Source organism: Beta vulgaris, chromosome 9 (genome assembly GCF_026745355.1).
Source record: "Beta vulgaris subsp. vulgaris cultivar EL10 chromosome 9, EL10.2, whole genome shotgun sequence".
NCBI classification, from domain to species: Eukaryota; Viridiplantae; Streptophyta; class Magnoliopsida; order Caryophyllales; family Amaranthaceae; genus Beta; species Beta vulgaris.
In genome coordinates this window covers 44,554,071-44,612,642 of record NC_079210.1, presented here as the reverse complement: position 1 = coordinate 44,612,642, position 58,572 = coordinate 44,554,071, and the positions used below count along the sequence as shown (strand labels likewise).

The window sequence follows — 58,572 nt, the reverse complement described above, 5'->3', positions numbered from 1 at the left end:
GTGTCGCATTTCCATATGCTATGATTTACAATATAAACATGATAGTGTACCCCATTGATAAAATAGAAGTATATCACAATAACTAGTGATATGATACATGGACTAGCCACAAAATCACTTCACATATCAAATGAATATCACTCCATCTATTTAATTTACATAACAATCTATTAGTTTAAATTTCTTTTGGATATGTTTTCACCTCTCAAGGATATGGGTCTTGAATTTCCAAGAGTTGGATATGGTTTCTTCTACGAACTATGGTTAGTATTTGTTAAAGGTAAAATGCATGTCTATTTATAATTTGGAGTGATATATCCGGTTTTCTCATTGATCACACCTAACAATCTATTAATCAAAGTGAATTCTAAAGGACTTTGTATTTTGGATTGTGATTTACACTCTATGAAAATTAGCTAGAAATTCAAAGAGCAAGGAAGTGTTTAGAGGAGAGAACACTTAACACTTTTTTTCTATCTCTTTCACAATAAGTGAACTACAATGGCCTATTTATAGCCATCAACCTAGGATGCCATTAGTTGTAAAGGAGTGATGAAACACCATTGAAGAACTCATTAAAATCTTAATTCATTAGCATGTTAATGAGTATTAAACCTCATGTAACATACTACACTTAACCATCAAGATTAATGCTAAATCAATGACTAGTAACATCCCTCATAATCAACTAAGAGCATCCAAGAACACAAGGTATCCAATGTTGTTTCATTGCCTTGTACACTTAAGTCCATTTATGTATAAATGTTCCAACAGGAATTACTCCCGGGCGTATATTAATTTATCCGTTTCTTTTACACAGAGTTTTAGGAAAAATGATGTTGTGGGGGCATAGAAAGAAAGATAAAAGAATAATTTATATTAAAGTTGAATGTGTGTGTAATGGGAAGTTAGTGGTCCCATTTCAAAAATAGAAACAATAGAAATGGGTAAACTAATAAGGGACATCCCAAAAAGAAATAGGGGTAAACTAATAAAAATCTGAGATAGTATTTCACAAAAAAGAACTAAGAAATAAACCGAAAAACAGCTCATAAGCCTCCCGTGGGCCGTAGCTTATTTGCGATTCAGCCACACAAAAATCGTCTCAGGGACCTAGACCACTCACCACCCCATGGACCAAGTAATGAAGCATATAGACTAGCTAATAGACCAGCTTCTTTTTTTTTTTTTGATAATTTGCTAATAGACCAGCTTCTAGACTTGATACATCTACTTGGAATATGCTATAGGCCATGATAAGGAACTACTTCATTCGTTCTGTTTTAAATGAAATATTTGTTTTTTCATGCAACCCAACACGCTTTTTTAATCATTAATATCTTTAGTTGTGCATACGTAAAAAATATAAAAAGTTATAATTTGATAGTTATGCATCGAGACAAATCTAACAAGATCCCACCTGATTATGTTATTCTTTATATAATAACAATAAAATTGATCAATGAATAATGTCATTTCACTCAATATTTCATTTAAAACATAACGGAGGGAATATTATGTTGGGCTTATAATCTTAATAGTGTTTTTTTTTTAAAAAAAAAAAATGGATTCATAGCTGTTTTTTTTTCAAGTTCTAATAACAATACCATGTGTAACATTTGGTGGGTGCCAAAGTTGACTTAGATTTGATGCCCCTTTCATTTGTTTTCCAGTACTTATATTTAAGCGCAGCCACGCTAAATCATAAACTTTGTTTAAGAAATCTCACATGTTTGTGGAAGTAAATCTTCCTTCACTGAATTACTGTTGCTCTCTATCTTGTCGATTTATTGTACAGTTTCTTTGTGTGATAAGGTTATTCAGTATTAACATGTATTATACACATGTTAAAATGGTATATCTTGTTGCTACCTGATCCTAATCGTTATAATTACTTTACCAAACTATGTTTAATATTTGAAGTACTTATGTAAATATATAATCATACAATTCTAACATATAATAATTAATACAAGTTGTTTGATGATAGTTGAAATCTGAAAATAGGGATAAAGAGTAATTTGATTTATAATATGAAAGTTTTTTTTAATCCGGCCATATGAGCTACGGAATCAGTGTAAAGTACAAAGAAAAGGAAAGGAAACTCGAACTTGTAAGTCTGTAACCTATCGTTCATAATATCTCAGTGTTAATCACTATTTTATCTATGAAAATGCGAAGCTAAGTAGTAACTAATAAGCTAGCTTAATAATTGTTAGGTATCTATGAAAATGCGAAGCTAAGTAGCTAATATAACGGTGAATTAAGCAAGAATTCAAGAAACAAGGCTACATCATCCTGCTAAATCTGTGTTTAGATCATCTAGAGTTGTAAAATAACTCTACAACGTAGAGTTTGAGCAATATCAATCATTGAATAAAAAATCAATGACTCATATATTCTCTATTCAAAATTCCCCCTATTTTATCTCATCAAAATCCAATCCTAAATTTTTCCCTTCCACCAATACGAGTCTTTAGTTTTAAAATATGTGACTCAGATACAACTTTTATTTTTTTTGACGGAGACTTATATACAACTTTACCTTATAGAGTTTCACTAAAACTCTAGAAGATTCGGACTTCCTAAATCCTAATTGTAGGAGTTAAGGCTTGGAAAAGCCTTGGCTCATTTTCTTGTTTGTCCCACATTGCTTGTGGGAGGGAGTTTTCTCATGTTTATATACTTCCTCCCTCCTTCCATCTATTGAGTTGTGACTAGAGATGCTTTTGTGGTTGGATGATATGTTGGTTTGGGCTTGCTATCACACACGCGCGCGCGCCCGCCCGGCCGGGCCAGGGCCATGGGCCATGGGCCTTGGGCTTTGGGCTTTGGGGAATAAACTTAACTTAACTAAAGTTTTGGACCCGGGAGCTACGCGTTGTGGCGTTGGAATTCTGTAACGTTTTACCGTTACAGTATTCATGGCAATCCCTAATTATCCGCCCATTGATTTCTGTCTTGATTCTATCCGTTTTTGGCTTGATTCTTCCCTATAAAATCAGGCCATTCTGTTCAGTCAGAAACACAAAACAACAAACACTCTTCTCTCTTCTTCTCTTCTCTTCTCTCTTCCTGGGTTTTCGTGCTATTCTCTAAAGCTAGTTTGCTAGTGGTGGCATTCTTAGCTACTGTGTTAACCTTGGGGACATTCCGGCCAAGATCGATAACCACCAGTGTCGGGCCGTAATTGCTTTCAAGTCAGTGATCTCCTATCACGGCACAGTTTTGAAAGCTTATTTTCTGCCTTTGCGAACCTTATTCCAACAATTTGAAAGCAATTATAATATTTGCAATGGCAGAAAGTTCAACCAAATCAATGGCTCACTGTCCAAACTTGAGTCCCTTGATGGAAATAACTACAAACGCTGGGCTCAAAACTTCTTATGTTTTTCGAGCAACTGGATATTGACTATGTCTTGTTCATGACTGTCCCACTGCCATTACGGCTTCTGCTGATTCATTCTCCTTCTGCTGCTGTCATTAACAGAATGAGGATAAAATTCTGAAATATGAAAAAGATAATAAAACAGTTCGTTTCCATCTCCTTAATCTGATGACTAATAATTTGTTTGATTTGTTTGGTTCATAAGTCATCAAACTGATTTGGGAGGCCCTTGAGAAAAAATATGGGGCTGATGATGCTGGGAAACAGAAATACGTTGTAGGAAAGTGGCTGCTTTCCAAATGGTTGATGACAAACCTGTCATGGACCAAGTTCATGTCTATGAGAATCTTGTGTGCTGATGTTTTAAATGAGGACATGAAAATTTGTGAGGTTTTCCAGGCCAATGTTCTGCTGGAAAAGTTTCCTCCTTCCTGGAGGGAGTTCCGTAACAATCTGAAACATAGGAAAGAGTTCCTGTCTCTTCAGGATCTAATCAGTCACATGAGGATCGAAGAGGCCAACCGAATCAAGGATAATCAGGACTCGGTTCTTGTCAATGTTACCAAAGCCAATCTGGTGGAATCTGCTGCTGCGCCAGGTTCTGACAAGTTCAAGGGTAAGGGTAAGAAGGGTTCAACAAGGGTAAGAAGCAAGGAAAAGTGAACAAACCAAGTGGTAAGATTCAAAAGAAGACTTTTGTATGCTATGTGTGTGGAAAGCCTGATCATAAGGCTTACCAATTCCTCAACGCCAAGGTTCTGTCCAAAAAGAAACTCCTCAAGCTAACCTTGCTGTTTCGGATGAAGTTATTGCTGCTGTGGTTGTTGAAGCAAATCTGGTCGAAAATCGTTCTGACTGGATTCTGGACACCGGGGCTTCAAGGCATTTCTGTTCGAACAAGGAGCTGCTCCATGACTTCCAGGATGCAACAGAAGGTGAGTGCGTCTACATGGGGAACGCAGCAACTGCTGGAGTGCTTGGACATGGAAAGGTCACTCTAAAACTTACCTCTGGAAAAACCCTCTCCCTTTCAAATGTCTTGTATGTTCCTACTATGCGTCGTAACCTAGTGTCTGGTGCCTTGTTAAACAAAGCTGGTTTGAAAATTGTTTTTGAGGCTGACAAGGTTGTAATGACTCGTGGTGGGGAATTTGTGGGGAAAGGGTATCTGAGTGGGGGTTTGTTTATTTTAAATGTTGCTTCTTCTGTATCTGCTATTAATAAAACTGTTTGTGGTTCTGCTTATATTGCTGAGTCTTTAAATTTATGGCACGGTAGATTAGGACATGTGAATGTTGCTTCTATTAAGAGACTAAGGACCTTAGAATTGATTCCTAATCTGTCCTCAACCGAGTTCTCTAAGTGTCCTATTTGTGTTGAAGCAAAATTTACCAAGAAACCTTGCAAAACTGTGACTCAAAGGACCACCCAACTTCTAGAATTGGTTCATACAGACTTAGCTGACTTTCAGAACACTAGAAGTAGAGGAGGAAAATTCTGGTATATTTCCTTTGTTGATGATTACTCGAGGTTCACTAAGTTATACCTTCTTAAGACCAAAAGTGAGGCAGGGGAAGCTTTTTTGAAGTATAAGGCCGAGGTAGAAAACCAACTTGATAGGAAAATCAAGAGGGTTAGGTCTGATAGGGGTAGAGAATATGAGAACTTCTCTTGGAATGACCATTGTGAGAAATTGGGAATCATTCATGAACTTAGTGCTCCTTATGTACCCCAACAAAATGGTATAGCTGAAAGGAAAAATAGGTCCTTGAAAAATATGATGAATGCTATGCTTGTAAGTTCTGGGTTGCCTGATGAAATGTGGGGGGAAGCTGTTCTTTCAGCTTGTCATGTTCTTAACCGAGTTCCTCACAAAAGATTAGATAAGACCCCTTATGAGCTATGGAAGGGTTATCCTCCAAACTTGAGTTTTCTAGAGTGTGGGGGTGTCTAGCCAAAGTTGGGCTTCCTGACTATAAAAAGTCAAACATAGGACCTAAGACTTTTGATGCTGTATTCATTGGTTATGCTCATGCTGCATATAGATTCATGTCTTTGAGTGATAGGTCTATCTGTGAGTACAGAGATGCTGAGTTTTTTGAACATGTTTTTCCTTTGAAAAAAGGTGATGTTGCATCTGTGCCTTCTTGTTCTTCTCCTGCTGTTGATTTATCTACTTGTTCTACGCATGATGTTCTACCTACTTGTGATACTCGCTGATTTGACTTTGAGTAGTAGTTCAGTTGACATGCATGCTAGTAGTTCTCTGTCGTAGATGAGCCTAGGAGAAGTAAGAGACCTAGAGTAGCAAAAGACTTTGGTTCTGATTTTGTTACTGCTTTTCTATCTGAAAGTTCTTGTGTTGACTTGTTGAGTGATGAACTAGTTTATGCTTTCATGATAGAAGAGGACCCAAAGACCTTTGATGAGGCAATGAGATCTGTGGATGCCAGTTTTTGGAAAGAGGCCATTAAGAGCGAGTTAGATTCCATAGTGTCTAACTCTACTTGGGAGTTGACTGACTTACCTAAGGGATCAAAGACCATAGATAGTAAATGGATCTTTAAAAAGATTGAGACCTGATGGAACTATCGAGAGGTTTAAAGCTAGGCTTGTCATCAGGGGCTTCACTCAGAGGAAAGGACTAGATTACTTTGACACTTATTCTCCTGTGACTAAGATAGCCACTATTAGGACCCTGCTTGCTCTTGCTGCTATTCATGACTTAGTTATACATCAGATGGATGTTAAGACTGCTTTCCTGAATGGTGACTTAGAGGAGGAGATTTACATGTCTCAACCTGAGGGTTTCGTGGTGTTAGGTCAAGAAGATAAAGTGTGCAAATTGAGGAAGTCCTTATATGGTCTCAAACAAGCACCAAAACAATGGTATGAAAAATTTGATAGTACTGTGGTGTCAAATGGTTTCATTGTAAACAATTCTGATTCTTGTGTTTATTCAAAATTGATAGGATCAGATTGTGTGATTATATGTCTTTATGTGGATGACATGCTGATTTTTGGTAACAACTTAAAGGTGGTTAATGATACTAAACTTTTCTTGTCTTCAAAATTTGAGATGAAAGATTTGGGGGAAGCTGATGTGATTTTAGGAGTCAGACTTAAGAGAGTCTCCGGTCGCATTTCCCTTAGCCAGTCTCATTATGTGGAAAAGGTGCTTAAAAAGTTTAATTCCTTTGATGTTGTTCCAGTGAGTTCTCCCTATGATTCTAGTATTCATTTGACCAAGAACTTAGGTGAAAGTGTCTCTCAAAGTGAATATGCGAAAATCATAGGTAGTTTGATGTACCTCATGAACTGTACTCGACCTGACATAGCTTATGCAGTGAGTAGACTTAGTAGATATACACATAACCCTAGTAATGAACACTGGAGTGCTCTTCATCGTCTTCTCAGATACCTAAAAGGAACTGTTGATTTTTGTTTGCACTATTCTAAATTTCCTGCTGTTCTTGAAGGATTTTGTGATGCAAACTGGGTATCTGGTAATGATGAGATTAGTTCAACTAGTGGCTATGTGTTTACCCTTGGTGGTGGTGCTATATCGTGGAAGTCTTCGAAACAGACTTGTATAGCACGTTCCACCATGGAGTCTGAGTTCATTGCCCTCGAGTTGGCAGGGCAAGAAGCTGAATGGTTGAGAAACTTGTTGTCTGATGTTCCTTTATGGGGTGGACAGGTTCACCTGTCTCTCTTCATTGATTCTCAAGCAGCCATTGGTGTTGCTAAGAACAGTGTCTACAATGGTAAGAAGAGACACATACGGATCAGACATGGAGTCGTCAAACAACTCCTGAAAAATGGGGTGATTTCTTTGGACTATGTGAGGTCCGAAAGAAATCTTGCAGACCCCTTTACTAAGGGGTTATCTAGGAGAGTTGTCCTAGAGTCGTCGAGGGGGATGGGGCTAAAGCCCATTAGTTGAGATCTTATGGTGGATACCCGTTTGTGGTCAAACGAAGCCATGAAATCTTAACTTGCACTACATTTCCCATCCCTATGACACATGGTAGTGCTTTTATCCATAGCCTATTGGTGGTGCTTCTGAGACGCACTTGATGGATATACATTGAGAGGTTGAGCATTTTGCTCTTAATAGTTCCATATCCCTCGGGGTGGTGTTATTGAGAAACACTTGATGGACTACCTACGTAAGTGTGGAGGTTAAGCCGCCTTCTATGAAAGACTGGGCTGTCTTTCTAGAGCACTTATTAGACCCAAGGAATGCGCATGGCTATAAAGCGCTTGTGATGTATCGCGGAGATTGCACGATCTTAAGGTAGGTATGTGTTGTGGGGGTCTCAACGGAACTCTGGTGAGTTCAAGAGTAATTCACTCACTAGATAGTAAGTTGTTGCCTCATTTCACTATGCATCAATTCAAATCGAAAGATATTGGTGCTTAAGTACTTTCCTTTCCTTACCCAGGAATTTCTTTTGCTTTTCTGAGCCTTTGTGGGGGATTGTTGGAGTTAAGGCTTGGAAAAGCCTTGGCTCATTTTCTTGTTTGTCCCACATTGCTTGTGGGAGGGAATTTCTCATGTTTATATACTTCCTCCCTCCTTCCATCTATTGAGTTGTGACTAGAGATGCTTTTGTGGTTGGATGATATGTTTGGTTTGGGCTTGCTATCACACACGCGCGCGCCGCCCGCCCGGACCGGGCCAGGGCCATGGGCCATGGGCCTTGGGCTTTGGGCTTTGGGCTTTGGGGAATAAACTTAACTTAACTAAAGTTTTGGACCCGGGAGCTATGCGTGTGTGGCGTTGGAATTCTGTAACGTTTTACCGTTACAGTATTCATGGCAATCCCTAATTATCCGCCCATTGATTTCTGTCTTGATTGCTATCCGTTTTTGGCTTGATTCTTCCCTATAAAATCAGGCCATTCTGTTCAGTCAGAAACACAAAAACAAACACTCTTTCTCTTCTCTTCTCTTCTCTCTTCCTGGGTTTTCGTGCTATTCTCTAAAGCTAGTTTGCTAGTGGTGGCATTCTAGCTACTGTGTTAACCTTGGGGAGCATTCCGGCCAAGATCGATAACCACCAGTGTCGGGCCGTAATCGCTTTCAAGTCAGTGATCTCCTATCACGGCACAGTATTTGAAAGCTTATTTTCTGCCTTTGCGAACCGATTATTCCATCACTAATGGTTACGGACTTTATGGTAGTTCCATACTCAAGCTTTTTTTTTTTTTTTTTTTTTGATGTGGAAAGAGGACAAACGACATCCAAGCACACATACTCAAGCTCTAATATATAAGACCCAAGTTTCCCACGGTTGTTAATTGAAGTTGACTGAACGTTAGGCAAAACCTGCTGACTAGGTCTACCCAATCTGATGTTTGTTCACACATCTGAGCTGGATATCATTATTATGACAAACTGTCTCATGTCTCAACCATACGAATCTCTAATTCTGTTTCTTTTTTATTTATGTACGTTGGTGATAATACTATGTATGTTTTTTTTTGGTAACAAATACTATGTACTCCCTCCGTTTTTTAGAGATCTTCCCACTTACTGTTCCTACAGATACCAAGAAAAATCAAGTTGTGTGGGGCATGGTGTGAGTAAAGTAGGAGAGAGAAAGGGGGTAATAAATAAACAAATATAAAGGGGTTAAAGTAGGAGAGAGAAAGGGAGTAAAATTGAATTAATAATGTAATGGTGGACTCACTGATCCTCGATGTTTGAAAATTGTGAAAACTGTGTGGCAAGAATCAGCAGCACTGCACACTACAGAGAAGTTAAAAGAGGTTAGGAAACACCTCAAGAAGTGGAATCATGATGAATTCGGGAATATTGACACGAACATCAAAATGATAGAAGAAGAAATTCAGAGGTTGGATGAAACCAACAATCACAGAGATCTCGACGATCAAGAATTGGAGAGAAGGAAAAAGGCACAAGCTGAATTGTGGATGTAGATCAAAAGGAAAGAGGTGTATTGGGCTCAGAATTCGAGGGTATCATGGCTCAAAGAAGGTGACCGAAACACTAAGTTCTTTCATGCTATCGCCTCTAACAAAAGGCGAAAAAATTCCATAGCCAGCATCCAAGTAGATGGCCAGATTGTTGATGAACCATCTCGAATAAAATTTGAAGCTACTGCCTTCTTCAAGAGCATCTTCAAGGAAGAGCATCAGATAAGGCCAGTATTCGAAAACTTGAACTTCTCACATGTGTCGCATGAACAAGCTGCACAACTCACTCTTCCCTTCTCATGTGAGGAAATTGATAATGCTGTGGCGTCATGTAGTGCCGACAAGGCCCCGGGGCCGGATGGTTTTAACTTTAAATTCATCAAGAGTGCTTGGGACATAGTTAAACAAGACATGTACGAGATAGTCCACAACTTCTGGGATTCATCTCATCTTCCTAAGGGATGTAACACCGCTTACATAGCTCTCATCCCGAAAAGTGTGAACCCTATGAGCCTCAAGGATTACAGACCGATAAGCATGGTAGGGAGTATATACAAAATAATTGCAAAGTTGTTGGCAAGAAGGCTCCAAAAGGTGGTAAGCTCGCTTATTGGACCACTTCAATCCTCATACATTGAAGGGCGGCAAATTCTTGATGGTGCGCTAGTGGCGGGAGAGGTTATAGATTCATGTAAGAAAAGTGGAAATGAGGCTATTCTCTTCAAGCTCGATTTCCACAAAGCATATGATAGTGTATCTTGGGGATTCCTCAAGTGGACTTTGGAACAAATGAAATTTCCACCTAAATGGTGCGAATGGATAATGACATGTGTAACATCGGCATCGGCTTCCATATTAATCAATGGTTCACCTTGCGCTCCATTCAAGCTCAAAAGAGGCTTGAGACAAGGAGATCCACTATCTCCCTTCCTATTTGTGCTCATTGGAGAAGTCTTGAATCAAGTGATAGCAAAAGCAATTCGCATGGGGTTATGGCGTGGTGTAGAAGTTTGCAAAAATGGGCTCAAAGTGACTCATCTACAATATGCCGATGACACTCTCATATTTAGTGAAGCAAAAATAGAATCTCTGAAGAACATCAAGAAGGCTCTTATTCTTTTCCACCTAGCCTCGGGGCTCCAAGTAAACTTTCATAAAAGCTCAATCATAGGGATGAACACATCTAAGGAGTGGCTTCAAGAAGTTGCGGATTCCTTACTTTGCAAAATAGGCAACATTCCTTTCACTTATTTGGGATAGCCTATTGGCGGAAATCTCTCTAGACTTCAAACATGGGATCCCATTATTGATAAAATCACAAGAAACTTGCAACGTGGAAAGGCAAAATGCTCTCGATTGGCGGTAGACTAACTTTGATCAAATCGTCTTTGGCCAATCTACCATTATATTACATGTCGCTCTTTCAAATTCCTAAAGGAGTGGTTGGGCAGATAAACAAAATAACAAGGCAATTCCTGTGGTTGGGCAACATGGAAAAAAGATCACTTCCCCTTGTATCATGGAGCATAGTTCAATTGCCGAAATCGTTGGGTGGACTAAGCATTGGTAATGTAATACACAGAAACATTGCCATGCTATCCAAATGGCTTTGGAGGTACCTTCAAGACCCATCTCCTTTTTGGTGCAAAGTGATTAGCGAAAAATACAAGTATCCACCTAGCTTGTCGATATTGGACCTTGATGTGCCAAAAACTGGCGGCCCATGGAGACATATATGTGCAGCTATCTTTCACAACTCAAATGCTAAGTCAATATTGTGCAATGGCATACGCAAGAATATCGGAAATGGATCCCAAACCCGGTTTTGGCACGACCCTTGGATATCATCATCTCCTTTAAAAAGTGTTTTCCCGAGATTATTCGCACTATCAATTGAGCCCAACGCTGCAGTGGCCTCTTTCGGGTTTTGGGAAGGTCTCAATTGGGTCTGGAGTTTCACATGGAGACGTGCATTTAGGCCACAGGACCGAACAGAAAAAGCGAGGCTAGATCAAATGTTGCAACAAGCCCATCCATCACAAGAAGCCAAAGATCATTTAATATGGGCCCATACCAAGTCCGGTACATTTTCCACCAAATCCCTTTCACTTGAACTGGACAAGCTTCGCCCCCCAGTGCATCATGATGCAGTTAAAGGAGTCTGGAAGGGGCTCGTACCACATAGAGTAGAAGTATTTGTATGGCTTGCATTAATGGGGAGAATAAATACACGCAGTAAACTAGCAGCCCATGGAATCATTCCAATGGATCAGATTGTATGCCCACTTTGCTCGCTTGAACCGGAATCGAATGAGCACCTTCTCCTCCATTGCTCTTTCTCATCTCAGTTATGGTCATGGTGGTTGGAATTATGGCACATGTGTTGGGTACTTCCGCTAAATCTGCGAGACGCTTTTATTCAATGGCAATGGCCAAAAAAATCTCCATTCTTCAAGAAGGTATGGGTAGCCGTCTTCTTCATCATGTTGTGGTCCATTTGGAAAGAACGGAATAAGCGTATTTTCAGCAACACCTCCTCATCCATCAAAGATATAAAAGAGATGGTGTTACTCAGATTGGGTTGGTGGATATCGGGGTGGAAAGACGAATTCCCATACTCTCCGAATGACATAGTGCGTAATCCATTGAGCCTTCAATGGCGAGGAAACCAGATTCAAGAAGCGAGAAATCTCATCTCAAAGAGTGCAGTAATATGGCCCCCCCAGCAAATCATATCATCAAGTGGAATGTGGACGCCTCCGTCCAACCTTTTCACTCGCGTTCTGCAATTGGAGGAGTTCTAAGGGATCACAATGGAAAATTTATATGTTTGTTTTCTTCTCCCATCCCGTTCATGGAAATAAACAGTGCGGAGATTATCGCAATTCACAGGGCTATCAAGATCTCTCTAACAAGGGATATATTTAAAGGAGCAAAAATAATTCTTGAATCCGATTCCGCTAATGCAGTTCGATGGAGCAATGGCGAAGAGGGAGGGCCATGGAACCTAAACTTTCAATTAAACTTCATTAGAAATGCCAAGAGAAATGGTCTTGATATTTCAATTGTGCACATGGGACGTAGCGCAAATTTTGTTGCAGACTCCTTGGCGAAGCAAGGAATTCATCGCCAATCTGATTTTATTGCGTGGCTGTAGGCTCCTAAGATGCTGGGTGATTATTTGGGCTTGGTGTGAATCCACAAGGTGGTTCATCAGTTCTCACGGGCAATCCACTTGCAAGATGTAACTCAATTATTTCCTTTTTTTCTTCTTTTTTCTTTTTTCATTGTTCAATTAGTAGTGTTTACTTCATTGCAGATGATATTACTCTCATGTATGTGATAAGGATGTAAGTTTATATGGAAAAGGACTCCTCTCTTTAGGGTGTGCTAATGCACTATTAAAAAGTCGCCCACCTAGTGGGGGAATGCCCTACTTTGAGTTAGAGGCCTTCTCCATTTTTTGCCTGATTAAGATGAATAAAATAAAGAAGAGTAATTATCGAAAAAAAAATAATGTAATGGTGGACCATATGATAGTGACATGAGAGGGTAAATAGGGAAATTTGTTTTGCCAAATAAGGAATAAAACAAAAGAGGGAAGATCTTTTGGAAACACCCTTAAACGGAAAGAGGGAAGATCTTTAGGAAACGGAGGGAGTATGTTACTAGCCAATGATTCTAATTAGCAACTTGAAATGGATACTAAAATTATTCACTTCAGTACATCCTCAATTTTCATTAGTTGAATTATTCATTTTCTAGAGGTTAAATATATACATATATGTCTTTATCTATATCTTTAGAAATATCAACTTTTATAATTTTATCATACGTATATAAATTTAAAGGCATTGAAAGTCAAAGTGATGGATTATAGAACGTAAAAATATAAACATTAAAACTACCAAAAAAAGAAAGTATATTGTAATAATTCTTCTCCATTTCTTTTATTGGTCAGGTTCAAATTATGTACTTAAGTTTAGTTGACGTCTTGATGATTTGTTAGACAATTATTTTCAACTTTAATAGTAATAGTACACTAATGTTTTTTTTATAGCAACTTGTACTATAATTGAAAAATAAATTGATAAATTTGATATAACTGAAAATGGGCTGGGCAACCCAATACGGAGGAGGAGAGTTCGGTCCACATACAAGCCCAAAGGAGGTTCCATACTAAAACTAATTGGCAATACGAAGGAGGAGAGTTCGATCCACATACAAGCCCAAAAGAGGTTCCATACTAAAACCAATTGGCAATAGTAGGAGTAGCTCCTCTAGCTTATATTGTGGTACTTTCTCTCCTCTTTCTCCAATGTGGGACAACTCACATGTACACAACGTACATGAGGTTCAACATAAATTATTTTGATAAGTTAAGCTGATGCTTTTATGACTGGTTGGATTTTTTTCAACTTCAATAATTATTAGTAAGTCTTGTGTAAGTCAGTCTTATAATAATATTAGTGTAAAACTATGTCACTTTTTGCTTAAGGTAATAGTGTTGTTACGAATACAATGGAGCAACAAAGAATTTCATGGAGCGCGGTTCAAGAAATATATATAATTTCATGGGCGCTGAATGGTGTTTGATAGAAAATAATTCATCTCTTACTTATGGTGTGCCCAATGTGATTTCAAGGAAAGGTGGTACTTATGTCAATACTTGCTCGGCGTTACAAGCAGAATTCATTGCTTGTCTCAACGCGCTGGAATGGGCTCAAGCCAACCAGTTCCAAGACGTTTTGATGCTAACAGATTCCGCTAACCTTGTTTCTATTTTTGCAGGGTACTCTTCTCCCTCCTATCTATCTTGCTTGGACAACAAACAAGATTTTGAACCATGCCAAACGTTTAAATTGGTGCATGGTGCGTAAAGTTCCAAGAGCACATGTCGTAGAAGCAGATAACATCGCTAAACTTTGCATGAAGTCAATGACAAGCTTCGCGAGTTGATTTGTTTTTGACGCAGTCGGAAACTATGGAGATTAGCAAGCACTAATCTCGAATTAAGAACAAGCAGATTCACAAGCGATGAATCTGTAAAAACTCCGGAATCCACCAGAAAGAGTATAAACTCTGTGATATTATTAAAAGTCAAAAACTGCCTCCAAACATTGACCTAATAATGTTTAAATACATTAAACAAAACCCTAAAACGAAATTAAGGAAATAATTAAAAAGCTAATTTCGGGCCTTAAACGGACCCGGATGGCCTAAAACGCCTATAATGTTGGGCCGTTCCGCTTCCGAAAAGGTATCACAATAGTCAATCGGACTCCGTCGGCCCATTTTCCGCAAAACAGTTCAGACCTTTTCCGCAAATCCTTTTCGAACTTTTCTGCTAGTATGCCTACGTCAGTTTTAAGTTCTGTATTATTTTCTATGTTCTTTTTTTCATCCAGCGTTAAAAAAAAAGCAATAAAAAATTAAAGAATAATGGATACAAGAATTTAACGTGGTTTGCTAATAATGTGTTAGCTATGTCCACACAACATAAAGAATATATTTTATTAGGTTTAGAAGAGAGATTACAACTTACATAATATGAAGACAGAAGTTAATTATAAGGTTTATATACTACTCTACTAATTAACTTAAACATGTAGATTTATATAACGAAATCTTCATGTTTGGTTAATTCTAATGCCAAATAAATAACTAAAGGAATAGTTTAACAAATAGGTTACTCTCCGTCTTATGAGAATTATTGTAGTAGTGAACCAAAATAAGTAGTGATCCAAATTAAATTTTGGAATAGATAATTTGGTCCCAAGATAAAATGCCTGAGTAGTTTGACTACATAGCAATGTTGCAGTGGTTGGCGGGCTAACGAGTCGACAATGTGCGCCAACCTACTCGGCAATTTAATCAGAGTATATTAAGTGTTCATTTTGGTATTACTATGAGATTTTTTATTTCTTTATTGGCGTCGAATAAAAAAAGGGAAGAAGTAAGTTTAATTATTTAACAATTAGCAATTTAGAATAGTCAAAAGGTTGCGAAAGGACAAAACTAAGCCGTTAAAGGCGTTAATACTTATTGTGACCTTCTGGACCAAATTAGATGTCGGCAAAAATGTACTAAAACTCCAAAGAAATTAGTCATGATTCATGAGACTCACAAGTACACTATTTAATTTCAATTATTAAAAAAACTCACAAGCACCTTATTTTACTCTTAATCTTTTAAGTGAAAGTATTGGGTCAGACCGTCTGACCCAATACTTTCCGTCGGACGGCAAGTTCTGATTGTCCTTCTTACTTCGCCGACATCAACAACGTCGACTATGGCGAGGTTGAAGACCAAGCTCAGCAGAAGATGACGATTTCTCAGTGTTTGTTTTAGCAGAAGATGATGATTGTCCTTCTTACTTCGCCGACGAAGACTATTATATGTTTTGAGAAAAAATAATACACAAACACCACCATGGTCTTCTCCAACCCCAACTAGATATTTGTGGTGATTTCATATTAGTTCTGCTTAGATGATTTCTCATATGAAGTGAGGAAAAAATCAGCTATAAGAGGAATGAAGAAGAAGGAGAAAGTGAGAGGAAGAGGTTAGTGTTTTTTTTTTTTAATATTAGTTAGTTGTTAAATGAAAGAATAATAAAACTAAGAATCCAAGTTACTTTCATTTGGACCTAACTTACTTTCCTTTAGACCTAAGTTATTTTCATTTAGACCTAAGGTACTTTCATTTAGACCTAACTTACTTTCATTTAAACCTAAGTTACTGTCAGTTAGACCTAAATTACTTTCATTTAGACCTAAGTTACTTTCATTTAGAGGTAACTTACTTTCATTTAGACCTAAGTTACTTCAGTTAGACCTAAGTTACTTTCAGTTAGACCTAAGTTACTTTCAGTTAGACCTAAGTTACTTTCATTTAGACCTAAGTTACTTTCATTTAGACTAACTAAAAAAAAATGAAGACTAACTGGAAAAAAAATGAAGACTAACTGAAAAAAATTAAGACTAACTGAAAAAAATTGAAACCAACTGAAAAAAAAAAGACTAACTGAAAAAAATGAAGACTACATAAAGTCGTCCGACGAGAATATTGTGTCAGACGAGTCCGACACAATACGAACTCATCTTTTAATTAGTTGGAAAAAGTTAGAAGGGAGAACTAGAGAGCATACAACTAATACACTATCAAGAGTCCGTAGCTTTGATTTCCTAGATGAAATCTGTCCGCGATTTTTACAACTGGCAATATCTCTATTATATAAGTCAAGGGAGGAGGTGTGGTGTCCCCATTTGAAATGACTAGAATACCCTCTAATAACTTAAAACATTTCTTCATAATAAATTTAAAAATGAGAATCAATGCAACTTGCCATATGGAATAACTCAAAAATGGAATATGCAATCACCATTAATAACTTGACTAGATTGACACAATCATCAATCACTAGTAGAATAAATGCTATTTGCTGCGCTGATATTGCTGCGGTTTTACCCATACGCAACAATATATAATGTAAAAAGAAAAGAAAAAATATAAAATAACCATATTGCTGCGGTTTTGACCCAAAACCGCAGCAATATGGTTTGGACGATTTTTTTTTGAAAATTGTTGACTATTTGACCAAATATATTGTTGCGGTTTCTGACAAGAAACCGCAGCAATATATTAAAATAATATAAAAATTAATTTTTGTATGTATTGCTGCGGTTGCTAGAAAAAAACCGCAGCAATACTTTTTAAAAATAATAAAAAAATAATTTAACTAGGGTTTTTAAGCGCTCCTCTCACTCACGCCTCTATTTCCCTCTCACGCACCTCTCTTCCCCTCTCTCTCTCTCCTCCTCTCTTACCCCTCTCTCTCCTCCTCGAACCCTCTCGCGTTCGTCCCTCTCTCATCCTCTCGAGTTCGTCTCTCTCTCATCCTCTCGAGTTCGTCGGTCTTCAACCATGGTCGTCGACCGGCCGTCGACTGTTCGACTTCACGCACGACTATCCGTCTTCAACCACGCACAACCGTCGACCATTCGTCTTCAACCACACACTACCGTCGATCGTTCGTCTTCAACCACCACATTACCGTCGACCGTTCGTCTTCAACCATACACTACCGTCGACGTCCGCCAGGTTCGTTCGTGGGTTTATTCATCCGCCAGATTCGTTCGTTCGGGTTTATTCATCCGCCAGATTCGTTCGTTCGTGGGTTTACTCATCCAGATTCATTCGTTTGTTGTAGGTTCATTCGTTTGTTGTAGATTCATTCGTTTGTAAATTTTCGTTTTTTTTATGTAATTTCAGCAGTTTTTTATATTTTCTATTTTTTTATCCTTTTTTTTTCGTTTGTTGTAGATCGGTTTGTAATGTTCATTGTTTTAGTTTAGCAAAAAAAAAAAATTCTGCTTTTTTCATTTCAGCATATCAAATTTACTTTTTATTTCTTTTTTGGTGAATGAATTTTTTTTCCTGTTTTTTTCATTTCAGCATATCAAAGTTCATTGTTGTAGGTTTGTATTATAGATACAGATCTGTTAATCTAACTTTTTAAAGTTAGTGTTTCATATTTTTGGGAAAGTTAGTGTATTGATGCAGCAGATCTCGTTTGTATGTTTAGGTAAGTTTTTTTTTTTTAACTTTAATTTCGTATATAAATATCAAAAAAAAAAAAAAAAAAAATTTTTTGAACTGTGATACATATTGCTGCGTTTTTAACCGCAGCAAGTAGGCTTTTTTCTACTAGTGAATTGACGAAATTAATTAGAATCTTCAATTTAAAAAAAGTTAGTGATACATCCTGACAACATAATACTTCGTATTTACAAAGTTCAAACAATATGGTTTATTAACATTTACAATCGTTAAAGAACTATACTAAAGCTGCTGACAAATAATTATTAAATCTCGATCAAAATTTTCTAACAGTTAAAAATCGGTCACCTTTAGTTCAAAAATATAATAACATCATCTACAAAAAAACCTCAACAATTTAAATTACTATCAAAATAATTTTAGATTAAAAAAAATATGCCTATTCCTACATAATATTGTCGACGCACACATCGCGTGCATATACGACTAGTTATGATAGAAGGAGCCAACGAGGATATACTACTTAATTCAAACTCCAAAGCTATTAGTGTTTCCCATTGGGTGAGACTTGATTAGTTAAATCTAAGAATTAGTAAAGAATCAAGGTTTTTTTAGAGAAGTGAATTATTCTAAATTGTCAACTGATTTTATTATAAATTTTTAGGGAGCTTGTAATGTTTCAACTTTGAAGTGATTTCGCTTAATTTTTTAGTTTGAGACTAAGTTATAAACTTATACATATAAATCAAGTGGTGTATAAGACCCAAAAGTTAATACACTCGGCCACTCGGGTATATCATGAGCTTGGTACACCCAAGGTTATTTTTTGCTCATTATTCAAATGAGCAAAATGTACTAAAAAAGAAGAGTTTGAAATGAACAAATAAGCAAAAAATACTTTTAGGTATCCACACGGTACACTCGAGTATATGATGAATGAACTCATATAAGACCTATTTTGATAAAGTGTAGCAAAAATATGGCATAATTGGAATTTCTCTCATCCCGCATTAGACTCCATTTGATGTTGTACCATGGTACGAGGTTGCTTAATTCAACTTAAGATTTTAGTTCGAGATTACATTTGAACTAGGATAGTAGGATGTGCATAAGATCTTTTGCAAAATCTTGTCACAAACTTGGCATAATTACACTTTTCATTAACATATGTTAAGACGGCCCAACTTGATGCAACAAGCCAACAATATCAGGGTCGCTTGTCTAACTTGGCACAATATGACTTTTATCTAACCCCGATTTAAAAAAAAGTACAATTTTTTTTTGACAATTCAAAGTTATTATTGATAACAAAAAAACAAAACGGATACAACCTAAGCAATCAACAAAGGTCTAAACTTAGTAAGCTAAACTCCCCCACCTTCTAGGAAGGGTTTGGAGCTACCTCACACCCATTTAGACCAACTACTAGCAACAAGGAGCTAAGAAACAACAGTATCAAAGTATAAGGAGTTGTCTTAGCTCCGATCCTCAATACATCTACAGGCCAATTTAAACATAATTTGCTTACAACTTACAGAATCTAAGTGAAGCCCTCCAAATACGACTTGATTTCGCTGGTGCCATATATGGTAGACTGTTTCAGCAAAGAACATTAATAACAACCTGTTTTGAGGCGTTTTACTGTGGCTTTAAGCATCAATTACTTTGATTTCATCCTCCAATCTTCTGCGTTGATTAATAATCCCAATTTGTTGGAGACACAGAGTCCAAATTCTCTGAGACTCAGGACATTCAAAGAATAAGTGTGGGGTGATTTCACTAGCTCCAAAACACACCACATAGGTGATGTCATCAAGGTTTCCCTAATCACATAAACTGCTTTTTGTAGCTAATCTGTTGTGCAACATTAACTAGGTAATAAAAAGAGTCTTAGGACTGGCTCTATTATTACAGATGATTCTCCTCCAAGGCACTGTAGTCTGAGCTCCTGTCATGGTCATATAGAGCTTCTTAATGGAGAAGTGCAGCAAGAAGGTTATGAGCATTTAGTTCTATAAACACTTCTCTGCTAGCCATAATCTTCCTAAGAGCCCAAGAGAGTCTGGTGGGAATAGCCATAACATGACAAGAAGATTGTTATGCTTGATATAATAGGCATGGATCCATTTGGTCCAAAGCGTATCTTGCTTCTGAGTGATAGTTCTGAAATGCTTGGCCACAATTGCTTTAATATTGTTCAACATCAAATTTTATACAATCCGTCTTGTGTAGACCCTGAAATGCTTGGCCACATGTGCTCGCTCTAAAATATTAACAAAAACAGTTGTTCATAACAAACATACACTATATCAGGAAAAAACATAATATATCATGTCAAAATACACTATCATGTCAACACTATAACGATCGATTATGATTATTTTGTATAATATACAAATAAACTACACTATATCATTTCAAAATACACTATATCATGTCAAAACACACTATATCATGCTAAAAAACACAACAAAACACTATCATGTCAAAATACACTATATATATAATTTCAAAATACACTATATCATGTCAATATACACTATTTCATATAAATACTCGTGCCAAAAAACTCAGCAAAACACTATCATGTCAAAATACACTATATCATTTAAAAATATACTACATTATTTCAAAATACACTATATCATTTCAAAATACACTACCAGGAGATAAAAGTTTTCAGAGGAGATAAGTTATCCGGAGAGAGAAAGAGTGGAAAACTGAACGCAGCAAAAACTGAAAGTTATGATCATTATAACTCACGTGAGATGGATCGGGTACACACTAAGGGTGCATTCTCTTCAACTTAAAAAATTAAGTTTCAGGTCCAATCAGGGCAATAAGTTCCAATTAGGTGCAATAAGTTCCAATCAGTTATAATAAGGTCCAATAAGTTCTAATCAGGTGCAATAAGTTTCAATCAGATCTAATCAGGTCCAATAAGGTCCAAATAGTCAATGTTCAATAAACATTTGTATTATTGTCCATTATTTTATTATTCATATCACTATTAGCTGATTATGTTATTATTAGAATTTTAATTAAAGTAACACAATGATTATATAGTATTATACTTGTATTATTGTCTATTATTTTATTAAATATTTGTATTATTGTCTATTATTTTATTATTCATATTACTATTAGCTGATTATGTTATTATTAGAATTTTTTTTATTAAAGTACCACAATGTATAGTATTATACTTCTATTATTGTCTATTATTTTATTATTCATATTACTATTAGCTGATTATATTATCATTAAAAAAATATGATAATCATGGTCAAATAAGGTTAACAATAATAATCATTATAATTACAATATTTTGCAACTCGTTTTTAAATAACTAGAGATAACATGTTTTCGTTACTAATAACAATGAAAGATATAAATGTTATCAATTGATTGCTTCATTATCATCACCGGAATATCTTTCTTCATCGGAGTAAGATTTTTTTGTTAAATTATTTATCATAAGAGATAATTAATACTCCCTCCGTTTCATATTAATCTACACACTTTGACATTTTACACTATTCACAAATTGCACTTTGACTCTCGTTTGTGATTTATACGTGAATAAAAACATAGTCATGTGGGATCTTGTTAGATTCGTAATAGTATGTATTTTATTAATATGTACTTTTTATAATTTTTACAAATACAAAACTAAAGATATATGTCCTCAAAGTTTTACATTGGCATGCGTAAAAAGTGTAAGTGTGTAGATTAAAATGAAACGGAGGGAGTAATAATTTTTTTTAAGGACGGATTTTAATAATTATTACTTCATAATAAATTTTGGGGGTAGTATTTACATTAGGGGGTAATATTTATGTTATTACTCGTCAATTTTTTTGTCTAATAAGGTCAAATAAGTTTCAATCAGGTCCAATAAGGTCTAATAAGTTTCAATCAGGGCTATAAGGTCTAATAAATTTCAATCAGGTCAATAAGTTTCAATCACTTCCAATAAGTTCTAATTAGGTTCAATCAGGTCCAATAAGTTGAATCAGGTCCAATCAGGTTTAATAAGTTCTAGTTAAGTTCAGGTTCAATAAATTCAGTGCAGATAAGTTCAGGGCCAATAAGTTGAAAAGAACGTACCCTAAGTTCGTGTGTACTGGGTTCATATTAGTTTTTCAAAATGTTATAAGTTGCATAAAAGTGGACAAATTAGGTACTAAATCTTTAGGTGGAATTGTTTCCTAATTTATGTCTCTACATTACCTCAAAATTTTTATAAAATTCTATTTTTTTAATGTGCTACAATTAAACCAATAAAAAATTCCCTAATTGACAAAACTCCACTTCTTCTAGGGATTTTTAGTGTGGTGCACCAATGACATAATACCCACTTGTAATCAAAGAGACCCACTACCTACAGCTACACTCTTCCACAAATTGGGTTCCCTAATAAAATTAGGTGATCCCCTTCAATCATATTCATATCCTACTTTATTATACATTTTTTTTATTTATTTATTTATTTATTTATTTATTTTCTCACCTTCTTTTACAGAATTCTTATACAAAAAAAAAACAGAGAGGCTTTACCAAAAACCAGAAGCATAACATAAAAAGAAGACAAGAAAGAAAGGATTCCCAAACATCTTCTTCTGGGATTTTGTTGCCTGCAAATTAAAGCAAGAAGCTTTCTTTCTCTCTTTTCTTTGTTGCTTCTCAATTTCCTCTTCTTCTTCTCTTCAACAAAAAGAGAAGAAAGAAGGGAACATAAATTGCTAAACCTTATATATTCGTCCGAGCCAAATAAAATCACCAATTTTAACTAATTTTTTCCCCCAAATTCCTAGCTTCGGGAGGATTAAAGGTTTTGAATTTAATATTTTTTTCATTAATTTCAAGAATTTAATTGAAGAATGTTGGTCTCAAATTCTTTTGATTTATGGCAAACGGATTCTTTTTTCTCTGCTGCTGAGGAGGTCCAAGAATCTGCAGACATGTATGTCTACTTCATCTTCATCTGTTTTTTTGTTATATTAAAATTATTTAATTTTTAAGGGTTTTCAAGCTTTTCTGGGTTTTTATGATTTGGGTATATATTATTTTCACATGGGTATTTTTATATTATTATTTTGGTTATTGGGTGGGTGGGAAGGGAGTTACTGTTTCCAGTTTTTCTGGGTTGTTGTAGTAGTTCAGTCAAATTATGTTGATAAAGATTCTTTATATTTTTTGAATGTTAATTTATCTTGAGCTTAGAAGCTTTTTGAATTAAGTATGTTTTATGCTATTTGATTATGTGGGTGGTAGTTTTCTCTTATTTATTGCTGTTCATATGATCATTTTTGGTATGAATTTGATGATTCTATTATATCATAGCTAGTGAATAGATATGTTCTTTGATTGTTGTGTTACTTCTTCAATTTCTGAATTGTTCTATTGCTGCTTTGTTTGAATTTTGTGAATCCTAATATCTTAGCCAGTCCTGTTACTAAAGAAAGAGGTGAAAGTGAAATGGAAATTTTGTTTATGATTGATTCTTGAGTTCAGAATCTTAGGCTACATCTATTTTGTAACTAAGCTAATGTTGTTCTCTTCAGTTTGGAGTCAGCTTATCGTACATGGATTAAACAGAAGAGAGAAGGGTTAGCTTCGAATGATTTAGATGAACTTCGTCGAGAGGTTCAAACTGCTCTAGGCACTGCGAAATGGCAGGTACTTGCCAATTTTATTGTCTCTTTACTTTGTTTTGATCAATTATTTGTAGTTGTTCTAAAGCAATAGGCAGAAAATCTAGTGTTTTGTAGGTTTTTGGTGTCCTGTTAATGCAGTTAGTAACCTTTACTTTGTGTTATGTTGTTATTAGCTTGAAGAGTTTGAGAGAGCTGTCAGCTTAAGTTATGGAAATTGCCGTGATCAGAACAAAATGGCTCGGCACCAACAATTTGTTGTTGCCATTGAAAGCCAGATTTCGCGGGTCGAAGATACATTGAGAGAGACATTAAATGAAGAAGGAAAGCAACCATTTCGATGGGTGAATTTGAATGAAGATGAACGAGATGATCTAGCTATGTTCCTCTCGGGTTCTTCTGGAACATTTACAAAGAACGCAAGTGATAAAATTGTGAAACCTTCCACTGGTTTGGTGGAGAAGAACCTATATAAGAAAAAAGATTTGGACTATGCTGCTTGTAGCAGTAGTTCAACTACCTTGAGAGATGATGTTGTCATCAACATAGGGCAACCTAATTCTCTCTTAGAACTTAGTGCAAGGGAAGTACTAGGGACAAAAGGGGATATGAACTGTGAAGCGGAGAGAACGCGCAGTGCAAAGAGGACTCGTGTTTCACCAAACTCAGGTGCATTGAAGATTGTGATTCCTAATGCAGAAAATGAAATGAGGGCTCTTGGGTCAACCATTGAGGCGACACCAAAGGAAAAAGGCTCCAAAACTTCAAGTTTACTTCAATTTAGAGGAATTAATTGCATCAATAAGGTTAGTTGAGCTAATTTTCAAATGTTAGCTCCTCCGTAAGAATGATCTGAACAGTACAGTAATTATAAAGTACCTCCTTTTCTGCCTAAGTTTTGCATTTTGAAGAGGAAGGAGAATTCCACAAAATGTTAGTTCCGACTTGATAGCTTTTCCCACTCCTATCTTTATCCATCCTCATGTTTATAATCTGTTTGATCCCACAAATTGCATTTGCAACCTTAAAGCAATGTAATGTGCTTGTGTCTTGTAATGGATTCCCACACAAGGTTGTGAAAGAAACTAATTACAAAATAGTGCATCACTTCTACCCATGATGCTTGTTAGTTTTTTGGAACAAGTAATGCACTATGTTTGAATCCAAGTCCCTTTCATCTAAGGCTGAGGGATCATTCTTCCTTGTGATGTTATTAATTTTATCATTAAACAAGATGGAGTACTTACTGAGTACTAATGATGATTACTTCTTGCAGCTTTTTAAGTGCTCCAATGGTTTGAATAGTGGGATGCAAAGCTCAAAACGATTACAGTTCAAATCTTCCATGCGACTCATAATCATATTGATGGTATCATTTTTCCTGCTTGGTAAGTACATTCCTTAAATATTCGGAACTTTCTTTCTTTCTCTATACTTCTGATATGCATTTGTTTCAACCAAGAACTTTGGGGGGGGGGGGTTGTTTGATATAGTAGGTTTATACTCATAAACATCATCGGTGTTACCCAAATGGCTCTGAACAAGCTCCAGCCTTCTGCAGCATTAAGGGGGCCAGAATTTGGATATACAGAAAAATTTATTCGTAATATCAATTGACGTTTGGTCGGATAAGTAATTATTGTTTGCTATTCTACAACAAATAATTACATAAATTCCTATTAGTGCAGTTTATCGCAAACCAAAAGCCAAAAAATAGTTACCTTTCATCTTAGACTGTCAAGAAATTTTTTGTCACAATACCTTGGATAGATATTACATATACTAGAGCTCCGTCTTTAGCAATTTACCTTTTAAATTAGTAAAAACATAACCAACCTCCTTAAAGTCAATCTGCAGAATGCGAGGGTGCTGTTCTTCGTGACATAGAAATGAAGAAAATAATTGTAAGGTTCCAAATTTTGAAATTCTGACAGTAGTACTTCGAATTTTGGAGCTTGGAGGTTTAGTACCTACGTTACACGTACTCATGTGTGTGGAACTCATTTCTTTATGAAATTTTGGCCCAAATGAAAGTCGAAGTATTCATACCCATGTGGAGTGTTGACTGTTGAGGATCCTACACTGGTCCTTAAATAATATAAGTCGTAGTAATATATCTCTTAGTATGCTTTCTTAAACACCCATGCTTTCAATTGGATATGGATATTGGCTAAAGGGCAATTTTTATGCTTTATAACTTGCAATATGCTGTTGCTTCAGTTTCTCTATCTAATCTTCTGTCTTTGTTTTAGTCGAAAATCTAATTGTTTTGGTGGTCTTTTATCTGCAGTGCCCTATTTTCTTCAATCAAGCTAAAAGAAATGTTACCATTGCCTAGAAGAACAAACAATAGGTATCTCCACTTCCTTACTATCTTCATTCTTGAAGTATGTTTATAAAATGTTTGCTGTGTCATTCGCGTTATGCTATTATGCATGCTGACCTGAGTAAGGCTTCTCCTTCTGCTTCCCGTTCCTGCAATATAATCTCTGTCCATAATATAATTATATAAGTCATGCAACACCAATGCAGAATTTAAACGCACGACGACCTTGTCTGATACGTCCTTTGATAATCTTCTGTTGTCTACAATTTTTCTTCTTGGTCACATTGACATTCTTGGAGATTTGAGTATGACATGATCCATTTGAACCCATGATATCTTAGTATGATATTCTTAGTTTCTTACTCCTACATTATTTTCTTAAACAACCTAGTTGTTGGTGTGTCACGAAATCAACTATTCCAGCTTATTTTTGCTTCTTTATGGAAAAGTAGGAGGCACCATTGATGACTGTTCGTCGACTAATCATTTTGTGTGGTTGTACCTTATTGACAGAGGGATATGGTGACTCAGATCAATCAATATGTCACTAAATTTGTGTATGATTCTGAAATGTTTTGTTTTTGTGCAGGTGTGTGTAGATTCTTCCACATGGAAGAGAGGATTTATAAGTATCCTATGTGTAAGGCCAAGCTGTCTGATTTGGTTCACATATCCTGTCATAATCAAAGGGCCTTCACCTTTTTCTTATTATTTGATGGTGGTTAAAGAATACCACTTAGTTTAGGTCACAAAATTGACTTGTTATGTTACTTATTTTTATCTTTTGCCAGTTAGTTTTGTAAATAAACTAGTTCTTGTTCCGGACAATACGCCTCGGATTATTTACCAACGTGCATTTGAAGTCTTCAAATTAAATGATATTTCCCTCACAAAGACCAACATGAGTATGAGTATTGTAGTGTAGTTGTTTAGTGCATTAGCTTATCAAATGAGAGGTTATGGGTTCGAGTTTTGAAACACACATTTTTATTACTTAATGTCTCATTTGATTGTGTGGGGGTAGGGAGAGTACATGTGACAGTATGACATTTATTTGTCTTGGATTTTAGATATACATATATATATATAGATTTGGGCTCATGTGAGAATAACATGTATATATGAGAATACCTGGTTATATGAGAATAAACCTCTGCCCTTGGATCATTCTAATCAAATGGCTCACAATTACGTTTTAGTAAACGCAAAAAAAAAAAAATCACTTCCTCAACATTCAATAGCTTCACCTACTGTAGCAAAAACCCACAATTCCGTCCTCCATTGAAGCTCAAACAAATTCAAGTAGCTCGACTTACTGTAGCAATTTAGCGATTTCGTCCTCAATTGAAGCTCGGACAAGATCCAAAGTTCTCCATTGAAGGTCGAACAAGATTCAAACTGGTATTTTTTCGTATTTTTTTGGCTCGATTTTTCAGTTATATCTCGAAATTTAGGGTTTCAATTTCATAATTTGAGGTTGTGATTCTCATTTTGCCTATTTGCTTTTGTTGTTTCTTTTTATTTCATTTTGGATTTAGAACTTTGTAAGGTAAGACTTGAAGTGCTCTAAACTTCCGTACCTGTTGCGTATATGTGGTTTTATGTGCTTTGGCTTGACTCACATGTTTAAGCTAGTGGTGACGGGTGATGTACTTCTAAGCTAGTGTGATGTACATTTAAGCCATTGGTGATGTATTATTAAGCCACCATTAGTTATATCATTTGATAACGAGTTATGGAAACTAATGAGTATCTTGAGATTATTGATAATGTAAATATAGATCATTGATAATATTATGATAAGTAGCTTGAGATTGTTGATAAGGTAAAAAGGGTTGTCTAAGTTGGAATTTTCGACAGTCATCTTGAGATAAAAATAAATAAATTCGACAAAAACTAGTTTGATGCTGCATTCTTTTTGCTGATTCTGAGACTCCAGATGGCTTAACCAGGAGCAAAAAAAATGGGCATACTGTTCTAGGCTTCTAGATGTTGTGTCTCTTGTAATAGTGGGAAAGGGCTAAACCTTGAATTTAGAGTGCTCTTTTTTTTGAATAAGCAGTCCAATATTGTGCCTATGAGAAAACTTTGTGAGCATATATATGTTTATTTGCATCAACTTGATAGAGAGCATTGGAAGAGTTTTTGAAGTAAAAGCACAAATATTGATGCCACTGCACATGAGATAAGATCCAGATATGATGAATTATTTCACAGAAGTTGAGTTAAGTTGCTTAATCGAATATTTGAAATATCTCACAAGGATGATGTATATATATAAGATTTAATGTACATGTAGTATACCAATGATGTATATGTAGTCTATATCTGATGTACATTACACGAAGTAGACATCAATTTAATAACAACACACTATCAGATTAATCATATAAGTATATATGAGATTTAATATACTACCTCCGTTTTTTATTATGTGCAAAGATTTGACATAAAGTAGAGAGGGAAAATGTCTAATCGTTGCAAATAATAGAAAACGGAGGTAGTACTTATAGTTTACATGTAATGTATATGTACTAAATATCAATGATGTATGTGTAGTAAGGATCTGATGTACTTATAGTGTACCAGTGATGTATATGTACTAAACATCTGGTGTACTTTCAACCATCGGCGATGTACTTTAAGATGCTCATTTGATGCTTTTTTCTGTGTTATCTTCAATGTTTTTGTATCTTACACTATTGCTTAGAATTCTGGTGATTATTATTGTTTTCTCTATGTTATCTTCAATGTTTTTCTTTCTTACACTACTGCTTAGAATTCTGGTGATTCTTATTGGTTCTTACGGATCAAATTCAGTTTCATTGATCCTGATATAAGTCTTAGTAACTTGTCTTCATCAAAGTGTCTGCTTTGGAGTGGGTTACATGTTCAGATGATCAAAGTCATGTAATAAGCATAATTTTCGAGTTCAGGACTTTCGGGTGTTATATTAATATCACCTGATTTTTTACACCTCACTGGCTCACTTCTCTTCAGAGTCTTGATTTATTTGATTGAAAAAAATCACAAATGTCTACAATTTGCATCTTTTAGTAGTTTTGTCCACAGGTGCACCGAAGTTGAGAAATTATCATACTGTTATTTGCTCTGACATTCAAGGAAATCATCTGCGACAAAGAAGTTCAGTGCTGGAAGATCTAGTTTGTATGAATATTTGGTTCTGGTGCAGATCAGCTCTAAGAGATACAGAGTTTCAGAACTAGCAATATACAGTGTTTATCATCTGTAATTTACGCGGGTTAGTGTATTTAGATTCTTAGGTTAACAGTATTCATGCAACATATCAGATTTACACCGTGATGGATTATTAGATCAGCAATCAGAAATTGTAATCTCATGTTTTCCATCCATTATTTATAAGATGCAATTTCATCATGAAAAATTATGTACAGATCAACCTCATATTCCAGAATCATACACAGATTCCTATTTTACAATTACTAAGAAAAGAACAATCTTTGAGTAAATCTAACTCATATGCAGAAGTATTTCTCTGCATATTGTACTATATTGACAGAAGCTTCATCCTAAATTGTGTCGACCAAACACAAAAGTTCCAGAATCGCTCATGTTTTAGACAAGCACGCAAAAGTTGCCTTCACTTTAGTTTTGCAAGACATCGATGGCTCAATGCTAGTACTCTTAACAACCACCAAGTTATCGAACATTCCTCGTTAATCAACAGTTTTGATGAGAGAATTAGTCACTTTTACTATAATGAGAATCATTATCTGTTTGGTAGGCTATATGAATGGCAGTATTGGCAATGAATTTTTGTGTAATTTTTCGTAAAAGGATTTATATGTCAATATTATGGATTGCTTATTTGTTCTAAACTCTTTAGAAGGTAGCATTGACTATTGATGAGCAATGAAACATCTTGAAGAAAAACATTTGTTTGGAGATGGAAATTTGCAGAATGAGCATTGGCATGAAATTTTATGATAGATTACACTATTATTTATTAACATTATCGTCATTTAAAAATGCCTACCAAAAGAATGGTTAATATCCAACCGTGAGCTACCTTCGAAATTCCCGCATGTGGATACGTGTCCTTCACACAAGTAAAGATGATAGCGACAAGTGGCAAAATTTGAATTACATTCTCTTTGTAGCCTATATATGAAATGCAGATGCATTTTACTAAAAGCAAAATTTGTTCTGATTGTAGTTGCATGCTGCATAGCAACTGTAAAACCAATATGCATCAAGAAAAGATCTTGGCTTCCACTACTCCGCATCATCCATTTTGAGCAACTGTAAAACCAAAGAAAAGAAGAAATCAATGCGCATCGACGAAAGAGGACAAATAGAGAATGAAAACTTGAGTACCACTGACACATAGTACATAATCAGATACTATTATTTGTGGCACATCAAACATTTTGGCCTTCCATTGCTCATTCTCACCATTCTCTCTTTTTTCATGATATTTGTGGCACTAATCAAAACCTTTTTTGAGAATCGGAACAACATAATGATGATTCTTCACTAATTAGAAACATAATAAACACATTCCAAATTTCATTGTGATTCTAAACCACATGTATAAAAGTAATTTCAAGAAAGTTCAACAACATAAGCTCCTGAATCCTAATTATGAAACTCCCACCTAAGATTACAGGAAGTTCAAAGGAAAAGTGGATACCTTAACTCTATGACATAAATTATAAACACGGAATTACAAAAAAAAAGATTGTCCATTTCCTTCCACTGCAAAAACAGAAGTTTCAGAGGAATAAAATCCACTACACATAAAAAAGTTCAGCGCTTGATGCAAACTCTTTCTTCAAGTGATAAAATCACCCCATTTAACTCTTATAAAAAATATTTGATAAACCATTACAATTTAGTAAAAGTCACAACATTTTACAAGCCCCATAGATTAGGCATCGGTGATGTACTTTCAAGCGATCAGGGATGTACTTTCAAACTATCAGTGATGTAATTTCAAGCCATAGGTGATGTACATTCAAGCCATATAATATGAATGTAATGACTAGTGCTTGCTACATACTCATTTATATGGTTTATGTTTGTCCTACTTGTGTAAGATAGTAAGACATTTATGATTTCCTCTGAAAATTGGGACCAGTGTCAATCTTGATCTCTTATTCCTTCTTTTTCCTTTTCTAATATGAGTATATTGTTATATACTCATTTCTGTGGCATATGAGGAAAAAAATAGTCTCCCTTGTGTGTTAGCAACACATAATAAGGTACTAGTTTAAGTAGAGTGCTATAACAAGAAACTTTAAAAAATTTCAGTCAGTAGCAGGAGAAATAATTTATTTACATTCATCTAAAAAACAAATCCAACAAGATCCACAACAAAAAAGAAGCAATACCTTGCCCTGTTATATATTTCAATCAAAATTCTACAAGTTTCAGGCTATATTTATTAGTTACATAGAAACAGTCAAAACAAAAACCCAACACACGATCTATACCCTTTTCCTCCATCACACTTTGGCTACATAAAAAAGGTAGCCTTCCAATCTCAAATATTTAGAAACCAACTCACATGCAACTCATAGTTAGATACCTAAGCTGTTAATCACAACTAAGAATAATAAAAGAAAAACCAACAAGTCCTGTAACAAAACCACAACAACACTGACTTCTCGAGCAAATCTTCTAGGAAGGTAGAGAATGATCACTCAATAATTGGAAAAATAATTGTAGCATCTCATCACCCATAGCTAAGAATAAACTAGTCTTTTGAATCCAGGGGTATGATTTGCTGACACAACATTACCCTGGTGACTGGTGCAGATGATTTCTTTTGAAATCCAAATCGATTTTTTCATTTGTCATGTTTACAATAGAATAGAGCAATAAGTTTCAACATTACAATTTTATGGATAGCTCTTAGTGCCCCATATTCAATACAGAAAACCATCAAACTCCCAAGGACAAACTTTAAGAGATGATGAGAAACAAGAAGCAATAATATACCAGGATTGCAAATCAATTTATCCACACAATATTTACACTAATCGACATCAGTGACCAGCAAAATTCGACATCCTCTAAAAGTCCAGCAACCAGCATTTACTAATATCTAGGAGGTAGTAATGTGCATGATTCCTAATTATTTCGACTCAATTGCAGCAAATAATGATTTCTATAAACTAGTTTTTAATTCAATTGCAGCAAACAAAATTTTGGGTTAGTTTTTTTATTTCGTACCTGATGATTGAAAATAAAGGTTGTATGAATTGATGAATTGAACAAATAATTGATGGATAAATTCGATCAACGACAAAGGTTCAAATGCTTCTCTGCAATTGATGAAAGTTTTGATTTTTCGAATTTTCCTCATTTGTAAGTCGTTGTTTTGTTTTTCATCCAATGCTTTGAATTACCACGTTGCCGCGAGATTGAGGTTGGAAGAGGTGGTTTATGCTATTACCGCTTGGGCTAATCCCAGCGTCCGGTTTGTATAATCTAAAGTGGTAAGCTATTCTCATATAATTAGTATTCTATATAACTCTCTATTCTCACATGATCCCGACTCTATATATATATATAGATAGATATTAGATTTTATTACAGCTTTACTTTACGTTTTTCCTGTTGGATGGATGATGTTCGACAAAAAGAAAAATACTCGTCTAGAAAAAAAAAGCATTACAATTAACAACACTGTTTTTTTTTGACATGATTTTCTTCCATAAACAATAAGTTAAAAGCATACTACTAAATAGTAAAACAGTATGTCGACTCCACTGGGGATCGAACCCAGAATCTCTGGTTCCGTAGACCAGCGCCTTATCCATCGGGCCATGGAATCACGGTTTATTTCAAAAATAGATAATTAGATTAATGTCAGTAATTAATACACTGCTAAATTCAAAATTAAAGCAAGGGAAAAAAATGCAAAACGACTCCGCTGGGGATCGAACCCAGAATCTCTGGTTCCGTAGACCAGCGCCTTATCCATTGGGCCACGGAGTCTTTTTGGAGATGCGGGGTATCGATCCCCGTACCTCTCGCATGCTAAGCGAGCGCTCTACCATCTGAGCTACATCCCCTTTGCTTGTTATTGTTTAATTTTACATTCTTTTGATATGTTTTTTCTCGTTTTTCTAATTTGTTTTTTAAAAAGTACTTTATTATAGGCTTTCTGTACTAAACAACACTAACCTAAGAAGTGGTAAAATTAATTAATTTACGGATAAAGCTATAAAATTAAGTTTTTGTAGCTTCCAAGTTATATAGGTTTGCTTAGTTTGGTGGTGGCATGGTAGGATTTACATTTTGTAACTACTTCTTCCATTTTTTTAAATTGTAACGATTTTATTTATTTAAAACTTTTATATTAATTACAACATTTTTTTAATTTGGTAATATCTTTTCTCTATCTATCTTCAATTATATGACTCCACTATTTATCTATCTCCAGTCCATCTCCCTCCTATTTACATGAATTCTTTAAAAAAAATTAAAATGAAATATATGTTGCAATTATTATAAAACTGACGAAGTATCTGATAACAAGTTCGAATTCTACGAGGGTGAGATTTTCCTCCTTCCTCCTTAATCTTGTGAACTTAGGTTGCAAAGTTGAATTATATTAGGTGTAACCTTTGCGAGATTCTTGTCCAAGTCTGTATTTGATGGGAAACTAGTTATTACGCTCGGGCTTTTTCTCGGGTAAGAAAAAAATTTATTTATTAGTATAATACTTCATAATAATAACACTAAATACAACCTAGTCTAGTGGTTAAAATTTTATTATATATACTTGAGGTCTCGGGATCAAACCTTGTTACTATGCAATTTCTAAATTTTTTTATTGTACATGGATTACATGAACTAAAGCTCCCTAGGAAGAGCGCTACGTGGCACATTTTTTTTTTTTCGCACGCCTTTTAATATGTTTTTGTATAGATACGCAAAATACTGGAAAGAAGATGTAATTATTAAAAATTACATATAATATTCTTAATTATATGGAAAATCCTATACAATAGGGAAATAAATATTGTTTCAATCACTAAGGATGAAATTTCATAATAGTACTAGAGTACTCCCGGCCGTTGTCCTCCTTGTGGGTATGATGAGAGAGAGTATAAAAGTATTATTAGTTTATTAGGAGAGTAAAAAAATTTGGCCAAAAAAATTGATGCAAATCTTCATGATGACCAAGAAAAAGAGGAGCAAAGAAGTAATTGGAGAAGAGAAAATAGGGTAGTGGAAGAGTGAGAATAAAAATAATCAATCCAACTATAACTATGGGAACCATTGTTTGTGCTTACGGATTATAATGGTGAGTTGGTGACTACCAAGCTACAAGATTTTTTTTTTTTTTTTTTGAAATAGATTAGAATTAGTACCCTCATTATTAATACTTAAAAACTAAACCTACAAACACCATGAGAACTAATATTATTTGTATCTCACCACTTTATTTATTTATTTATTTATTGGTTAAAAACGAGCATTCTCAGGGACGACTTGCCTTCTATTAGTTTTGACGTTTTTTGCTCTCTCCCCTAGTGAACCCCTGGACCTTTACTTGCAACTTGTCAAGCGAGAAAGAAGGTAAACGACTTTTATTTTGTAAGTGTTTCGGAAGTAAAACAGGGACGTTAAGAGTTGACGACATTCGAAAGAATGGCAAGACTTGGTGTGAATTGGAGTTGGCGGTCAGATAGTTGTCGAATTCCTGCACAAATAACAGAGATGAACGACCTCGAGGGTTGCCGAGGAAACCTACTCCAATGCTTAATCAGACAAGTTTGACAAGATAAAGTGCAGACAAAAGTGAAAGTGGGTAAGAAAGTAAGTACCTTGAGAACAATGCAGAGGATCTATTTATAGGCCATGTAGGTCGGTCCCTTGTTGTACGATCTCATGTGTACGATATATGCGTATCTACGTGCCTATGCAGGCAAGGTATTACTTGTCGGCACCAACTATGACATGCTTATTAGATTGGTATACATATCTTTCATGATCATCGACATCTATTACTGAACATGGCCACCATCATGCTAAGGTATTGTCGGTTGTCATGCCAAGGGGTCCTTGGCCGTCATGGAAGGTGTTGTCGTGCTACGCCGAACTTGACATCTAATACAGTATTACTGAACATGGCGGCCAATCGGCCATAATGCCAAGGGGTTGTCGGCTGTCATGGCAAGGTGTTGTCGTGCTACGACGATACTCGACATTCATTACTGAATATGATGATCATCATGCCAAGGGGTTGCCGGTCGTCATGCCAACATGTTGTCGTGTTACGGCGACATTCAACATCTATTACTGAACATGGCGACCCATCATACCAAGAGGTTGTACATATCGTATTAAGAACTCAGTATCGCCATGTCGGAATCTTGACGGCATGACATATTTTCACCTTTATTGGTCAGCATATTAGTAATCCTACAAGGCATATCATGTCGGATGGTTGTTAGTGACTCCCATACACTAACAAATTGCATATAATTCCATTTCTGATTTTCTCTTCACAGGCTACCTCATTTAACACCCATACTACTCTACTTTTTTTTTTTTTTTTTTTTTGGAAAGGCCCATACTACTCTACTTAGCTTTACACCCTAAAGTCAACTATGGAAGGCTCATTATTTTATTGAGTACGTTTTTATGGTAGATAATAATATCATAATATAGGGTGATTTCTCTATAGTCTTGTGAGGTGCAAGTTGTTTCTTTACTAAGAAAAAAAACTTGTGTGGTGCACGTCAGTTGTCGCACATCATCATACACTCCCAATAATAGACAAAAGTCAAATTAGTAAATACAAAATAATAAAAAAAGTAAAAGAAAAAATACTATATGAAATTCCCTTCCTTTTATATAAATCCCTCCTCAAACAAATCAAATCACATCTTTAGAACTTAGCATAAGCAAACCAAATTAGAGGGAAATGTCAAAGTCTTTATTTGCTTTTTTAAAATTTGTGATATTCACAATTTATGTGGTAGAGTTGACTTTTATTTGGGCTGAAAGGCCCGAAACACCTTCATGGGCCACAACAGAGCCTTATGGGCAAGAGCAGAAAACTGTCCTACAATTTTACTTCCATGAAATTGCACTAGGAGAAAACTCCACCATTGCTTTGATCGCTGAAGCCCAACCCGTACAGCCCAATCGCTCATTCGCAAGCTTCGGCAACTTGTTTATGGCCGATGAGCTGCTTACTGTGGGCCCAGATATAAACTCTAAGCTCATAGGCCGGGCCCAAGGATTCTCTGGTTCAGTCTCCCAGACAGAAGAAGTGCATTTTATATTGGGCTTAGTTTATAGCTTCACTGATGGGATCTATAATGGGAGTAGCTTTACCGTTTTGGGCCGAAACTCGCTGGTGAACACGGTTAGAGAGTTACCGATTGTTAGTGGGACTGGGCGTTTTAGGATGGCCCGTGGATATGCTTTGGCCCAAACATATTTATTTAATCCTACTTCTGGGATTGTCATTGTTGGATACAATGTTACACTTATTCACCCTTAGATAAGTTCTTAGGTTGTGGCATGGTTTTTTTTTTTATTGGCTCATCTTATTTTTTTATGCTTTTGATAGTGATTTGTTGTTGATCATCCGAAAAGATGAGTTAGGTTACTCTTGTTTAAGGAGTTAGGTGAGCTTTCTCCACCTAATAATATAAAAGAAGAGCTTGAAACGTAGTTTTTCTTGATACTAGAAGATAGATAAAGCTATGTGGTTTTCTTCAAATGCTTACATGATTTGGGTCTTTATTACTCTTTATGTTCTAACTTCTAAAAGTTGCACCACTTAGTAATTTGGTTTATTGTTCAAAATTCTCTACTATTGGTCTTGGCAAGTTGTATCGAGGCACAGGTTCTCTTGGAGCAATGACAAAAGAAAGTGATTTGAGATACATGATTTATTGTATCTCTTATAAGTTATACTCTACTCACAATTATACTCAACTGACACTAATATTAGAAAGTGGTCTATTATTATATATAATGACGAAGGGGGTACATTACGTATAAGATCTTGATTTCTACGCACTTACGTATAAGATCTCTATTTCGACGCACCCTTATTTCGTATAATTTTCTGAAAAAGAGAATGAGCTCTAGTTTAATCGCATGTGTTCAGTACAAGTTTTCTTTGCTCAATGCTTTGGAGTCACGACTCACGAGATATGAAGTAGTTAAGTTGTCTCTCTATAAGCGCGAACTGGTGCTGCACAAGTTGAAGGCGGAGTTCATGGCCTGGTGTCTTATGAGAAGAAGTCATTTTAAACGCATTCTAGACTTTCTAGTATATATGTTATGTGTATGAGATGAGATCTGAGCTTTGGCACATTGATCAAATTTTACTGATGAAGAGAAAAAAGAACTTGAAGCTAGAAAGATTTTGGATTTAAAAGCGATTTTTTCTATTTCAGGCTATTGATCCATTCATCCTAATAAGGACTATTCTTTGTAAAGATATGTCAAAACATATTTGGGACTCGATGAAAAAGAAATATCAAAGCTCTATAAGGGTGAAGCGTGCACACAATTTCAAACCTTAAAAAGTAATTTCGATACATTAGAAATGAAGGATAAATAATCTATCACAAGCTACTTTGCTCGTACAATGGAAATATGAAATAAGATGCGATTCCATGGAGAAAGTATGACAGATACAACAATCATAGAAAAGATTTCAAGAACATTGACAGAAGACTTCAATTATGTTGTTTGTTCAATTGAGGAATCAAAAGACATTGATACACTATCAATTGATGAGTTACAAAGCTCATTATTGGTGCATGAACAAAAGTTCATCTAAAGAAGATCAAGCATTAAAGCTTCTACCAATACCCAATTTAATAACTTCAGAGGAAGGGGTAGAAGAAGAGGTAAAGGTCGAGGAAGAGGAGATCGTGGATATAGATGGTAGAAATTATAAAACAAGTCATGACCATTCTAAAAACAAAGTTAGAAATCAAATTTCAGATAAGTCAACTATTGAATGTTACAAGTGTCACAAATTTGGTCATCATGCTTTTGAATGCATGAAGCTACCAGCTAACAAGGAAAAAGGGAAAAGTTCAAATTTCGTCGAAAATAAGGAAGTAAAAACATTGTTGATGGCTACTCAAGATAACTGATATGTCACATTTATATATAGTTTTTAGATGCATTTTGATTGCATTTAGAACTCCTTTTAGAGCATTTAGGTGTATAATGGAATGAATTACGTAAGTTGTGCTCTACTACTCTCCGTTCGCGTGTTTTGATCATTTTCAGGTTATTTTGATGCAAATTGATTATGATTACCTAAGATCAAGCCTATTAATCATTGAAGATGAAGATATCTTGCACAAGAATCACAATGCATCATTTCGGGACAATTTCGAGTTAGAATGAAGCAAAGAGTTGGTGAAAGAAGTATCAAAACTGACACCTGTTCACTATTTTGGCCATAACTTTTTATATACAATTGATAATCAAGAAATTCCAGTTGGGTTGGAAACTAGACTTCAAGGGATTTCCAATGATAGGTCACACGCCCCAATCCGACATCTGGTTTGAGAGATACAACCTTCACAAGTTGACGCAAAATCACTGTTTCTCCGCCCGGTCAACCGGGCGGTTTTGCCCGACTGGGCGAAATCAAATTTTCACCAAAATGCAAGGAATGTTAGCCCGGTCAACCGGGCGAGAAAAGATCCAAAATTGCTTGCGCGCCCGACCGGGCGGGTTCGCCCGGTCGACTGGGCGGATTTGCTTTTTTGGTCGTAGAAGTTGAATGACCGTCGCCCGACCGGGCGGTTTCTCGGGACGCGTTTTTTCGGGTTTTTTAGCCGGTTTTGTAAGAAGTATAAATAGTTTTTTTATATTTCCGAAAGGACCATCTTATTTTCTACGTTTATAGGGCCAAAACACTTAGTTTATTCTCTCTAGTTTGTTGAACTTTTACATTGGAAGATTATATAGATCGTAGATTTCCTTTTTCATTGTTCTTCAATCATTCGGTATTCTTCTTTAATTTCTTTAATTTAATGAATTCTTTTACTTTGATCATGTTTATTGAGTTCTTTATTATAATGAGTGAGTAGTCTATTTCTAGGGTTTAGAGAAGGAAGCCATGTTTATACCTTTTTGATTGTGGTTTGATGTTCTTCAATAATTGGATTGAATTAGAATAATTCCTATTAATTTGTTATACTTGTTTAATTCATGTAATTGCGCAATATCATGAGTTATGTTTAGCTAATAAGAATTAGAATCAAAAGATCGTAATCATTAGAGGCTTGTTACAATAGGTAGATTTGATTATGTTGAGAGACCATACTGGCATATGTTAATTTAAGAGTTGTTAATGCCTGACCAAGGATTAACGAAATACTTTATTTATTCGAACCTCAATCCAAGTGTTGTTGAACTTTATTATATCGATTAAACTGGTATAAGCATGGTGGACCGATCAATTGCTCTAGGCCTTTAATTATTTGATAAATTCCCATTTTTCTGCGTTCTAGTTTAGTCTAGTTTAGTTATTAATTACTCAATCATTTCCTCTCTGGAAGTAGTTAGATAATTGAACATAAATCTGTAGAACTCCTCTCCCTGTGGATCGACCCGTATTTGCCAGTTTCCGCTAAACAGACACCGTGCACTTGCGGTATATTTTAAAACACATCAATAACACTAAGCCTGATAGCGACATTTGGTATGTGGATACTGGTTATAGTAACCATGAGCGGATGTAAGTCATCTTTTTCACATTTAAATGAATTAAGATTTTCATTCTACTATAATGTTTGACGACTCTAAGGTAAAAGTAATTTATTGAGTGTAGGACAATTACAAGAAAAGGGTTATAAAACACTTATACAAAAAGGGGCGTATGAAATTTATTCGCCAACTAGAGGTATTATTATTGCAGTAATACCGATGAGCTCTAATAGGTTGTTTCTTTTGAAGATTGAAAGTATTCATTCTTCCTTATTGGCTAAATTGAAAGATCCAATGTGGCTTTGGCATTTTCGCTATGGACATCTAAGTTTTAGCGGGCTAAAGACGCTTCAACAAAAAGAAATGGTGATAGGACTTCCTCATATCACGACTGCCTCCCAAATTTGTGAAGAATGTGTTGTTAGCAAATAACATCATTCTCAATTTCCAAAAGGTAAGTCTTGGAGAGAAAAGGTTGTTTTGGAATTAGTATACTCAGACATTTGTGATCCTATTAACCCGTCTTCAAATGGAGGTAAAAGATATGTGATTACATTTACTAATGATTTTTCCAGAAAAACATGGGTTTATTATCTACAAGAAAAATCGGAAGCTTTCTCTATGTTTAGAGGCTTCAAAGCTCTTGTTGAAAATGAATCTGGAAAGACTATCAAAAGCCTTCGATACCATGCTAAATTTACTGGAAGCTAAATTTAAACTTAAAACTCTGATACCATGCTAGAATTGGGAAAACTGCTCAACTGGAGTGATTACCATTGATCAATATTTATAGTTATACATCCTAGGATAGTGCTATTATGATTAGAAAACCTATCCAAAGTATAATTATTCTAGGAATAAAATATATTCTAACTACATTTATATTCTATCAGTTTCTACTTATGCAGATTGTATTGTGTGGTTTATTTAGTTTGTAAGTTGTGATACAAAAACAACTAATCATGACCGAGATATGTCAATTGCAATAATGAAAATAACAATCTAACTTACATTGCTGGAGGGGAGGGGATGACGCACTGTTAAGAAATATAAGGAGTTCTATAGACATGACAATTGCAATAAAGGTGATCATGGACGAAGCCGAACAGAGCTTTGACCAAAAAAACTGATTCTAATGAATAGTTTAATAGTTGATGTCTTTAAAAAATACATTGTAGAAAATTTATTAGAGTACTATATTCCTCGAGATAAACACGCGACTAGAGAACAAATTAAAGGTCTAAGAGAAATAATTCAGACGTGACATTATTACGCCACCCCAAATTAAAAAACATTAAGCTATTGTTTATTTCCTTGTCACCCATTATTTGCCCCCTCTTTTTAATTTATTAGTGCAGCTACGCATTCGTTATATAAAGCGTTCTAATTCAGTTATTTGCTGCCTTCTTTAAACAAAGCCAACTACATAAAATTATTAAACTACCAAATTAGTGAAAATAAACATGATTAAGTTAATCATCACCTTTTGTACATTTGTATTGTTCACATCTTATATAGTAAATGCAAGTTCACCCAAATCACCAAAATGGGCTGTAACAAAACGTTATGGCCACGAGCGTAAAACCGTCCTACAATTTTACTTCCATGACATCGTAACAGGGGAGTCACCCACAGTTACGTTGATCGCACAGCCTATTGGAGCCAACCCCGCGGAGCTGGGTTTCGGCAGCTTGCTTATGGCCGACGATCCACTCACAATAAGTCCGGACCGAAAATCGAAACTTGTAGGTCGCGCGCAAGGTCTATACGGGGGAGCCTCTCAAGAAGGTGTGAACTTGGTCATGGGCTTGACCTATGGTTTTGTAGATGGTATATATAATGGGAGCACATTGATCATTTTTGGTCGAAATTCGATCATGAATCCGGTGAGGGAGTTGCCGGTTATCGGAGGGACTGGGTTTTTTCGAGGAGCTCGTGGATATGCTGTGGCACAAACATATGACTTCAATCTTACTTCTTATAATGCTGTTGTGGGATACAATGTTACAGTTTTTCACCCTTATTAGCATGCAACTTTAGCATTTGTCCTTGTATCTTTTGTTTTGATGAACTTTGAGAAATAATGAAGGATTATATATGCTATATTTTGTGAATTCATGTTGTAGTTGTGTTAACTTTGAATTATGTTTCGAGAAATAATGAATTGAAGGATCATGAATGTAATCCTCTCTAGCTCAACAAGGAATAATAGCATTTTGCACGCGTTATGTTACGAATTAATCATTTCAGAGCATGCTGAAAACATAATAAGCAAATACTCCACGTTCGAAATTTTTTAGTTGGTAAGATAAATGATCCTACTGAAGTGATACCTCGCACAAATATAACCAGTCATGTTTGTTAGTCATACTTATTGGAGAGAGGAGGGATAGTAAGAAAAACCTCACTCCAAAGAGTCTCTAGTGGAATTTGATCACATGATACTTCCAGACTTGATTGTAACAAATAATTACTCCACTTTTCCCTAATCTTTACGTGGCATTTTTTAGTTAAACTGAAATAATATGCGTTTGTAAATTATTGGGAAATTTCCTGCCTTGAGATTTGACATAATTCTCAAGATATATCTTTATTGAATTTAGAAGTTCAAGATTAAGTTTGAAAGATACCTCAGAAAATTAATACACTTGAATTTCCGTCTATTAGTAAAGATATTTTGAGTAATGTGTTAAAACTTAGGGGTATATGAGGATATTTTGAAAATTATGCCATATTTAAGGAGTACCTTAAGAAATTTCCCTAAATTATTTGTTTTTCCATTTTATTTAGAAAATTTAATTTTCAAATGTGATATTTTAAATATACGGTCAATACTGAAGACTAATAATTGGGCATAGCTGGATGATTTCATTTGCTTCCTTCAAGATAATATATAGTAACATGTAGGTCGCGATTCCAATTTAGTTAATTAAGGGGATAGCGGCGTCAACTAGTTGCAATAAGACATACATGTATGAGAGCTGGCTAGTTGATTGAGACATGCTGATCATCAAGCTTAATTAGTTTGGCCGGTACTATACATTTTTCATACTTCATACAATCATAATATACCAAGGTAATTACTGGCATAATATATATAGATACGATAAAAATATAACCATCCATTGACCATGAAATAAAGGATGGAATAGAGACATTGGCTTGTTAAATATTATTTATTTTTTTGCAGAGAAAAAAAATTGTGAATGGAAATAATTCCGAAAATTTGCATATCTATTTTCACAACCCTTTACTCTGACTGAAAAAATATATTTTTCTTCTTTAGTATAGATATATCTCATTATGTTAGAAAGTCACCAATCAATAAACAACGACAACATAAGATATTATACCATGTTAGAGAAAAAGATTAGTAGACATCTCAACATATAATTGGTCGGAGGCTCGAAGCGGTAAGTTACATATTACATATGGTAGTCTCAAACTGTATTTAATTTCTTAGTAATAATATTGGATCCAAATAATAACTTGATATAATGAGATTGAGGGATAGTTTAGTGGTTTGAACTTTGAACATCTCTCCCAGTTTCAAGAGCTCTTGAGATTTATATTCACTTTTAACAAGTTGAGATTCCCGTTACTTCCGCGATTTATGAAGGTTTGATTTAAATACACTCGGAAAAGTTAGCTAATTTTAAAAATGTGGTGATATTTGTCCCCCACATGGATCGGCCACTAGGTATTTGAAGCACCAAAGCTCTTTCTCCTTTCTTTTGTATAGCTACAAAATCGTGAGAAAATTACTACAATCAAGAAACCAAAATAGAGAAACATCAAACATGAATAAGTTTCGATTGCCTACTAGTTTCATATGTGTGGTATTAACATTCTATATAGTAAATGTGAGTTCTGCCAAAACACCATCATGGGCAAAAACAGAACGTTATGGCCACGAGCATAAAACAGTCATACAATTCTACTTCCACGACGTCAGAAGCGGGGACGCCCCAACCGTTGCATTGATCGCGCAGCCCGTAGAAGCCCGCTCCTTCGCCTCGGGCTTCGGCAACCTCTTCATGGCCGACGATCCACTCACTGTAAGCCCTGATCCAAACTCCAAGCTGGTTGGTCGGGCTCAAGGGTTTTATGGTTCAGCTTCGCAGGAAAGTGTGAGCTATATCATGGGCTTGACTTATGGATTTGTTGACGGGATCTATAATGGGAGTTCCGTGGTTATATTTGGCCGGAACTCGATCGTGAATCGGGTGCGGGAGTTTCCGGTTGTTGGCGGGACTGGGATTTTCCGGATGGCTCGTGGATTTGCGGTGGCTCAAACTTACTTCCATAATAGTACTACTCATAACGCCATTGTGGTGGGATACAATATTACAGTATTTCACCTAGAGCTGGCCATGGGCCGTGCTGGGCCTGACCACGGGCCAGGCCCGCGGGCTGAAGTGGAATACGGGCCGGGCCAGGCCCGTGGCCCATGAAACTCGTGCCGTGCCGGGCCGGGCTGAAATTATGGGAAACTTGTCCATGGCCCGGCCCGGCCCACGGGCCTGGCGGGCCGGGCTCGTGCTCACCGCGGGCTTGGTCCAAAAATCACAGTTTTTGAAAAAAAAAAAATTGCAAGGCCCACGGGCTCGTGCCGGGCCCGGGCCGAAATCTAAAATCCCCCAACGTGCAAGGCCCACGGCCCATGTTACGGCTAGCGGGCCGGGCCGGGCCCATAGCGGGCTCGGGCCGGGCCGGGCCGAAAACGGGCCGGGCTCGGGCAGCCCACGGGCCAGCCCGGCCCATGGCCACCTTTAATTTCACCCTTAGGTGGCTATCATGCATGTTTTTTTTGTATCTTTTAATTGACTTGGTTATGGAAGTAATACGTACGGCGTGGTAGTGGCGTATCCAGGATTCCAACCCTATGGGTTCGGAGCTGGTAAAAAAAAAACATTCATTCAATCAGATGATTGTTGTGACTTGTTTCCCGCACGATCCTATGGGTTCTTGTATGGGTTCTTGTATTGGGTTCTTATATTGGGTTTAGAGGTTCTCTTGAACTAGGAGAAGAACAAGCGGATGATTTTTGTGACTTGTTTCCCGCACGATCTTTCCAAAAAAATTCTAAACCCTTCATAGTCACAATACAATCTACACAATAACACAAGCAAGAAATTTCAACAGTCTAGACACTACAAAGTTCAATCACATTAATCATTCATTTATTCATAATCCACAATCCACATTCATTCATTGAAAATTTATTCAACATTCACAAATCACAATCCAAACTCCAAAGTCCACAATCCACATTCATTCATTCAACATTTAAATCATAAATTCATAAAGCAACAAATTCATTCTATGAGGAAAAGACTAAACACTAAAATCTGAAATAGACAAATACATATTTCTAATTTTTAATCATCTAATGTGTAAAACACTAAAATCTGAAATAGTAAAATTCATATTTAAAATAGAAGAATTGGGTTTGGGCTTTACCTTTCGGCTTTCAAAAGGTCGGAAAAGCTGATGCCGCCTGCCTGCTAGTTCGCAGTCGGTCGTCGCGGTGGGGAAGAAGGTCTCACGCCGTCACGGTGGCCTATGGCCGTCGCAGCGTTGCTAGCTTTGGCTCGTTGCTAGGGAGCTAGTAGTTAGGGATTTGGTTTGGGAGAAAACCGAAAAATGTTGGCTGGGTTGTGGGGGAAAAGAAATGAGAAGGTTAAAAAAAAAAACAGGTTTCTGAGGTTTCGAACCCCTAGGACACATGCTTGTTTAATATTATATTTCGCGTACATATAGTATATATCTGATATTTAAAATGTTTTAATTTTTTTTTAAAAAAAAAACTGGGAATTTTTTTTCCAAAAATCACTGGGTTCACCTGAACCCAGTGAACCCATAGTAAATCCGCCCCTGCGTCGTGGATTAGGTAAAAAGATGATATCAAGGAATTGGGGGAGCAATGATATTCCAATATTAAGGTATTTATGTAATTTTTGTGAAAAAAGTGATATTAAAAAATTATAATTTTTTTTTTATATTTTTTTTGGAGCTTGTTAGTTGAAATCTTATATCATATGATCTTAACAATATCTGATCATATCAATTAGCTATTAAATCATATTTGGGCTACATCTAATCATATCAAGTAAATGGTATGAGAAAAGTTGTCCCATACCAGGTATGAGAGTATACTTTCTCGGAATTGGGGTTGACTCAAGTGGTGAGTTTTCCCATCTTCTATAGCAAGGTTTAGAGTTCAATTCCTATCCCAAGCATTTGCTTGGGATTTAAGGGGAGGAAGGGGGTTGGGGGTGTCTGGCTTGTAATGGGCCTCTGAATGGGGACCTTGTGCGAAGACAGCCCAAAGGAATTCTTCTTACCAATTTTTTTTATATAAAAATATTAGTATAAAATCATAGAGTAAGATATTTTCTTCTCGTGATCGATGAGGTTTTTTTTTAGTTGAAGAGTAAATTACTGTTTGTGTAGGTGTTTATTTGAAGTTGTTAATGAACCATGTTAGTTATTGTTGAACTCTATGTTATTATAACTTAAAGTTCTGAGTTCACATACACAAGTATGAAGTATACATGCACATTGCAAGTGTACAACCATGAGCCATGTGCACATATAGTCATATACCATGAGAAAGGATGTATAATTGAAATGTTGAACATCGTCCCAAAATAAACTTCATAAAATCCCCCAGTCCCACTAAACATTTTCAACTTTATTCTTCCTTTTTTTCCTTTTCCCAAACCACCATCCCGATTGCCACCATAATTTATCTATCCTCAAATTGTAGATTCGAGTTCTATACCCTAATTGCCAACACCTCCAATCTCTCTGTCGTCACACCGCGCCTCGCGGGAGTTCGAGCTGCTTCTCCCCTTCACGCTCGCACACCCTCACTCTCTCTCCTTCCCGTTGCTAGCGGTTGCGTCGGAGTCGCCTGTCCGAGTGTTACTGCTGCTGCCATTTCCTGTCCTCCTAGTCTCACCGGAGTGCCATTCCTATCCTCTAGAGAATTAAATTCGAGTTCGAGAAATTTACCCATATCCCAGCGAAGCTACCATACTCGCTCCTCGTCTTCGAAGTTTACCCTGATCCCCCAACTCAGCGAAATTTACCCAAAATCACGCACACCTCTTACGACGCAGGCATTGCGTTGCCAAAATATTCCTCTTTTCTTTTTTGGTTGTGCAAGGATGCCTCCAATTCGAAATTTTTCGGGGGACCATGGGAGCGAACACCCGGCTTGGACGTTCCACTCGGCACGAACGTCCGGCCTGGACGTTCAGGCCATGGGTGGAACGTCCAGGCCGAACATTCTCCCCATGTCCCCCCCAAAATTTTTTTTTTCACGTGGTGGGTGGTGGAGGAAGTGGCGGGTGGCAGGGGGAGGTAGGGGATGGCGGGTGGTGGCAGGTGGTGGGGGGTGATGGGTGGTGGAAAAAAGACGAGGTAAAATAGTAAATGAAAAATGGTCTCGGGGTAATTTTAATAAAATTTGGGGCAACGTTTAACAATCTCCAATAATGAATGACCCAAGTGATAGTGATACAAACTGACAAACATACCTTCATAAAATAATTTAAAACCTCATTTCTAATTACCTTCTTAATAAATATAATAAAAAAATACTTGTATATATGAATTTAATATTACTTTTTTTGAAAAAGTAAGGAAAATTCCTAATTAGGAAGGGATGCCTTACAAAAAGGGATAAATTAGGATTCCTTCTTGCAAGTGGGTGCGAATGGAACCCTGCCACAGAGAGCTATTGTATCCTTTTATAAAAAGTGTTTTTTGTCCTTTGTTTAAATATATAATTATACATATTCGATCATATTTTCTACAATTATACCATTTCCTAATTTCAAGATTCAGTCATGGTATGTATTGATGTCTCCTTAAAATTCCAATAATAAATTAAATAAGCATTAACAAAGTAACTCGACATAACGATACATTTGGTTACTCAATAAACAAAACTTTTACAAATTTAATTTGACTATAAGAGTTTATATCTAAAAGTTCATCACAACTTCTAAACTCTTTATAAATTACATTAGTTTGTACTATAAAACTTATAAATTAACGATTGACGCACGTGTCACGTGCATAAAAAACTAATCATTATATATATATTAATTCAATAAGTTTATGACAAATGCCCCCTCCCCCTTCCCAAAACATACACAATCATATAGTAAGGCAGTAAACAACCAAATTAAAGAGAAATGGGAAACTTAACAATTCTTTTGTTTAGTTATGTGGTACATTCACATTCTATATTAGATATCAATATGTGAGCAAATAAATCAAAAAAAATATCGTTGGGTGATTAATTATGACCAATTTGTTGTCATGAGATCAATTACTGACTGCCATTCCAAAGCAGTGAATGAAATAATAATAATAATAATAATAATAATAATAATAATAATAATAATAATAATAATTAGGGAAGCTTAGATGGCTAAGAGCAGAGTGAACACATAAAACCCCAAATATATGTTTGGACTATGGTTAGTGAATATGCATAAATTCTAGCTCTAAACTTCTGAATCTGGCACTACCCACCTTAACATGTACTCCCTCCTCCTCTATTAGTTTACCCCTTTTTTTGGGGCACATTTGCCGAGATACTAATTTGAACCTTAATATTTCTAATTTTCGATAAGCAAAAATTACAAAAAGTTGATATTTGGATAATACACATTGAGACGAATCCAACAAGATCTCACATGACTATATTTTTCCTTAAATACAAATCACAAGAGATAATCAAAGTCATGTATGTGAATAGTGTCAAAAGTCAAAAGGGGTAAACTAATAAAAGACGGAGGGAGTATTTTCCTCCCATAATACTTGATATAAACTCTAATTGGTTATGGATAGAAATAAAATGTATGAATTTTTTTTGGATTTTCGTTACATCTTTCACCAAAATAAAAACAAAAGAAAAAACTAAATTTTCAACAGAAAAAGAGATGTTTGAGAATGGACAAATATGCAATGCATGAACCTCGATATAATACTTTTGTGCACAAACGTATTACTTGTACATCTATGACAATTACCACCATTAACTACTAGTTATCATATAGACCATGATTGTGAGTTAACGAACCCTAATTTCAGCAGCTCTGATTTTTTTGGTGTTAAATGCAGCTCTGATTTGAATACTAATAAACTTTAATTAGGTCTTGGTCCAGATCCTTCTTTCCCGCATATTCTGACGATAGTTCATGTTCTTCAGTCCCTTGAAAGTCCATTCACTAATATTATGGTGAAGAGAACTTTTCATGTCATCATGCTTGTGTGCATATAAACGTAGCGTGAAATCCTTTTGTGTATTATTGTAAGGTAGACATTTGACTATTGGGTATCGACTTGAGCAATATTTTTATCATACAACACGGTGCCACCCGTACTCCGGTTTTTTTTTTTTACATGACATCTCTCTTAACAAACTTGAAAAGCATGATTTAATTTAGAAGAAAACCGATATTAGTTGCTTGTTAGAATTTAGAAGTATAAATAAGATCTGTGTTCACTAGCAAATCTAATTGGGGTATTTATGGCTTGAAAATGTTGACGCAGCCTCATTTGACTCGTTTTTTTTTAATTTTTTCCTTTTATTTGGATTTGGACAATCGAAAGACTACAACATATTTTTTTTAATGAACAAGAAGATTCTTATGAGCTATTGTTGCACAGAGCCCATACCCAGAGGCACATCACATCCCCAAATTTTCCCTATATTCCAAGCAAATTGTTTGGCATATAAATTGAATCCTACACTTCGCTAAAAAAAATGGGAAAACTTAACACTTGAGCCAACCCCAAAACCTGAAAAGACGACAACATATTAAGATTGCAAAAAATTGTGAATCTCAATTCTCGTTTGTATATGTTATATAATATTACATATCATAAGTAACCTACTAAACAAGTCACAAACAGGTTAAAATTTAATAGAAGAAACAAACATACAAGTCTAACTCAATCAGGGATAATCAAAAGATACGAGGAAGAGGTACAGTAAAACAGTTGGAGATTTAAGGAAGGAAGGAGGAAGGAGGGTGGGGATTGTTTGACCGCACGGTTTGTTTGTGTGTGGTCTACTTTACCAAAAACGGACAGAATGTCTTTTTTATCCTTAGTTAAATACATATACTTAACTGGATATTCAGATTTTGTACAATTGTGTCCTTTCTTAATTTAAAGATGGGTCAAAATTTTCAATAATAAACTAAATAAGCATTAACAAAGTAACTTGACATAATGAGAAAAATGGTTATTCAATAAAAAAAACTACAAATTTAATTTGCCTACAAAACTTTACATCTAAATGTTTATCTCAATTTCTAAAAACTTTATAGATTACAGTAGTTTGTATAACAATAATTATAAATCACACTTCTATAATTATATTTTGATGAAATTTATTAAGAATAGACCCAAACAATCGCGTGCAAATAAAACTAGTATTAAAATATGCGATGCTACATACCTAGTTTGGTCGGAGAAATCTTGTGATGGTGTTCCTTAAAATTGAGCATCAATAGTGATGATAATAGGTTGAATTTGAACCAAATTATGTATAATCTAACTAAATCTGAACATGGGTTGGGCAGGGCAAGTTCATGGGATCGGCCCGTGGGTTTGAGACAATGGCAGATCAAGACTAAATTTTCTAGAGTTTGTCCATGACCTGGCCCGAGCATGTGGACTAGGCTCGTGTCTCCTGTTGGTCTGACCTATGTTTTATGTTGTTTTTTTGAATTTTTAGTAGTTTTAGACTAAAAAAATAAAGAGAAGGGGTGTTCGGCTCACATGCCATTTATGCGAGCTTGTACCAGGCCAAGCTTGAAATAAAATTTCTTGGTTGTGGCAAGCCCACGGCTTACCTAGCGAACAATCGGTCGAGCCTCAAGCGGGCTTTGGCAGAGCCGGGGCTAAATTGTGCCAGGCCGAGATGGCCCGTGTGCCAGCCCGACTCATGCCCACCTCTAAATCTGACTCCGGTCCTACAAGAAATTGAATTTTGAGTTGGACTCTGGTTTTGAAAATTCAAATCTATCCGACTAGAAACTATGAAACCCAACCCGATCCAACTTTTTTCGGCCCATCTTTTTAATAGAAAAATCTTTTGTAATAGCTGCTTGTTTTGTTTGTGTGGCACATGTTGGTATTTAAATAATCTAGAGGTGATCATGGGCCGGGTCGAGGCAAAAAAAAATTGCCGATTGACCGAGCCGGGCCTAAATTCGGGCCGAATTTTGTGCCCAAAGCCCGCTATGTCGGGCCTAAATTATCTGGCTTTTGCGGGCCAAAACGGGCCGGGCCAAAAAATAGACTAAAAAGTCGTTTTTGGCTTGCCCAAAGCCCGCCCAAAGTAAAAAAAAATTCGGGCAGAGTCGGGCCCGACCGCAGGCCGAAAAAATCTGCCCAAAAACGGGCCGGGCCAAAATGATCACCTTTAAAATAATCTAATCTTTACTATTTTAAAAAAATCATATTGGAATCTTATATACTTCCTACTTAACAAAATATATGTTACACTTTTGCACTATTCATCTACTACGTTTGACCATGCATGCATTGTTTAATTTTAGATAAAATCAGCAAATATTATATGACATGTTGTTGGATTTGTCTCAATGTATACTTCCATAATACTACCTCCGTTTTCTATTATTTGCAACGATTAGACATTTTTCATCTCTACTTTATGTCAAATAGTTGCAAATAATAAAAAACGGAGGTAGTATTAACTTATATTTTTTACTAATACACAATTAAAATTATTAATGGTCAAAATACTGCACCGACAACTGTGAAAGTCAGTGTAACATCTATTTTTTACGAATGAATTAATATAAATAATCTAATCATTACTATTTTTTTTTTATAGAAAAATCTTATATAATATGATGGCCTCAAATTCGGAATAAGATTATATATATATATAATATATTAATATAAACAAAATAAGACTAATTTCCTCAAAGTCAGAATCAGAACTGGATGTCGGTTCAGAGTAGGGTCAGGTTATGTCAGCTCAGATGAGTCGGATTTTTTGTGGGATCCGACTCGGCGACATAGTTTTTAAACAATTGAGTTGCATTCGGATTTTTTCCCAGAATAGGCTCATATTTTTTTTTTCCTTTGAATCAGAAGCGGACCAAGATCATATCTGAGCTGGATTGCCAATTATATTTTTTGTGACTCCATATGTAATTGTTTGTGCCAATTTGTACATCTATTTTTATCTTAGTTATGCTACTTGTGTGTACATCAAAGTGTAGTAGTAATATTAAGCTGATGTAGCCATTCCATAGCTCCCTCCCCCCTTTACAATGAAGAGTTGGCTGACTATATGTATCCATATAAGCACCACCCAATACCCATAAATTTATATTTAGAATTCCATGCTCCATCGAAAGCTAAAATATATTGCGGTACTGCCTGTTGGTGTTGGCCAATATTTGCAGAAGAAAAACCAGGTGGAAAGCTTGTCTTCAAGCACTCTCTTGGTCGATTGATCAACATATTGCACTCCTTACCTTATTATCTGATTATTCTAACTTGGTTGGTATTTTGCAGGGCGTTGCTCATCCAGGTGTTGATATTATCTGGACAATTGATAAAATCAAAGAAATTGTAAAACACCTTGAATGGTGTTTGATTATCAAAGTTTCTGGTACTCAGATTGTTAGCGCAGACATGATTGTAAAGAAATGTTTTTCCACCCTAGTCTCTTTTTAGTACTACTTTGTAATTGTTTTGTGTTCATCTAGTGTCAAAAACAAAAAAAGAGTAGTAATATTACCCAAGAAAAATTTGCCAAAAAAAAAAACCTTTTAAAGGTTCGATTTTGTGAAAAAAAGGTTATAAAATATTATTTGCAAAAAAAAACCACAAACTTAATTTTTCTTGCAAGAAGAAACCTATTTCCATTTTTCGGTGTGTTTTTTCTCAATTTCGATGATGATCCTTCTATCTTTCTTTAACCCCCTATTCCCATTAACTGCATTACCATGCCTATGCATCTCAAAAATCAAATCGAAAAATGTGAATAGGTTTCATCTTGCAAGAAAAACTAAGTTTGTAATTTTTTTTTCGCAAAAAATGTTTTAAAAAGTTTTTTCTTGCAAAATTGAACATTTAAAAGATTTTTTTTGACAAATTTTCCTATTACCAAACATGAACTTGTGGTCATAACAATCTTAAGAGTAAAGTACTAATTAGTCATTACGATGTTACAAGTTTTTAATCATCCCAAGATGCAAGATAGGAAAGTGACAATTAAAGCTCAAGGAAGTACTCTTTCTTTTAAGAAAAAAATATGTTGAAAATTTTGACCACAAATATTTGGAATTTTTATCGTAACATTTTTCTTCCACAAATTCATATAAAAAACGGCATCACATTAGTGTTAACATGAGACCAACTAATCGATGTCATGCTGACATCATGCGCGTGCATCATACCAGCAGCAGTGGCATTAGTTAAGCGTTTGAACCTATAAGTTATGCTAACCTTAAATTGCTTCTGGATGAAATTAGTTAAGTACTGAAGTATATGTTTGTAAAGCGTTGATCTATATTAGTTAAGCGCTTTGACTTATTAGTTATGCTAGTAAAACCATCTCATCTCCCGCTAAATTTATATCTTCTCTCTCCTCTGCCTTCTAATTATATCTCCTATGTCCCTCTCTTCTACCAACTCGCGTTTCTCTCTCCTCTGCACTACCATTTCCCTCTCCTCCACCCAACTTCCATTTCTTTCTAAAGCTACATCTCTTGCCTTTTCTTTCTTTTCTTTTTTGAACAAATATGAACTTTCAACTATATAATGTCCTTTTTCGCGACTTGTTTAATCTTGATGATGAGAATTTCTCGATGAGAATTTCTCAAAGCTCTTTGTTTCTTTCTATCAATGGTTCTAAACTCTACTAAATCTCTTATACGAGTTACATTTTAGGTAGAAAGATACATTTTTTTCAGGTCAGTAGTAATGATTTTCTAGTGATTAGTTATCGTTTTCAGGTAATTAATAGTTAAGCAACTGGGTAAATAGTTATATTTATAAGGTTAATACTTAATAGTTATGATTTTTAGTTATTAGTAATTGTGTATAGATTATTAGTCATAGCTTTCATGTTATTAGTTATAGTTATGATTCCTGATAATATATTTGTAAAGTTAATAGTTATGATTTTTAGTTATTAATAATTGCTTACACGTTATAATTTTCATATTATTAGTTATAGTTATGATTCTGGACAAATGGGAATATTTGTAAGGTTAATAGTTATAGCTTTTAATTATTACTCCCTTTGTATTTTTTTTATCTTTCATACTTTAACTTTGCACGTTTGCCAATGCACTTATTCTACATTTAATATCTTTTATTACATATTAGTAAAAATTAAAATAATTAAATATTAATAAAGTACTTATTGAGACGAATCAAACAAGACCCCACATGAATATATTTTTTCTTATATATTGAGAAAAATCTAAAAGATTCCCTCTAATTATGAATAATGTCAAGATTCTAAATGAGAAAGATAAAAAAAATATAGAGGGAGTAGTTCTTAGTAAAATGCGTTATAATCTGATTTCTATGATATAACTAATATATTTCAACGCATAACTAAAATAATTCAACGCTTAACTAATATAATTACCCGCTTAACTAATTTATCCAGAAGCAATTTAAGGTTAGTGTAACAAATATATCCAATTGCTTAACTAATTCTGCTACTGGTTTGATACATGCGCAAGTATATCCAATTGCTTAACTAATTCTGCTACTGGTCTGATACATGCGCATATGTGAGCATGACAAGTTGGTCTTACGTTAACACTAACGTGAGACCGTCTTTTCAAAAACAGACTCTTTTTCTTCAATAACACTAAAGTATTAGATATTTTCTAAAAAAGATGGTTGAATTTTTTTTTTTTTGGAGACTATATAATTAAATAGTAGAATGATCATGATATATCGAAGTTTGTTTTTCCGATTTCTTTTTTAAAGTTTGTCGTTGTTGTGCGATCTACACGGCAAAGTATCAAGTTGCATCAAAGAAAGGAATAGGAGACCATTTTTCTATGTCAAATGGCGTTATGCTAATATGCTGTACGTACTGCTAGTCTGCTACATGAATCACGATTTGGTATTCAATATTCATATTCATACTCGTACATAAATCTGAATTGAAGTAAACGCATCATAAAAGAACAGAACCTCATTATTCAAACTTTTTAAATAAATGCCATCCGAATTGAGTACAATTTAAGGCCTTGACATTTATTTATTACTTACTACAGCTTACACACGCAACTTCGTATTGCTAAATCATTATGCATTCTTTTATAGATTTTAGTGGTATTAAACTAAATCAAGTGTGTGTATCAAGAAACAAGTAGCCTTTGATTACTTCTGAACTCTGCGCAACCCCTCTATATATGTGAACCCCCCATTTTTGTTGATCTTAACTCATCCACAACAACACATATATACCGAGTGTTATAGTAAATTCATCCATCATATTTCGTCAATTAGAAATTAGAATATGACGAAAAACTTAACCACAAAAATTCCGATTGTGAACACCATGGTATTCACAATCACACTCGTTATAACACTATACTCAAGCTGGGCAAGCGCTTATGAAGGTTGTAGTAGTTCACAATCAACATGGGCGAAAACAGTTAGTCGCGGCGAGAGGCGAAAAACCACCATAGAGTGTTACTACCACGATACTATCAGCGGAGAGTCACCAACTGCGGTGTTGATTGCTCAGGCTAACGGGACTAGTAGTGATAGTGCACCTTTGGCTTTTGGCAAACTATTCATGTTCGATGACCCTCTAACTGTTGGGCCAGAACCTACTTCAAAGTTAGTGGGCCGATCCCAAGGGATGTATGGGTCAGATTCCCAAGGTGAAGTGGGCCTAATCATGGCAATGGGGTTCGCTTTTAGTGAGGGTATCTATAAAGGGAGCTCCATTAGTATCATGGTCCATAACCCAATTACGGTTAAACCTAGGGAGTTACCAATTGTTGGTGGGACTGGGCTTTTTAGGCTGGCCCAAGGATATGCAGTGCCCAATACTTATATGCTTGATCTCTCTACTGGGGATGCCATTGTTGGATATAATATTACGATTTTTCACTATGCGAAGGATTATGATCCGTTCAACGCAGTTTATTCATCTTAATTTGTATGTTGCATCATTACATGTTCATTGATCGTTATCTCATTGTGGGTGTAATAAAGCTCAACGAGCATGTATTAATTTAAGTGAATCTTCGTTCTAAACTAATGAATTAGATTGATATCGAGTTGTCGAACTAGTGATCTCTTATTTTGCAATGACATGATTTTACCGATAAACTCTAACTTGTGCTTGTGATATAAAGTCAACTTCAAACTATACCTCTTTTTTCCCCTCAAAAAAAAATAAAAAATTAATACCTCTTTTTTATGTTATTGTATTACTTGAGGCATTGTTCTAATCCCAACCACTAGTTTGATCTAAAAAGATGGGGTCTATTGACTTGCAAAAGTGCATCAAAGAAGTGTAAAGTGAAGGAAAATTGCATGTAAAAAAGTAACTTTTACGACCCGTTTGGTAGATGTTAATAAATTGCGGTAATGGGAATGAGTTTTAAGTGTAATTTTATTAGGGAAGCACCCTTAAAATCTCCATGGGGAGGCATTTTTTCTCCATGAGCAAGCAATCTCACTCCTAAACTTGTGTTTTTGTTTCCAAGGGGAAGCAATTTTCATTACCACTCATTACCACCTACAAGGTGGTATTGGATGGGAATGAAAATTCTAGAAGAATAGTGGACACTTTAGGATAAATTAGCATTACCATGGGAATGGACAATGATATTTTTCACAAATTTACACACAAATTCATTCCCATTACCACCATTTATGACCAACTACCAAACGGGTCGTTAGGGTTGATGGTCTCATGAAACTGACAGAAAGTTTAATATTTTTGATTTCGTTTAAATGCAATAAATGAATATTTTATATCTCACAAATAATACCCATTTGTTGTATTTAAAACGAAATGTAGGAAGTACATGCAATTAGTTTCATAGCATTTTCTCTCTATAGTATTGATGTTGCATCTCTTTTTTTTATATATATTTTTTCCTTTTGTCTGCTATCTCTATCACGAGAGTTTTCCACCTTTTGAATTACCCAAATATTTCCTTTAGGATGCTCAATAGTTCATCAATTAGCACTGTTTTTCCCCTGTTCCGATACCGCTTCTGGATATCCGTTATTAGACCCTCTATTATGTATTAACCGAGTAGGTAATGGCATCCACCCAATTTGTTATCTATCCCTGCCTCTCAAGTAACAAAATTCAATACTTGTTAGTAATGGTTACAATTCAATTTACATTCCTTAGTTTGAAAAGGACATTGAAGATAGGTAATCATTTTTGTTAATATCTATCTCTTACATGTGTTTACATTTCATATTTGAACCAAACTACCCCTAGAAAATTTTGAGAACTAGGATAAATTTTTTAGTACCCGAAACCGGAACCAAGATAAAATGATGGGGTAGAAATGACAAATAAAAATTTTATGACTGATGAGGAATTATTTGCTCACCGTATTTACTTCATCGCACAAAAAGCCCACAGGTAAGGATAGATCTAGAAAACAATGCTCAAAGGCTTCGGAAAGAAACAGTCAGCCGTCAAAATAACAAAGGATAGGTTGGGCCGAACAGGGTTAAATTGTCAATTTACATGAATAAATATTCAGACACAATCAAACAAAGGTGATCTGTTGCATGTGTCATAAGGCCCTGTTTTTTTTTTTTACTGAATTAATGAAGATTTAGTTCATTTTAGTTTAGACAAATTTATTTTAGGTTAGATCATTGGTAGAATAAAAAAATATTATTATTAAATATTTTTATATTTTGATACATATTGTGTAATTAGAATTCTATTCTAGTTAGATTTCCTAATATATTTAACAGTTTAGACAAATTCATTTCAGGTTAGATCATTGATAGAATATAAAAATAATATTGTTAAATATTTTATATTTGGATACATATTGTATAATTAGAATTCTATTCTAGTTAAATTTCCTAATATGTTTAGGATATTCTTTTAGATTGTAACCTATGTATTGTGATCAATAAGAATTCTTCAATCAAGGGAGTTAAGCCAAAGCTAACATGGTATCAAAGCCTCGAGAAAATCAAGCCTAAATTATTTTTTTGTTTTAATATCCTATCCTTCGAGCACTGTTCTTGCTCACATGTTCTTGTTCTCCCAAACCGCCAGTTTCTTTGAGTTTCTGCTAGCAACCATGACCAAGGATGGTGAACCGAGTCAACTCCAACCCTTTCCTCCCCCTTCGAGCAACCCTCACTGCTACCATGTCCTATCTGTAAGCAATATCAAGAACAATATCCCATTGATTCTTGATCGTAAGAAGGTTCACTAGTACTACTCATTTTTTTTTTTTTTTGGTAATTAAAGTAATATTAAGCCCAAAACAACACAACTAGTACTACTCATTCACTAGTACTACTCAAACTGGGTTGAATTATTTGAGATTCACTGTCATGCGCGGTATTTTGGATTATATAATTGATTCCACCAAGCCCCGTCCTTCTGACATCTCTAGCACGCTACGAAATTGTCTTGATTTCGTCGTCAAAAGGTGGATCTTTGGCATAAATACATCTAATCTCCAAGAAATTATATCTTATTTTGCACTGGATCTATTTAAGTTTTTTATTTAAATATTAAGAAAGAAAAGTAAGAGGGAAAAAATGTGGTGATCAAAGGAATAAAAAGGAAAGAGTGAAGATTCAAAAACAGTTTGTAGAGCTTCTATTATCCATTTAACACAAAAACAATCAAAAACAGTCAAATAAAGGTATGGAGGAATTGAACGAATTCCACAACACAAGCAGCAAAGTCCTAAACATTCGGTCGGAAAGGCCTAC

The 58,572-nt window shown here is 35.4% G+C and overlaps 5 protein-coding genes and 3 non-coding genes across 8 annotated transcripts; 5 read left to right on the top strand and 3 right to left on the bottom strand.

Annotated features, from left to right (window-relative positions):
• The first annotated feature begins 22,394 nt into the window (after nt 1-22,394).
• On the top strand, nt 22,395-26,778 carry LOC104903963 (hypothetical protein). The gene is made up of 6 exons (XM_010692113.4): nt 22,395-22,861; nt 23,463-23,577; nt 23,729-24,358; nt 24,829-24,940; nt 25,843-25,905; nt 26,468-26,778. Exons 1-5 carry the CDS (start codon nt 22,779-22,781, stop codon nt 25,866-25,868), a joined length of 966 nt encoding a protein of 321 aa, XP_010690415.2. The 5' UTR covers nt 22,395-22,778; the 3' UTR covers nt 25,869-25,905; nt 26,468-26,778.
• Nucleotides 26,779-32,628: 5,850 nt separating this feature from the next.
• Nucleotides 32,629-32,701, bottom strand: TRNAR-ACG (transfer RNA arginine (anticodon ACG)). Its single transcript has one exon. It is a non-coding gene; the product is annotated as a tRNA-Arg (tRNA).
• Nucleotides 32,702-32,792: 91 nt separating this feature from the next.
• Nucleotides 32,793-32,865, bottom strand: TRNAR-ACG (transfer RNA arginine (anticodon ACG)). The gene has a single exon. It is a non-coding gene; the product is annotated as a tRNA-Arg (tRNA).
• Nucleotides 32,866-32,869: 4 nt separating this feature from the next.
• TRNAA-AGC (transfer RNA alanine (anticodon AGC)) lies at nt 32,870-32,942 on the bottom strand. Its single transcript has one exon. It is a non-coding gene; the product is annotated as a tRNA-Ala (tRNA).
• Nucleotides 32,943-35,758: 2,816 nt separating this feature from the next.
• Nucleotides 35,759-36,564, top strand: LOC104904213 (dirigent protein 22). Its single transcript, XM_010692410.3, has one exon. It carries the CDS (start codon nt 35,807-35,809, stop codon nt 36,389-36,391), a length of 585 nt encoding a protein of 194 aa, XP_010690712.2. The 5' UTR covers nt 35,759-35,806; the 3' UTR covers nt 36,392-36,564.
• Nucleotides 36,565-40,959: 4,395 nt separating this feature from the next.
• On the top strand, nt 40,960-41,743 carry LOC104903961 (dirigent protein 23). The gene has a single exon (XM_010692112.4). It carries the CDS (start codon nt 41,043-41,045, stop codon nt 41,604-41,606), a length of 564 nt encoding a protein of 187 aa, XP_010690414.2. The 5' UTR covers nt 40,960-41,042; the 3' UTR covers nt 41,607-41,743.
• A 1,372-nt stretch (nt 41,744-43,115) lies between these two features.
• LOC104903960 (dirigent protein 23) lies at nt 43,116-44,033 on the top strand. Its single transcript, XM_010692111.3, has one exon. The coding sequence runs from the start codon at nt 43,380-43,382 to the stop codon at nt 44,031-44,033; it is 654 nt and encodes a 217-aa protein (XP_010690413.2). The 5' UTR covers nt 43,116-43,379.
• Nucleotides 44,034-54,965: 10,932 nt separating this feature from the next.
• Nucleotides 54,966-55,925, top strand: LOC104903959 (dirigent protein 23). The gene has a single exon (XM_010692110.3). It carries the CDS (start codon nt 55,142-55,144, stop codon nt 55,787-55,789), a length of 648 nt encoding a protein of 215 aa, XP_010690412.2. The 5' UTR covers nt 54,966-55,141; the 3' UTR covers nt 55,790-55,925.
• Nucleotides 55,926-58,572: the final 2,647 nt, after the last annotated feature.

Coding starts and splice junctions, on each gene's coding strand:
- LOC104903963 (XM_010692113.4), top strand. CDS start 22,779: ATGTTGGTCTCAAATTCTTTTGATTTATGGCAAACGGATTCTTTTTTC. Junction 24,359..24,828: donor GAATTAATTGCATCAATAAG/GTTAGTTGAGCT, acceptor TACTTCTTGCAG/CTTTTTAAGTGCTCCAATGG. Junction 24,941..25,842: donor GGTATCATTTTTCCTGCTTG/GTAAGTACATTC, acceptor TTTTATCTGCAG/TGCCCTATTTTCTTCAATCA.
- LOC104904213 (XM_010692410.3), top strand. CDS start 35,807: ATGTCAAAGTCTTTATTTGCTTTTTTAAAATTTGTGATATTCACAATT.
- LOC104903961 (XM_010692112.4), top strand. CDS start 41,043: ATGATTAAGTTAATCATCACCTTTTGTACATTTGTATTGTTCACATCT.
- LOC104903960 (XM_010692111.3), top strand. CDS start 43,380: ATGAATAAGTTTCGATTGCCTACTAGTTTCATATGTGTGGTATTAACA.
- LOC104903959 (XM_010692110.3), top strand. CDS start 55,142: ATGACGAAAAACTTAACCACAAAAATTCCGATTGTGAACACCATGGTA.